The 56,316-nt window shown below is 44.7% G+C and overlaps 1 protein-coding gene and 1 long non-coding RNA gene across 3 annotated transcripts; one reads left to right on the forward strand and one right to left on the reverse strand.

Moving 5' to 3' along the window:
* Positions 1 to 3,645: 3,645 nt before the first annotated feature.
* On the reverse strand, positions 3,646 to 18,366 carry LOC128136592 (uncharacterized). 2 transcript variants are annotated; one of them, XR_008233439.1, is made up of 6 exons: positions 16,806 to 18,366; positions 14,347 to 14,547; positions 13,670 to 13,798; positions 11,098 to 13,211; positions 5,261 to 6,992; positions 3,646 to 4,921 (listed from the first exon to the last, which is right to left on the reverse strand). It is a non-coding gene; the product is annotated as an uncharacterized LOC128136592 (long non-coding RNA). The 2 variants fall into 2 exon arrangements; XR_008233438.1 differs by having other exon boundaries at positions 3,646 to 6,992; positions 16,806 to 18,355.
* Positions 18,367 to 18,535: 169 nt separating this feature from the next.
* HSDL2 (hydroxysteroid dehydrogenase like 2) lies at positions 18,536 to 36,611 on the forward strand. Its single transcript, XM_052776479.1, has 11 exons — positions 18,536 to 18,667; positions 23,539 to 23,702; positions 24,139 to 24,237; positions 24,364 to 24,478; positions 25,836 to 25,939; positions 26,925 to 27,023; positions 32,070 to 32,264; positions 32,772 to 32,843; positions 34,167 to 34,367; positions 34,916 to 35,044; positions 35,503 to 36,611. The coding sequence occupies exons 1-11, from the start codon at positions 18,651 to 18,653 to the stop codon at positions 35,613 to 35,615; spliced, it is 1,308 nt and encodes a 435-aa protein (XP_052632439.1). The 5' UTR covers positions 18,536 to 18,650; the 3' UTR covers positions 35,616 to 36,611.
* Positions 36,612 to 56,316: the final 19,705 nt, after the last annotated feature.

Here is a 56,316-nt window from a genome sequence, read left to right on the forward strand (position 1 = left end):
CGTGATCGGCACGCACCTCTGCGTGGGTACAGGCGAATAGGGTCGCCTTATCCGCCTTGCCACGGGCAGGAGAGTTTGCGTGGAAGAAGGAGGAGAGAAACGCACCTGAGACCGGGGCTGTCTCGCTGATACCAAGGAACACATGCTCGACTGACATAAAATAATGTAATTCTAGTTATTCCCATGAAGATCTGTTGACGTGACACTGGCCGAGTTACTCGAAGTAGCCGCGTCCAGACCACTGCTACTCGGTTGTTCTGTGCGGATACAGAGAGGCACAATTTACTGTTAATTTCACTTTTTTGCATGAGATCGTAGGTACAGCACCCTGCGTTCATTTCATGTGGGGTATATATGTACGCACGCACATATGTGCACCCCTCATAGGTCTGTATATATGGCAATAAAAATTGCAATTTACCTGTTGTAAAAACTGCAACTTTCTTGTTTTGTCTGCAGCTACAGATCTCAACAGCAACATTACTCATATAGGATTTTTTTGCAGTTAATCAGGGTAGGGCTCACCATGTGCTTGCAGCTTTTTCTCTGGGTGTTGGTTGGTTCTCCCACAATAAGCAAGGCACATGCCAAAGCAAACTCTGCTCACCTCCTCAGTTGGGCGTTTTTCCCTGCCTTGTTGCATCACTCCAGAAGGAAACAGGCCTGGCTGCTGCTGCTGGGAGAGTATCAGCCTTCCACGCCGGCTGCTTCATGCCCCAGAGGTTTCCTTTCCTCATCTTCCTTATGCCAACATTTGCAAAACTTGAATGGGCTAACACATGCTGCTAGCTATGATGGCAACAATGCTTACGCAAGAGTATAATGGAGGCAATCTGGAAGTGTATTTGTGCCAAAAGTAATGCTCTTCCCGGGTTTGCCTGTGATGCAGCAGGGGAATTTGGTAGCAGCGTTAACCTTGCCTGGGGAGGATTGCCATCCCTTCTGCTCTTGTTATTTTCGGTAAGTCGTCATTGTCATGTCACTGGAACTCAGCAGAGGTCTTTAATACTTTAAAATTAAGGGTTCATTGTTAGACTCCTAAAGACGGAGAACCCTAAATGGAAGACGTAATTACTGCAGGGAGTAAAGGGAGAGTCTGCCTCCATCCATGATGATCAAACACATGACACCCTGCTCCCACATCTTCTCACTTTTAGTTCAGGGACCTGGAGTCAAAGCACTGGCAACACTGAGGACAAGACCACCACTTCCTCGGACTCTGTTGTGTCCACAGCCTCCCAGGGGCTGGGATGGGCTGCTCTTCAGGCATATGCCCCCACAGCACTCCTTGGGCCACCAAAGACATGTCCTGGGCAGAGGCTGCATGGGTTGTATGGTTCAAACCAGTGCTCTGTTTGCCTCCAAAGTGGAGCTGTTGAGCTCTCTTTTCGAGATCAAATAGTTCATTTTTACAAATGATGTCAATAAGGAATTCCTGAAGAGGAGAACTGACTTCTAACGAATACTCTGCATTTCTGGAGGCCTTAAAACCAGGCATGTCATGTGCAGTCAGGCAATGTAAAGGGCTTGCTCTTCACTGACGGTCTTCAGTCTTGTTGATTGTGTCCTTTCTGCGGCGGAGGAGCTCACTCTGCTGACCAAAATTCTATGTAGACTGGTGAATTGCACGTGAACTTGCTTTTTGCAGTTGACTTTGCAGAGCACTTGGAAGCAGTCTGCAAGCCGCAGTTTGAAAGCCGTTACCTGTCTTAACTAACATGGCTTCTTCATTCTCATTTCTGACCCCTCCTTCCTTTCTGCCGACTCCTTTGCATTTTTTCTTTGCCTTTTTCTTTTTCTTTCACGCTCTTCTGTGGCAACAGGACAAAGTAGCCTCCAAACCTGCCCTCCCCCCACCTTCTCCCCCCGCCTCCTTCTACTCCTTCACTCCTTCATTGTTAGGAGCAGCCCCAGGTCAGTGCTGTGTCTGCACTCATTAATTAAAAAGAGTGTTTGAAAACGCTTCTCAAACCTCTGACATGGTTGCTTGGCTTATTGTGCCCTGTTATCATCACAGCATCGTACACAGGGCTGTAATTGCATCAGAGGTATCTGGTTCATATCATATGTGCTGCCAGAGCACTCAGGTAGCCTAGTAATGTCATCAGCACTTCAGCAAAGAACTGCAATTTTAGATGAACTCATTTTAGCTCCTGTATTAGTAACTGCACTGGAAGGGCAGCGAGCAGTGTGTGCCCATGTTCCTGTGAAAGCAAGGTTTTCTCCGTGAAGGAGAGCTGCTGGTGTTGACTTGACAGGACTCTGCTGGCCGCTGCGGGGTGGGTGGACGGACAGACTGCCCTGTTGCTACACGGCCGAGGGACTGCCATGGTGAGGTGGCGTTTCTCCTCCTATTCCTCACTTGGTATAAAACACATCGAGGCAGAGCTCTGACTGTTGGCACGGATGCCTGCCAGAGGTGCTAAGCATCTCTTCATCGATGGTCTGCATGCTTAGCTGAGACAGCAGGATCCTGTCATTGATGCGGTGGGCTGAAGAAAAAGGTGTATCACATCCTCAACCCAGACCTAACATAGACTTTCTTATATAACCTTGGGCAAATCACTAACTCTGTTTACCCATTTATGCTATGACCATTTATCAGCCCTATCGGGTTGTGTGACAAGGAGGAATTTGCTCATTCCAGGCCCCAGTGCCAGGAAAACTACTGCTCATGGTGCGCAGTGGACCCTCGTGCTCTCCCCTCCTGAGCCACTGGGCAGCCTGCCGGATTACCCGCCATCCCATTAACACCAATGCCACCAGTAGGCCAAAAACAATGGGCAAAGGCAAAAGCATCCCAGATCCCACAAGAACTGAGTCTTCTGCAGGGAAAGACTGGCTGGGCCAGTAGGCTGTGAAATAGGGTGTACAAGTTGCCAAACAGGAGGCAAAGGAATCGCTGCCCTCCTGTTTGGCAACAGCTGCCTGTCTTCTTGAAGGGAGGTCCCGCAGTCCCGGCGAGTCACAGCTACATCAGAGCACAGGTGCCTCCACCTCACAGACAACACATGGACACTGAGTGACTGCGTGGCTTCGTTATGAACCTGCTCAGCTTCCCCAGCATCCCTCCAGCACTATGTCTTTCAAGCAGTAACAGAGCAGAGCTTGGCTTTTCCCAGGGAGGTCCTCTGTGAGAAGAGACGGGTACCAACTCACATCAGTGGCGTGGGCAAGGGCCTGTTTCCCATTTGTGCAGGACTGGCAGGTGAGCTGGGAGTCGTGCTGAGAGGTTTGTTTCTGCTGTCCCACTCTGTCCTGCATTTGACCCAGGCAGCAAGGAAGCAATGAATGAGTCACGTCCCTACAGTCTGTGCTCCGGCCATGCTTGCTCGCTCCTGCCCGGTTGAGCAGGGTGTGCCAGCAGGCATATATGCTTTCCATCAGCCCCCACAAGCAGTCATGAGCCTGACCGTGTGCCAGAAGCTTGGCCAGCTGAAAGACAAAGGCGAAACAGCAGCCCTGTGAAATCCCCCAGCTCTCCCAGCAGGAGGGAAGCTGCTCTGGAAGGTGCTGAGCAGGCTGGGAGGGAGACAGGGGCAATCAGAAAATATATCTGTTTTTAGCAGAAGGTCAGCCATATGCTAAGGACCTACCACAAGAGCAGCTGGGATGAGAGTGTAGGATGAGAAAGACCAAGAATGATGCTTTTGACCACACATAGGTTTTAATCAGGACTGGCTACATCACAGGAAGAGGGGCAGGATCAGGCCACTGCCACACCAGGCTTTTGCATCACTTCACCAATGGTTCCCATTGGCATGTCTCTTCCGAGGCCTGCTGATCATGGCTGGCATCAGCCAAATGCAGATCACGAACCGGTGTCTTATCACAATAGGAATACCCTGCTGTGTTTTTAAAAGGTATGTTCCTCAGAGGAACGTGTGCCCCATCAAACTAGCTCCTGCAGTGCAAGAAGTTAAGCTAGAACCACTTTTGAGTCAGGAAAAATTCCTCGTACAGCCAGTAGCTTGCTGAAAAAGGCAGCCCCTTGAGACAGCAGTGTGAGTTAAAAGAAATGTCTTCACTTTTAGACTTCATTTGCTGTGACCCAAGTAAGATTTGACCCCATCAGTCAGCTGGAGCATGGAAAGAGTAGTACCTGGGAGGTCCCAGAAGGTCTCAGAAGAGCTGCAACGCCTGGCAGAACCTGGTGGTGTCCCACACCACCTCCTCTGTACCACTGTGAGGGGAGCCTGTTTCAGGCAGCCTTCCAGCATGCAGGCAGGCAGCTGGATCTTCACTGGACTGCCTCCAGCCAAGTCAAAGATAGAAGCACGGAAAAGCTGGGGAGCCAGCTTCCCACCCCAAATGTCCGTGTGTCAGTCTGGAGTGCTCCTGCAGTCCCCTCTCAGAGGACTAAACACGCGTTAGACCCACTTAGCATTTGCTCACAGGCTTCTCTGGATGAAAGGGCTCGGTGAGAGACAGGCGCCTGCAAGTCAGTAGTGATGGGTTGGACAGGGGGTTGGGTTCCCTGGTGGGACATCAGTGCTCTGGAAGGGCAGAGCAAGAGGTGGATCTGCGGGACAGGTACAGCTTCCAGACACCCAGCCATGAGGACTGGAAGTCAGGGACAGCAAGGTGGGTGGCAGTTTCCTCCCCAACCACAGGAAGACAAGTAGTCTGCCTTGCAGACAACCGGTGTGACGAGTGGAGGTGCGGTATTACAACACTCCCCCACGACGCTGGGAGGGAGTAAGAAGGCAGAGTCCCTCTCTCATGGCCTGTGCAGAGGGCTTTGTATCCCAGTGTTTTCAGTAATAGTGTAACAGAGCTACACGGGTGCAGGCAGGACCAGAATAAAAACCATCAAGCGGGCTGAGAGCACCTCTGTGGACACTGGCTGTCTGGCACTGTCAAGGAGTAAAGCACGGGACGGGACAGGGATGCTGCTATTGGGAAGTTCCTTGGAAAACTGCTAACAAAGAGAACAGAATATAGCAGTGAATAAGATGTTTGTTGGGGTCTTTTTTAGGCTTCCTATAGAAAACATCGGAAATTTAATGTTTGAAAGGTCAATTCATTTACCAAGCATAGCAAAGCAGCATCACAACACGACCCGTTAGCTTAAGAGTGATCCTTAAAGAGGAAGAGCAACCAGGCAACTTCTTCCTCACACCCCCACACCTTCCCTATATGTAAGGAAAGTTCTTAAAAGCAGAGTCTGTGAAGCATCATATCTATATTCCTGGAACATCTGCAATTAAATACAGTATTTCAAAGCAAAGCACTGCCAGTTAATTTACCCTTCACTTACCTGCCAGTCGAAAAATTACTTGTAGGGGCACTGCATGTTGCTGTAAGATTTCTGTCACTTCTGGAGATGATTTCAGAACAAATTCACCTTTGGTAGACCATGGTCCTTCTGCTCTGCCAGTCCTTCACCACAGCATCTGGTTGCACCCTGCTCGACAGTACTTCAGCACTTGTAATGCTGCTTTAATGCTGACCCTACATCCCTGCTCCACCGGTCAGAAACCAGTGCAGAGAGCTAAAGGGATCCACAACAGAGGAAGGCATGCTCCCTTCTGGGTCAATAACAGGGGACTCAAGCCCACAAGGAGCCTGATTCGAACAGGGAAGCTTGAGGAGAGTGGTCTTCGGCACCAGCTGCCTGCAGTAGATTGCTATGGTTAGGTGTTGCAAACACTGCTCTGCCTGACTGGGGCAGAGCAGAATTATGCAAGTGCTCAAGTAGACGTCTTTCTGGTCCTGTAGGAAAGACCAGACTGAATTAAAAAGGGTGATCAGCAAGGAGTGTCCTGAGCTTGTTTCCTAAGCAGAAAGCAGCGTGGGACAGTCTGAAGAGCAGGGATTCAGCCATCAGAATGTACTCCAAAGGTTTTGTCTTTTTCCAGTAATCAATGATTAACAGAAGACTTCTGTCCTTCCTAGACTCCATTTGGAGATCCACAACCCAGCCTATGGTACACGTGTGGGCACTTGCATTTTCCTTTGGACATCCTGAAGGAGCACGAGGGAATGAGTACCAGCACTAAAGACCACCCAACTCACAGTGACTGGATTTGTTAGCATTGCAGTTAGCCGTCAACTTTAAAAAAAAAAAAAGCAAAATGCCTAGCTTCAAGTCAGAGTTAAGATCAAAGTGAATAAGAGTGTGTATTGATGAAATGCAAAGCAGATAACAGCTTACAAAAGCCTACAGAGAGATGGTAGTGCCCAGGAAAAACACCCAGGCTTTGGGTCAGCTCTAAATTTTCTTCTTGCACCATCTGGGGCAGCTAACAACCTGACAGAGGTACCTGTTAGTTTTCTCCTGGCCGAGACTTCAGACTGTCATGTTTGGCAGCCACCCTTCCTTCACATGTGCATGATGCTGAAGGAAACACTGCAGACAAATCCTGTCATCGTGGTCATCACAGGCTACTTCACATTCACACCCAAGCATATCGGAGCTGAACTAACTTTCTGCTGTCCTTCCTTTGTTAGTTTTGTTACTAGACTGCAGCTAACAATTAGTAGTAACACAAAAAAAGGCATATGAAGATCAGCCCCCAAGGTGCTTTTGAAAATCCTATGCTACTTCACCAGAGGCCTGAAATATACCCTTGAGAAGCCAGTCTGCGCGTTTTCAGAATTGTCACGACACAACTCTGCTTTGTATGAAATTCCTGTGGATTTTAATTTAGTTTCCTTTCCAGGCTCCTCTTGTCTGAGATGGCTTCAGAGATTCCAAGAAGTCTTATTTTCAGTGCTCATTACGCTTCTACTACAAAAATGAAGCAGTTTCAGTCGCTTTTTTCTTGTGGAAGGACAAATGAGCTTGACAGCGCTCTGTGTGTGTAAATCAGACAGAATATGAACTGCTGCAATACAGAAAAGCTTCTGATTTCTTCAACGTTTGCGTGGAAGACAGAGCTCTTACAAAAATGATTTCAAAATTTAAAGAATGAGCTTCTTTCTGTATTGAAAATTACTTCTGCTTTAGATGAATAACATAAACGTCTTACAGGCAAAAAAAGACCAACCTGGAAAATAAAAACCAGAGTCAGAGAAAGCTTTGATGAAGTGCATACATTGTACAGCTTCCCCAGAGCAGCTGTCTGCGAGAAAGGGTTGAGACAGAAAAGGACGGGACTGGAGTTCTCCATTTCCTCTTTAACTTGATAGCAGCTTCCCATTTGCTTTGGGAAGACCCATAATGATAGTAGAGACACCTGGGGTTTTGGTGGAACAGGATGCATCTGTGGCAACAGCAGGCGAGTGTCAGCTGTTGCATGACAGAAATACACGGGTAAAGCAGAGCAATTTAAACAAAAGCCTGAATAATGAGTATGGTAACAATGTGTAATAACAGCTGTAGGAGTCGGTCAGAAAATCAGCATTGTCTCAACATCGTCATCAGGAACATGAACAGTACGTTATCTGACAACGGCCTGTTTGGGAGTGCAGTGGCCGATCCCAAGAACAGAACGCGCGGTACAAGGCTCTGTTAAAGATAACCGCACAGCTACTGTCCAAAAAGGATGGATTGCAATTGTTACCATAACATCGATGAAGAAATCATGAACTTTAGATGAACTTTGCTTCATTATAATACCAAAACACACCTCCAAGACTTACCACGCCTTGGACACTGACCCTGTGCCTGCGTAATAGCCTCGCTCGAGAAGGGCGGAGACTCCTGAGGCAGAGGTGGAGCAAGGTGTGTTACTAAGCATAAAAGATGACTTCTGAACAACGGAAATTTGGAGCTTCCCCACCAAGGACCACGACGATCGACGACGCAGCATTAGCTGGACCCGGGACCGTTAGGACGTCTTGAGATCAGCGGTGGTAGCTATAACTTCTCTTTCTCCTCTCTCTAAACTTAACTTTACTTTTCTCCTTTCTTTCACCCATCTCTAACTATCGCGTGCCTCTTCACAGGCAATACAATAAAGTTTTACTGTGTGATTATTGCTATCCCCTTTGGTGTTGGTCACCTTAATTTTGCACTTTCGAGATCGTAGCAAACGAACCATCACGAGTCCACCGAGTGGACCGTGACAACAGCTCAACAAGAAACCCACTTGAAAGAAAGCAGGGGACTTAGCAGTATAAGTATGTGCTAATTATAGGATGCAGATTTGGCTGACGTTAGTAAGAACATACAGTGTGCAATTTCTGTATATAGGATGAGGACAATGGGCCGTTTCTATGTCTAAGATACCATGACACTTTGGTCTTCAGCCTATGGCCTCAAGTTATTCCCTACTGTGCTTTACAACACAGAGAGTGGCTTTAAAACATACCTGGGTCGTGCTCTTCAACCCCTTGCATTGCTAGCTGTGAGTTCCTGGGTTCAGAAAAGGGGTAGCTTTCTACAAGCGACATATGAAGGCTGTAGCAGACCCACAGTGCGTCCATTTCTGTTCCCCTCTTAATGCTGGTCTGTGAGGGCAGACCCGCTTTTTTACAGGACGCCTTACAGAGCTCACAGTGCAACCACGAAAAGGTGGCGGGTGAGGAAGACCTTTGCAATGACAAAGCTGGGCTGGTGCGGGGGTTGATTTTCGGTTCCACCACAGAAATCCTGGGACCGTTTCCAGCCTTTGGTGCAGTTGCCCACCTGTAACAGGCTGACAACAGTGTCTCATCTGTCATGTCTTTGGGGGCTCTCCTTTTCTTCAAAGAAAAGAAAATAACAGCAGCCAAGGTGGTAAACATGAAGATGGGGCATTATTTACTTAGGATATGTTCAACTGTCACCGTCACAGAGCATTTATTCCTCTGGCAAAGCAAAAAACCAAGTGAGCCAGCTGGGTTTATTTCCTCCCAGCTTTTTTTTTTTGCAACCACGTTATTGTTTTATTCCCTCCATTTTTGGCCTGGTAAACTTAGAAGTTTGAGGGACCTGAGTTTCAGTGAATAGATGTGACCTCAGGCACTCTGCTTTTACAGTAAAGTCTGGATCACAAAATTCCCCTGTATAACATCTAAATATTTTCAGCAGAAATAGTAAGCTTATAAAGAAATAGCTGACAACATCCTTATGGACAAAATATTTTTTATGGAGTATGAATTATATTTCTAGGAAGAAAATCCAGAATTCTGTACACTGGCTTTATGCTGTTTATTCTCCCAGTACCATATCTCACACATACTCACACACCATTAGGACAAAGAATACGACTGAAGATAATGATATGGTAGTTATCCCACCCTCTGCTAAAACTTTAACCATTGATGAAAAGGTTATGTTTTGAAAGTTGATGCTCATGCCATGTGGTTCCTATCAATGGGGGAAAGTAAGAACAGGGAAACAAGCTTAAAATTACAGTTCACATTAAAGAAATGTAACAGAACCCACTTCTTTCTTGCATAGAGACCCAGCTTAACCACAGAGCTTGAGCTCAGCCATGCCATACAGAAACTGTGTGCACTTTCCTGCCTCCTTGGTTGTGAAATTCTAATGTGTAGGCCTCTGAGTCCAATCTTGTGATCACAATTTAATTGTATAGACCCTCTTTTAGCACTGAACAGCAAATGCCAGACACGTCAACTGCTGCATGTACACGTGCACAAGTGCCTTCACCTTTGCAATGTCAAGGGCCTTCTGGGCGCAGTTCTGCGGCCAGCCTTTCACTTGCAGCTCTGCAACCTTCTACCTGAGCTACTGTGTCAGTCTTTTTCCCTTCTCCTTCCTATGCTGATGCCTTTGCGCTGTTATTCTCTTGGCCTTCCACCTGGAAATCTCAGTATTGTAATAGGTTTTCATGGAAAGCAATTGCTAACAGTCTGAGAATCCCCGCCTTTTTCCCCCTGCATTTCCTGCCTGTTTTGTAACTTCAGTTTACATTAGGGGAAAACCAAGAGTTAGCAAATAGAAAAGTAGATAACAGTCATGTAAATATCCCTCAAGCATTACCAGCCATAAACATGCACAAAGTGGAGTGACTGGCATGCACCACCTGCAACTGATTAAATGTTATCCTGTCAGCACTGGCAGCATCAAATACAGGAACAACCAAGAGGGACCTTGGCTGGGTGCTAATGCGAAGCACAGAGTTAGCAGAGGAGAAAGCCTGACAAGAAGAGTTATAGTCATTTTCCTCATCCTCACTGCTTGCTGACACTGCAAAGGACACTATTCTGGGGTCTCTATTGCTTCGCTTCTTGGCTGGCCACTGGGCAGTTTCCCCCTTCCTTCTCTTTCCATTCTTTTTCTGCTATGGTTAAGTTCAAGTTGATGTGTGGACCCCACTCTGTGATAAAACTCTGTGCAGGTAAACCTGTCTCAAAAGGTGCGATGATACTGTTCCCATACAGCTGGCAAGATCCCCTCCTCTTCTTTCAGCATCAGTCCCCAGTGGGAGTGGTGGGAAGCAGAGCTACAGAGGAACAGCTACACCCCAGTAAAAAATACTGACTCTGTGTATTATTGCTTGAGTTAGTTACATTTAGTTATTGCTTAACTTTGTTATATAAAACAACATCTTATTCTAGGATAGAATGCTGCACAGAACTAAGATTAACCAATACTCCATTTTAAGGACAGCGATTCGGTGGGTTTGATTTTTGTCAAAGTTTTAAGCATTCAGGCTAACGTTCTTCCAAACCAAGTCTCTCCCTGACAACAAAGCATTACACTCTCACTAATTATTTAGGTGGGACAAAAAAGTATGACAAGACCTGGTGCTCTGTCACCAAGAAGTACACCCTCACTCCTGCTCTGGAGATGGGACGTTGTACCAGAGGCAAGGGAAGGGAGGCGAGAGGCTGCAAGGCACAGATACAGATTTTGCTGTTGCTGCAAACCTGCTTACCCCATCCTTTCCCACTTTTGAACCCTACTAAGAATAGAAGAAGGTACTGGTGCACGTTAGCAAGTCTTGCCCTTTAGCAAGCCTGATGCAAGCCTGGCAGCACCACAGCATTTCGCGGTGCCCGGGGGCTGCGGGTGCAGCTGTCCCCGGGTTTCCGCACTCTCGTGTGCTGACTGCTCCCTCTGCTGGCACGGCGCCGCTGGATCCTTCCCAGCTCGACTCAAAATGGGGAAGAACCCACAGGCCGAGGAGCTGAAACCGTACTGCAGAGGCGGGAGAGGAGACATCGAAACAGAGCCCTTGGGCACATGAGGCATGAGCTTACATTTCCTTCGCAGTACGGTGAGCCATCAGTCCTGTTCATTACTGTCAGCAGCATGCAGATAGTGTCTGTGTTGTACATGGGTCTTAGAGCACTTTCCTTCAATTATCAGCCGGAGCTGTCACCCAAAGAACCTGTAGCTTTCTCTCCAGTTACTCACAGTAGCAGAACAGTCACAGTTTGTTTAGTCACTTCATTTTTATCGGCCTCAAAAGCTGTGAACGGAGCAACGGATTAAAAAGAAACACATTTCTGCCCTCATGGAAAAATCCTCTGCAGAATGCAAATACCTGCAGTAATTCTTCCATTACAGCACCCGTTGTAGCTTTTGTCCTAACAGTGCACAGCAGACTGTTTTTCAGCTATTTCTGTTTACAGCGGAAGCCCCAAGAATGGCATAATATAAATGTTCGTAATGCAAGGATCAAATATCCCTAACACTCAGCATCGCCCGGTCCCACAGCACCCATCCCATGGCACAGCCACCACCTCACTTATCCTAAGGACTCAGAGGTGAAGGCAGTGGGATACCTACCCACACACTCACGATGCTGCCTCCAGGATGCACACTTATCTTGGGTCAAGTAGCATAGTGTAAATATATTTAATTGAAAAAGAGAGGTCCAAGTTTTCTGTTTTTCTTGCTAATGAATTGCTTGTCCTGTTGGGCGTGAATCCATAACTGCTTATACCAATCAAAGTGCGGGATGTGGTAGTTCCTGCCCTCCTCTCCCTGGCCTAAGCAGTTAATTACAGAATGGCATCAGTGGTCAGGCACAGCCCTGATCTGGCTGCCAGTAGCAGTCAGTATCCCCCAGAGCAGCATGGTAAGCTCTCACTCTTCCATCATGCAAACAACACTACTGATGTGCTAGAGAGAGAAGAAACACAGCCACATTGTGCTGCCCTGGATCCATCTCCAACAAAAGCATTTCTCTTCTAAAGATGACACCTTTCTCTAGGATTACACAGGCATCACAGTCCATCACCAAATCACATTCACAACTACCAACCATTTTGTGCAAGAGCGGTATTACTGACTGCACAAGAAACACACACACCATTAACTATAGACGCAAGCAGGGAAGCAAATAAGCACATTCTTCCTTCAGGTACCAGGCCATAGTTAATATTGAATTGGATGCTGCACACCTTTCCCCTCCACCCCTGCAATACTGAAAAACAAAAAGCTTTGGCAGAAAAGTTGCGCAGAAGGGAAAACTGCAAAGGCATGGTGTTGATGATGAAATAGGTATGAAATTAAACAACCTTGCTCCCAATACCTGAGTTCTTTGATATGCTTCAGTTCTTACGGTGTTACAGGACAGTGTTTGGAAATGTACTATCAATATGTATGCTCACTGGAAAAACACTTTCTAGTATCTGTAGGTTTCAAAAGATGTTTTGTATTTTGAGGTGACTCCCCAAAGAAAATTTATGTGACCATACTTTGCACACAAGCACATACATTGTGTTTTCCAACAGCTTGGGATCATCAGCCTTTTTTAATAACATCTGATAGAGATGGTCAGTTCCTACAAGTTTTGTGAAACCAGTACAGGAGAGAAAAGTGCTATTTGTCTCCCAGTCAGAGGAAAAGTTAGTGCTGAGTTCAACTCTTACAGTACACTGGAGACATGTTGTGCATCCCCTAATCCTGGGATCAGAACTCACATCTCATTAGACAGCAGCTAATTCAAAGACAAGGTAACATTATAAGAAATAAAGTCCTATTAGGTCTACAACTCACAGTAACAGAGGACAGTTTGCAATCAGAGGAAAAAGTGAAAATGAAAAAAAACTATCCTTGAAACATCAGAATTTGGGGACATCATTTTTCTTTTAATCATTATAGCAAGTTTTAAGGAAAAGTGTGTTCGTTGTTGGGCATTGCAATTTAACAATTACAAATTTTATTGATACTTATACTGCATCAAAGAAAAATTGAGGACTGGTGCATTAAAAGAGCATTATAGTTATATATGAAAGGCCACTGTTCCACTAGTGTTCAAAAACGAACTGTGGCAGCATCTTTTCCAGACTCATTGCTAGCAGCACTGTGTCACCTTTAACACTTAATTTTCCTGACATGAAGGCCAGGGTTGGCTTTAGTTTACCTAAAAAGAAGACACAGAACCATCAGAAAAAGAAAAAGGAACTGGAGACAGCCCGTGCACAGGAAAATGTAATGCCACTACAGCGAGACCTAGCAGCTATATTGCTACCAAGTTCTGCTGTAAAAGCAGTGCACATTTAGGAGACACAGATTAGAGATGTGCAGAACCGCAAGTCCAACAGATCGACTGGATTCTTTCTGAAGCTACACTCGCGGCTAGGATTTCAGTACCTGGTTAACAAAAGCAGTATAAGCTTTTGTGCTCTTGCTGCTCACAGAACAGCAGAGTTCAGAAAAATCCGAGGAGTTCTACCCTACACTTTCACTTGCGCTGTGGAAAACCGAAAGCTCCTCCATCCCAGGACCACGAAGCGAGGAGGCTGTCCATTCGCCCATCAGCAGAAGGTTTTCTGGGCACCGGCACCTGCGTCCGCCCTGGCAAATGCCTTTGTCACTCACCTGTGAACATTTTCACAAAGTCGGCACTCGACATGCTCATAACCACATCGGCCGTCACAGGAGGCTTTCCAAAACCGGCGCTGCCGCCCTTGGTTTTCAGGTCGATGTACCAAGTGCCTCCGTCATCACCTGAACAGACAGTGGGGAGAGGTGACAAGGCAGCAAAGAGCGCTGTGCCCTCCCTACTCCTCCCTGCCAGACGGACGCCGCCGTGTCCCTTTGGAGCAGTTACTCCATAGTACGTACGCTGGCAGTGCTCCGCAAGAAGTTACCACTTGCCCCACGTCCTGCGTGCAGGCAAAGCCAGCCTCTGGCAGACGCCCTGCGGCACCACGGACCGGGGACATGGGCAGACGCGCCCGACGGCAGCACTTTGCTGACAGAGCTGGTGGCAGCCGGTGCTCTTAACATGACCCTGTGAGCACCCCTGTCTATCGTCACGCTAACCCTGTGCGGCAGGGCCAGCACTGCGACAAAGCCTGCCCGCCTATGCCGGCAGCGGCAGCAGCTTCCTGCGTGTGCTGAAGCTGGTCCTGAGAAGGAGCATCACACAGAACAGAACGAAAGGGGGTCTGTTCCCGGATCAGCTTGAAAAGGTGAGTGTTTCTGCCTGAAAACACCGAGCGCCTTTTGCTAGGAGCGTGAGCACGGGAAGGTTTTACAAGCGATGGTCTTACCAGATAATTCAAACTGAAAGACACCCTGAGTACTTCTCACATACTCTTCGCTCACTGCCCCCTGAATAACTCTGAATGTTTCTGCAACAGGACTCAACGGCTTGGCTGGAGCCACAGGTTCTGTGTTAACCGTAGCTCCACCTGGTCCTTCATGCTGGGATCCGCTTAATTTCCTCTCTTCTTTGAATGCTTGGGAAGCACCTATAAGAAAGAGATTATTTTTCTCTTTCAGATGCAAAACACTTTAAAACTGCGTATAGAAACATGCCTAGAGAATTCCGTTTGAAAAGATTTAAACTTCCCAGTAGGGAAAATGAGTATTTTTCCATTTCAGTATCAATACTGATAAAGGATGGGTTTTGCACCTGGGAATCTGAACAGGTGTAGACCACTAAAGGTAATTCTGCAATATATTTCACTTCCTAATACATAAAAAAAAAATTCTAATTCTGATTGTTCACAGTTCATTACAAAGGCTTACACAGCACATTGTTTTCTAATGCAATCCATACGCTCCTGACAGCACTCTCAAAAAAAAAAAAACCAGCGCCTTTAATAAACAACTCTTTCACCTCAAAATACTTCTGTCTTGTCTATCTTGCTAAGAACATGGATGTTTTCACTAATTCTTCTGCAAAGGCTTCTAAGCTGTAAATCAATTCACTGCTTTAATCAGCATTTTACTATACTGCAGTGAACATGTACAGTTAACAATAAAGGACAGCGTTTGCAATTTTTACAAGGCTGATCAAGTTGAACACCCCCTAAAAATGTTGTAGAAAGTCTCTTAGGTGGCTTAAGTATCAAAAATTGTTAGGAGTATCCTGTGAGCCCCTACTAAATAACCAGCATTGGGAGGCCCAGGGAACTAACACCATCCGTCCCTGCAGAACAGTCCTCGTGCGATTGCTCAAACAGTATTTTCAAGGGAAAGGGACTCTGTTCAAACTTTGCCTCCTCTGCCTTTCTCTTATCCCTATTTTGGCACTCCTACAAAACCTGTTCAGCGTTATTAGTTGCCCTCCAACTTGACACACTACAATTCTGCAAAAGCAAAAATGATGCTTTTCTAAAAAAAGATTTCTGCATTTTGTCTCAGAGACTGTAAATCACGCGAGTTTCATGTACAAAGCAACAGAGACTGTTTTTTGTATAAATTTATCAAGACAGATCATATGACACTCCTGCAAAATGTGCTGTTTGCCATTTAATTTCTTTTTCCAGCAATATTTGCCTATGATATTCAGTATAAAGAAGGATTCTTCAAAATAAGGCACTAATTATAAACCATGAAAGTTCCAAAGTCCTGCAGGAGGTAACATTCTTTCCCTAGCTTTAAGTAGAGCGGCTCCACAGCCACTTCCATAAATCTTACCCTCCAAATGGGAAAAGGGGTTTGCCAAATAGCTTGAATGGAGTCCAAATTCTTGGGAGAAAAAAAGCCCCAACCAACTTGAAATCCAGAGCGCATTCATTATCACCAGAAATGATCAACTTGTGCACACGGTGCTTTCCATACCACATCTTTCTGTCTTCACTGCTGCCATCAAAACTATAAGCCTTTTTAAATTGCAATGAAAAGCATGTGAAGATGAGAAACCATGTCATTAGCCGGTGTGTAGTAATATATACATTGTTCTGAGCAACAAAAAAAGTAGTTTTGAGTTGGGGAATTTCAATCAATTCAATTTATTAGGAACTGATATAAATATGTAATTATTTTGTTATTAAGAAATAAAAACAAACACACACTTTGAAAAACCCACCTCAACCCCCCTAGCACACCTTTCCTCCACCCTCCTTATTATAATAAATTCTTAAAGTTTGAGCCAAATTCAGGAATTGCTTCTAGTAACAGTATACCCAGAAATGTTCTTAGCCTTTGTTATGTATCCAAATGTTATTTAATATTCCAATCAAATAGTAGTGTGTTTAAGGGGAATATTTTAAATATAATGATTCTACTCCTAAAAATTCTCATCTTAATATGTTGAAATACCAGCACTGTGCATTAGGGTGCACATTTTTTAACAGTGAACAGATGGAGGAAATGATACCAATACAGGCCGTTGGGTGGGCATATCACTGATCTATGGCGCTGGCATGCTGGGTGATCTTGGACAAGTGTTTTTCTTCTGCTTGCCTCACTTTCCACCTGAAAAACTGGATTTTTCTACTGATTTCTATATTAATTTTAAAATATATTCATTAAAAACAGTGCTTAAGACTTGAGTGATGGTAAAATGCCAAGTGCCACTCAAATACACAGAAGGCTGGAAGGGCAGAAGCAGAGCAGGGCACTAGCAGAGACAGGGGTCCACAATGGCAGGGGGAGCAGCGGCAGCCAGGGAGGTGTTGCTGCAATGCCACAGCACCGGCTGCCTAAATTAAAAGGCTGACGGGCAAAATACCTGACCCCGCAAAGCTGAAGACGCAGTTTTCGGAAGAGAAGGGTGTACCACGTTCTTCTGTGAGCAGCGTGGCAGTCACGGGCTAGCTCTGCTCCAGGGTGAATGCTGCACCGTCGGAGGGAAGGGCAGATTTGGGGGGTGCCTCCCCCACCGCAGGACCCCAGGCGCAGACGCAGGGGGCTCAGCCCGTGGTAAACCTGTGCTCCCCTGCGGCTCATCACCTGGAGTGAGGGGGGTGAGCTGCGTGGGGCTAACGCGCGGGCACCAGCAAAACCGCAGACAGCCAACGCACGAACGAGTCTTCCAGCTTCCGTAGCGCCTTTTCGAATGTTCTCTGCTTCTCACGCGAAAAAACCTCCTGGGAGGTCAGCTGACCCTCCCGGTGCAGAAAAAAGCCCCATCACTCCATTCCCCCTACTAAATACCAGAGAGAAAACAACACGTGAGGGCAAGAAGGCCGAACGCGATGCCTAGGGCTTCTCCTGCAGGTACTTCTGGGCACGGCTGAAACCAGCAGCTCTCTACGCAGGCACGACAGCTCGCTTACACGGAGCTCGTTGCAGGCACGAGGCTTACGATCCTGGCACGGAGCTGTCACAGTCAAGCCCGTGTTCCTCCTTACTTGGGCCGAGTGCTGGAGACAGGCTGAAGGAGAGTCGTGCCGGAAGAAGATCTTCTCAGCAAAGCGGTTTTGCTTCCATCTGTGCAGGATGCCAACCCTGGGAAAGCAAGCGGCATGAAAGACATTCCAGTTGCAAAGTATTCAGACAGCCCTTGGCCCCTTCGGCTTGGTCGTGCGTCGTTCCCGCAGGAGTCTGCACCTCTGCGACAGTGGGAACCCCGGTGACAGTGAAACAACAACTACCATTACGTCAACACGCAAGGACTAGCGCATCTGCTTGTGGCTTAATGTGATTTCTGTTTATGCCGGCAGAACGGTCCGTCTCAATCCTTACAGCGGGTTCAGACCCACCGGGTGGCTTCCCCTCCTGGCATCAGCTCCCCGTGAAGCCCAAATCCCTCTCAGGATGTTGCGCAGGATCTCTGCATGAAAGCTGAAGGGGGGAAAAACAAGCCAAAGGGGGAAGCTGGTGGAAGATCTGCCAACCGTAGCAACAGGCGGGCAGCACGTGCAGGGCAGGAGGAGGTCAGAGCCTCCATCAGGCAACAGAGGGAGGAGCAGATGACGTGGGAAGAGTTACGGGTGGACGCGGCCGTGCGGCCGTGCAGGATTCGGAGGCAAGGGCCGGCCTCACAGTTACCGTGAGATAAGAGAGGGATGAGGCGGGGAGGTGAAGGAGGGGACGGGCATGGCTGGGCGAGCAGAAGGCAGGCGATCCTGCCGCAGGCATTCTGATGAACTGGAGAGGCAGAAGGCGAGGTGGAGGCAAAGGCTGCAGTGATTTGAGCGGGACCAGAACCGAGTTCAGGTCAAAGCGAAACTTCGCCCATCCAGCAGAGAACGAAAGCCTGTTACAAACCACTCGACTCCACTCTTTTCATTCCGTGTAGGCCCCCATCTACGCTGGGGTTGGCTTATGTCCCCCGACCAGCCTAACCCCCTCTGCTCGCAGCCTCCCTCACGCAGCCGGGCCGCCTCCTCCCCGGCCATCCCCGCCTCTACACACGGGGCCGCCTCCCGCGGCGCGCTTTTCCCGAGGGCCGCGGCTCGGCCGCCGCGGCTCGGCCCCCGCCTCACCGGCCCCGCACCCCGGCGACGACCGCCCCCGCGCCTCACGCAGGCCCGGGCGAGAACCCGGGACCCGCAGCCGCCCTTCACCTCCGCCCGCCCGCTCCGCCCCTCACCGCCGCGGCGGCTGCGCGAAGCGGGGCGGCCCCAGCGGCCCTCCCGGGCCCGCTCCCCGCCCCGGGGCAGCCCGTACCCGCGCCGCCATGCTGCCCAACACGGGGTAAGCCGCCCCAGTCCTCCCCTCTCCTTCCAGCCCCTCCCCGCCCCGCCGGCGCAGACAGCCCGCTCCGCTCCCCTCGCCCCAGGCCCCCGCTTCCCGCTCCCCGGGCGGCGGCGGCGGGCAGAGCCGCGGGGTCGGGGCGCCAGGCTGAGGTAAAAGCCGTGGCTCTTCAGCCATTGAAGGCCTCTCGGGGCGGGGCGGCGAGGCGGGCTTCGGCCGGGGGTTCGGTCGTGGCGGTTTGCTGGACGCTCGGCTCGGCGCCGGTTTGCTTTCCCCTCCGGCCGCGTTGCGCGGGACGGTGCTTACAGGCCCGGGGAAGCGCGCCGTGACACCGGAGGACGGGAACGCTGCCGTGACGGTGGGTTTCCCCCGTGAGGGGTGCGCTGCCCTGCCCCGCCGCGCCCCGCCCCGCAGGCCGCAGCCCGCCGCCCGCCGCCCTGGCTCCTCTCCCGCGGGTTTGTGCGTGGGCTTTGCTCGCACCGCGGGTCACGCCGGTCGCGGGGCGGCCGGCCGGTGCTGGTGTGACGTGCGGTGACGTCAGAAGTCCGGCTCGGGGAGTTTCCCCACGGCGGAGAGGCTGGAAGCGCGTCCAGGAGCTCGGGGGGCGGGTGGGGACTCGCCGAGGTCCTGGAAGTCTTCGTGGGGATCGCTGGTCAGTGTCCGTGCACGGAGGGCTCTGCAATGGGAATAGTTACTGCGGGACTCTCATCTAAGCTGGGTAGTGTTTCTGTAATGGAATCTATATTAAGCTATTTTTCTCGCTCTCTCTCTTAGTCCAAGCCAGTACCTTCTGACCTGGCAATCAAATGTTCTTCCAGTACAGGGTCTTAATTTAGAGGCATTTTCTGCCTTTCTTCATTGCCAGCACTGCTAACAGCCAGGAAGATGAGTTGGTATTGTTTATTCCTGTATGTTATAAACAGGTTTATTCATTAATTTCCTAACGTATGTGTAAGCAAGCAGTAAAAAGTGTCCCTGTTGTGGCCTGCAGGTTTCTGTATTGGCAGTTGTACCTGGTGAGAAAGGAACCTGTCTTATTTTTTCCCCAAGATCCCCAAGACTTGGGGCACAGAGGTGAATTTGACATTTTCTGCCTTATTACCAGAATTCAGCTGCAATGGAAGCAAGAAAGATGTGACCTTCACAATACAGGTCATAAGCAATTTTAGACGAGTAGCATGCTTTAAAAACTTGTGAACTGTTGGACCTCTGAGTGAATTAAGAAATAAATCCTAAGTCTTGCAAGCTTCTCAGCTTGCTTAGCAGAGTAAAATGCTCTAAATTCTGGGCAGTTCTTTTGGGGACACTGAATAAACATTTTAAGAGGTTGGTGCATCTGACTTTGTGGATGCTGTCACACCAACTTGCAGAGGATGAATGAAACTTTTTGAGTGAGACACAATTAGAAGTAAAATCAAGGAAGAAGCAAGAATGTTTAAAAAAAATAATGGGAGTGTGAGAGATCGTATCAAGTCAGCTCAATGATTCAGAGGGGATGAAGTGAAAAAATTTTTCCTGTTAGTAGGGCTTTGCTTATTTTGGTGAACACTATTTCTGTGGGCTGTAGGGACAGAACTGGAGATTGTGGAGCTAGAACTGAAGGAAGGGAGCTCCAGAGAGTGAATGTAGTCAGTGGTGATTGTAAGCCTAGGGAGAAGAAGGAGATCTGTGTAGGCTGGAGATGCAGTTGTGCTGAGAAAAAAGAAGATTTGAGGGTGGTGGCCAGTGTGGGAAAGGTTGGAGGAGAAAGCTAGAGAGAGTGTAACTGGAATGAATAGAATATGTTCCGTGACATTTTGAATAGAATAATAATTTGGGGAAAGGAGTTGAATCTGCGGTGGACTTTTCCAGATTTGATCATCGGATAATTCAAGTCGGAAGGGACCTTGAGAGGTCTGCAGTCCAGCCTCTTGCTGAAAGCCAGATCAGTTGGAAGATCAGACAGGGTTGCTCAGGGCTTTGTCTGTTCGGGTCTTGAAAACTTCCAAGGCTGGAAACAGCTCAGTCCCCTGCTCTGTTGCCTGACTTTCATCGTGGGGAGGACAGTCTGAATCTCTCCAGTTTGAACCTTTCTTCTTTCAGTTTGAAAGGGCTTGTTGTCTCTTATCCTCCTGCGCTGTGCCACAGCATGTATGCTTGGCTCCAGCTCATCAATCGCTGCATAGGTATTGGGGGGCTGCTGCTAGGTCCCCCCAAAGCTGTCCTCCAGGCTGAACTGTCCCTCTCACAGAAATGCTGAGCCTCCAGCCATCTCTGACTCTCTTCATGGAACTTGCTTCCATTTGTCAGCATATACCTTGTATTGAGGGACTCAAAACTCATCACAAGATGTAAGTGTGGTCTTATGCCAAATAGAGGGACATAATCCATTCCCTCGATCTTCTTGTTACAGTGTTCTTGTAGCCTAGGGTGCTGCTGGCTGCTGTTGCCTTGTATTGAGGGACTCAAAACTCGTCACAGGATGTAAGTGGTCTTATAAATGCCAAATAGAGGGGCATAATCCATTCCCTCGATCTTCTGGTTATGGTGTTCTTGTAGCCCAGGGTGCTGCTGGCTGCTGTTGCCAGGCACACTGCTGGCTCGTGCTCAGCTTGCCCTCTGCCATGTGCCCCAAGGCCTTTTCAGGAGAGCGTTCCCTGGCCATTCAGTCCCTAGCCTGTGTCATTGCAGGGACTCCTTCCCAGGTGCAGGACTGTCCATCTGTCCTTGTTGAATTTCACAAGGCTCCTGTTCATCTAGCTTATCGGGGACACTCTGCGTAGCAGCCCTGTCCTTCAAGCTAGTGAATCAGTTGTTGTCCACCCCCAGGGCATTTTGTGATCTCCTTCAGGTTGTTGATAAAGATGTTAAACAGGATTGCTCCAACAATAGAGGTGGTACCCCACTTGCTACTGGTCTCTGGGTAGAGTATGACTTATTAACCACTACTCTCTGAGCTTGATGAACCAGTTAGTTTTTTACCCGTCAGGTTGCGCACCCATCCAGACCAAAATATCTTAAATTGGATGCAAAAGTATTGTGAGAGATGGCATTGAAAGCCTTGCTTTCACCCACCCCATTGAGCAAAGGGTCTGCTTTTACGACTAGTGTAGCAGCAGAAGCCCCTGTGCCCTTGATGTCCTTCACAAGCCTCAGCTGCAGGTGAACTTTGGTTTTCTGGACACCACCCTGACAAGCCGCAGTGATATTTCTGATTCCTCCTTTGTGGCCTGTTCTTGGTCCTGCTCCCTGTATGACACCTTTGTACATAGGAACTGAGTCATGAGTTCGCTGCGTAGTCATGCCGGTCCCTTGGTACATCTACTTGTCTTCCTGAATGGACCACTCTTGCCCCTTGATGGTCTTAAAGCCCCACCAGCTTTCCTCCGCTTCCTTCTCCTTCAGAGCCACAAGGACCCCATTTGCCTCTTCCCTGACTGAGGTGGAGTCTGCTGACCTCCTATCAGTCAGTTGGTTGAAGGTAGAAGCCAGGTCCTGGCCTTATTTGGCTGAGTTTTACAGTCTGACTACATATTCCAGCGATGAACTTGCCTCAGTGTGTGCGTGACTTGACTCCCAGCAGCAGTTTTTTGTGATTTGCTGTGCTGTTTTGAGATTTTTCTTCCTGTGCCTCTCTAGGACCCAGTTTTGCAGAGGAAAGCTGTTTGAAATGGCACCTGCAGGGCTTCCTTGACTTCCTGGGACCCCGCAGATGCCTAACCATGCCTTTGCAGGGGAAGATCCCTCCCACTCCCCGCACCATCCCTGTTTTGTGCCTTCTGAAGCCAAACACCCTCCTAGAGAGTGTTTTAGAGAGGGATGCTCTCGGATTGGAGGGAAAAAAACAGACCTGGAGAAACAGTAGTAAGTCAAGTCTGGCCCAGACTGAAAGAAAAACTAATGCAAACTTGAAAGCTGGTGTATAATGTTTGTGATGTGAGTGAAAAGTGAAGTTGCTCTAGCGCATAGTTTATATGCATTCTCTAACTGGAGTGGAAAACTTGGACCTCTTGTTTTTTTCCACTGAGTTGTGGAAAGCAGCACAAGCTTTATGCAGAACACTGAAGTGCATGTTACTTCATATGGAAAACCTGTCATCTAAGAGGCTTTATTGTCAAATACGTTTTAAACTGGAGTTGATCTTTTGCTTTTCAAAAATTCAGTGACATTGTTTGTGTAAGCCAGACACCCTTCTGACACTCTAAAACTTGTTAGTTTTTCCAGAGGTTTTGATTGGACCCATTTTGGGGGGGACCCATTGGATTAGATGTAGTTACTGGGCAACTTGAGTTTAGTGTAAAACCTTTAAGAGAAATAATTGTCATTTATGAAAATCAAGTTTTTGGCACTTTTGTGTGGCACCCTGCATTAGTGTTGTGGTTCTGGACTTGAACTTTATGCCACATTGAGACAGCAGCTGTTTCTGTTTAGAAGGGTGTGTCTAGTAAATTAGAGAGAGCTATGTAGTTGTGTTGTCTCCTTAGAAAATGGCATTTCATTTTTACAACTTACTGCTTTTCCAATTTTGGCGAACATAGCAGCTCTGTTGTAAACAGTGTGTTGGGCCGTTTTACAAAAAGGGAGAAATGTAATTGGGTGACCTGTGTAACCGTGTTGCTTTATAGTGTTTGCAAGCTTGGGGAATGGTCTTGCTTTATAGTGTTTGCAAGCTTGGGGAATGGTCTTACCTTTGGCGGTACTCTACTTTGCTGTACTGTAGCCATTTCTTTTGTATATAGGGGTTGCTTTCTTAGTAAAACGATGAAGGCATTTGTCTGGTTGGAAGACTGTGCTAATTAGTTTTGCCCTTAAAGAATGCTAACAGTCAATGATTTACAAGTTTTGCTTTGTTCTCTTTCTTCTTTACCCTTCACTTCCCCCTCCACCTTTAGGAAACTAGCAGGATGCACTCTCTTCATCACAGGCGCAAGCAGGGGCATTGGCAAAGCCATTGCTTTGAAAGCTGCCAAGGATGGTGCAAACATTGTGATAGCTGCCAAGACAGCTGAGCCCCATCCTACTCTTCCAGGGACTATCTACACTGCTGCAGCAGAGAGTAAGTTGTAATAAATGAGGGTGGGCTTCAGGTGCTGGGCTGAGTGTATGCCCTAGCTTAATTGTCATACCTGAGTGGAAAACTGTGTAAACTCTCTTAGCTCCAATTCACCTTTAATAAAATAAGCTTAGTGCTTCTCTTGCTTCCCAGGAATGCTGGGAGGTATCAAAATATTACTGTAATGAAGATGTGTGTGTATGGATGTGAAAATGCTATGTTACTTGGGATGTATGTGTATACCATACACATTCTCAGTATTAAGATTTGGTTTTGGCTTCCCTGTTCTTTACGCAACATGTAAAAAGGTCGCAATTTGAGAATGCGATTTTCAATGCCTTCTTGAAACATGTCATTGAATGGGAGATTCTCAGTAGGTTTATGCTATTTGTTCCATCTGAGAGCAAATTTTTAAATGTTTAATTTTATAATTGTGCAGTTGAGGCGGCTGGAGGAAAGGCTTTGCCATGCGTTGTTAATGTGAGGGAAGAACAGCAAATTATTAATGCCGTGGAGAAAGCTGTGAAGACTTTTGGAGGTATGCTGAGGTGTTGGGGAGACATTAACAGGCAGATTGTTCAAACAATAAGAGAAAAGAACAGCCTGCCTTACTTGTGCTTTTTATCTTTAAATGCTAACATGAAATGGCTTATTTTAAAACCAGGGATTGATATTTTGGTGAACAATGCAAGCGCCATCTCTTTGACTGGCACTTTGGAAACAGAAACGAAGAAGGTCAATCTTATGATGGATGTCAATGTACGAGGAACCTACCTTACGTAAGTGCTGAGAGAAGGAAGGAAAGTAAAAACAAAATGCATTATGTTATCTCAGTTTTTCTGAGGAATTGTGTAGCTGTCTTGCTGCCGTAGAGTCGAAGTGCAGTTATTCTACATGTGCTCACAGGAAATTGCTCAGTTATTGGCCAACTGATTTGAAATTAGTATTTGCAAGAATTAATTACAAGTTGGAGTAAACAGGAACCTTACTGCTGTAGTCATTAAGTGTTCACAAACCTCTCCATGCAGGTAGGAAGCAGAAACTAGTTTATTTCAAATGGAGCTCCAGCTTGGCTGTGCTAAATGGTGTCTGCCCTTTCATTTCAAGCAAAATTACTAACTCTTTGCGTACATCAAGTGCAACATCTTGTTTGTCAGCTTCCTTCTCATAAGCTTCTTTCTCATCTTTAGAGACATTATATAACTTAACCATAGTTAGAAATGCTAAAGATGTAACTTAACGATCTAAAGTGTTCTCCGCCTGCTTTCAGCTTATCAATCCTATCACTTACTTAAATTAACAGACCAAGATTTGATTTCACAATTCCTGTGGTCCTTATTTTGCTCATTTTTTGGAAATGGATTCAGTAGGTGGGATAAGTGATAGGATTGATAAGCTGAAAGTAGGTGTCCCTTCTGTGGCTGATAGTATGTGTGGGTCCTGTTGAAATGTATGATTAGTAGGTCAGTAGTGTAGTCCACTGCGGTGCTGTTCTCCCTGTGAAGCTTGATTAAAAATTCTCCAGCCGAAATGAAATGCAAACTGTACCCTAGTGCTAGAAGTGAAGTCAAAAGACAGTTTCTGTAAAGTAAAAGTTACTATTTACAGATATGTGTAAATTCTAAGTTGAATGAAATAGTGAGTCTTCCAGTCAGCAAAGAATAGGTTTTCAGTTTTAATTGGAATATTCACTATACAGTATTATTTCTTTAATGTGGTTTTAAAGAATAAACAGGTATGGGATCAGAAGAGAATATATTTATGACTAAATGATGCTCTGCACTGTTAATTTTGCTTGTTGCCTCATAGTGTTTTGTTGCCCCTACCAGAACTATTACAAGGAGATAATGGCTTCTGAGCATCTGGAAAATCAGCATTAGTAGGTGCTGCTGCACTATTTGGACAATGTGGTCCAGTTAGCCCGAATGAATACCAAGCCTGACATAAGTGAGCTAGGACATTTTTTGTTGTTGTTGTTCCTTATGTCAGTTAAATAATTGATACATGGGCAGGGTCTCAGCTTAGTATTGGACTTCCATGAAAATGAAAATACTGGTCTGCTAGTGTGGTTTTTACTGTAATTATAGGTGTTCCATAAAATAAGAGGTGACTGATTTGTCTGCATCTATCTTTCAGGTCTAAAACATGCCTTCCCCACTTGAGGAAGAGTAGGAACCCCCATATCCTGAACCTCAGCCCACCTATGAATCTGAATCCCATGTGGTTCAAAAATCATTGTGGTGAGTAGCATTCAGAGCCTTTGTTGTTATTTTTTGAGAACCACATAAATACCTGGTGAAATGTACAGAAGTGCCAGCCCAGTGTATCTTTAGCACTATATACAGACTGGTACTAACAGTTCCCCAGAGTGTTTTGTACGTAACCTAAAAGAAATCATTTTGTGGGAAAACATAGTGCAGGTTTCATGGCCTAATACGTCCTTTATGTTTTCAAGAATGTTTTCAAGGTAAGAGTCTGTGCTTTTTCATGGGAATTCTTAAGACTACAAAATATTTTCTGTTCCAAATAGAGATTGATCCCAAAATCTATTTTCTTACCGACTCAGCTTCACATTTGATTTAGTAGAGATAAAGCTCAATGTTGTCTTTTAAAATGGAAATTAATTTTGAGGGGGGAAAGGGAACCCATTTTGTCTTGAGGTTAATGTTGCTCATTTTAAAGCTGTAAAAAAAAAATCCTTTAAATTTTGGACACTTGTCATATAAAACTCCTCCAGCCAGTCGCAGTTCTTTCCCCCAAAAAGTTTCTCTTCTCAAAATAAATGACAAGGGTTAATAATATTCTCCCTGCCCAGCCCTCACTCCCCACCCCACCCCCACCCACCCACCCCGCTTTTCTTTTGTTTTCTGTAGAATACTAGTTTGGTCATTAGCAGCATACCTTAGGTCTCTTGAATAAATTGAGCACTCTTGTCAGCGTGCTGTGTGTAAAAAGCACAACAAAACCACCATATAGCTAGGCTTCAGTTGTTTTTGTCAAAACGTGTAGCACTCATTTTATTTGTAGTGAAAAAAGGCAGACTACAGTTTGTATCTGGTGGGGGTGGTGGGGAGAAGGGAGAGATTTTGACTCTGGGAAGATACTGTTTTGTCCCCCAAAACTTTGTTTTCCTTATAAACACATCATTTGTTTTTCTTTCCTTCATAATTAAAGTTCTGTTGATGGAGTGTAAATTTTTATATTTTTTTATGCTTCTTATCTTAGCTTATACTATTTCTAAATATGGGATGTCCATGTGTGTCTTGGGAATGGCAGAAGAATTTAGAGGAGAGGTTGCTGTCAATGCTTTATGGCCTAAAACAGGTGATTTTTTTTTTTTTTGGTAATGGTACTAAAATAATGACTTTCTGTATTTTTTCTTCTACAGCTTGTTTTGTTTCACTTTGAATATATTTCACACTTCTTCTGGAATTGATTCAGGAGACTGAGCAGTTATTTTGCATATTCTTTGTTCATCCTGCATGAGTGCTGGTTTTCATTCCTAGTTCTCACTAGACCGTTGCCGCTTTAATCCAAACTCATCTTCAGCTAGTTTGCAACCCATTCAACCCTTTCATTTGGCTTGTCTGCTCTTTCTCATGCACCCAAAGTTTTGATTTGGACAGAATCACAAAAGCATTAGCATGCTTTCATTAGTAGGTATTAAATGTTTGTGTATGTAGTACTATTTAGAATTCCTTGCTAGTTAAATTGCCAGAGCATAGATGGAACCGACAAGATATGTACCTCTGTAAATGCATAAATAATTAAGAAAAACCCTGTTCCTACAAGTTTTGTTGCATTGGGCCATCAAACGGTTGTTCACAGAACCATCTGCTTGCAAGTCACAGGAAATTAAAGAGCTCTATGGAAGAAAGGCAACTTGATGCTCCCATGTTGTATTAACTGCAGTTTGTTGTCTGTAGGTCAGTGAGGATCAGGGCTGCTGTTTGAGGTCTGGGCTGCTGTTTGAGGTCTGGTCAGCTGTTTGCCAAAGAGGCCAGTCTCTTCACCCCAAATACATCTATGTGCAGAAACGATACTGATGTTAAAATCAGTGAAGACAGAGGGTAATCCTGCCCTTTAATGGCGTTAGCCCAGTCATTGTGTTATGAAACATTACAACAGCAGAGTTTATTCCCTTAACTAGTGGAGGGACAGAAGAAGGAATAGGAAATAAAAATATGAACCAAGATCCTCTTCTGGGGCTAGTGCTCCAGTGTAGGAAGTGTTTGTACCCAGACACTTTTCAACATTTTCCTGTTAGGAGTTGCAGGCCCCTTTTAACTTCTAGTGTGAACTAGAACTCTCTGATTTTTCTTCCTCTAAAGTGAGGAATATGAGCAAGACTTAATTATTTCAGACAAAATCAGCTGAGTTTCTTTGCTTAAATACTCTAGGTAATACTCAGTTGAACACTTGGGTTAGTATGTCTGACAAACCTGGTCCTTTTTCATTGTTCTGGATGCTTGCATCCTAAATTCTTCCAGTAAATGGATGCCTCATAATTCTGCTCACACTATGAGTTTTACCCATAGAAATATTTTGGTCTGCTCACACTATGAGTTTTACCTATAGAAATATTTTGGTAAGGGATTGACTTTTTGAACAGTAATTATATCATTCATGATAGTTGCATCATCAGAAAACCTGTACTGTCTATTTTGAAGAGGATAAGCTCTTCATCTTTGATGTACTGAAGGCAGCTGCATGTGTAACTTCAGGGTCTGGATTGCCTTTCTGTCAGTGGAGTGGAAGCTAACCTTTCAGGTTTTGGGTCTCTGTTGTTTTTTTTTTTTTATTTCTGAAGGAGTTAGAAGAAACATGCACTTGTTTCCATATACTTGCTTCTTGAGTGCTCCAGGGAAACCTCAGAAAAGTTTCAATGGAGATTTCCCAGGATCTATCTTTGTCATCTGAAATAGAGCCATGAAACTTGGTTCATAAAGCCTTTAGCTCCCTAGACCTCATGCTCATCCTGCCTGGCTTGTCCCTAAAATGCCACTGCTAAATGGGTTTTACATCTCCTCAGAGTCCTGTATGTAGGAGTAATTTGGTTTTCCATTAGGAGAAGTGATCTTTTACCTACCATTCTGTGTTTTTTGGTCACTGACTAAGTAATGTAAATTGTATAGGAGAGTTAGGAACAGTGAAGGAATTAATCCAGAGTATCTCATTCAGACAGAGACATGGTATCAAGCTGCAGACAACATTACTAATTTGACTTACTTTCTCACACAAAAGGTGTTGCAAGATTACCTGTGTCTTGTAAATGCACATACTTACATGCTGCATAGGCACACTATGTGCACCCTCCACAGCTTTCAGATTCTTCAGCTCCTTCTCTCTGTGATTCTGGATACGCTGGAGAAAACATCCACTACTGTTGTGGAAACGAGTTGGTGGTTTTATGGGTCCCAATGTACTGTTGAGAGCTAAAGAATTCTTCCTGCAGAGACCAGCTGGTTATACTAGGTCTTTATTTTGCAATGTAGGTGTTTTCCCCCACCCATCTGAGTAATTCAGACTCTTGTGTTTCATGGCAAGGGAAAACAGAACCTAGGAGAATTTGTCCACCTGCTCACAATGAAAAATTTTTCAGAGGGATGGCTAACCTTATAGGCAGAAGTTACATTAAGTGTTAAGTTGCATAGTTGAATACATTATTTCTTTCCAGTGTTTGCATATGCTGTAGCACTCCAAATGTCAGTAACAGTACCAGTGCCCCAGGTATGGTCTGGTATTAAAGGATGTCTGTGATGGTATTAATTAAACTTCTACAAAATCTGACATTCTTATTGGGGCGGAAACCCAAACCAAAGAAAGCAGTATGTTTTTCTTGTGTGCTAGAGTGCCACTGTGTCCTTGGTAACATATTTGTACCTGCTAAAATAAGTAAGAGGATAACACTGCAGAAGCTGGCACTTGTTACAGAGTGCAGTTAATATCTGTTCCCCTCAGGAACCTGCAGAACATGAGGCTTGGAAGTGCAGGAAGATTTAGTTTACAAATGACAATAGTATATTCTAATAATATACTCTGTGAGATGCTGCAAAGTAATTTAAAAAGTAATTAAGCTTTCTATAAAATCAAAGGTATGCAGACAGACCTTTGTATTTGCTGAATCCATTCTTGCTCATTTGGTTTAAGACAGTTAGAAACATTAGATGAGCTCTTGAAGTTTGTATAAATCAGTGATGCCTCTGTGAAAACTGATGTGCCCCCAAGTATAAAAGAGAATAATAATGTGCAAATTCTCCAGTACAAAAAAACGTTCTTTCAAAAGGCTTCTCTTCCGAAAGTGAGAAAGTTAACTACTTTCCTGTGGTCGCCAGGGAGAGGGAGTTACAGGCTTCCATGGTATCTAAAATACAGTTGCAAATTTCTTAATTAAAAAATCCACTATAATCTCATACAAATGTGATTAGCCTCAGTGCTAGTATGGATGCCACTATCTGTTGATTAATCCGACTCTTTAAACATGTGAAAGTATGCTGGTAATAAGAAGCCAGGAGCTCTCCATTTATCTAAAAGTGAAAGAGGAAGCCTACGAAAAGGGCAAGGGGCAATCCTGTCACCAAGAGTGCGTATGAATAATAGAGGTGTCCTGGGGCAGAAGTGGAAGGCTCTTTGTGTGCATTAGAGGAAAACCAGCAGCACTTTATATGAAATAGGTGGAACAATGTGCAGCCAGACTATGAGGCAGTACCTGTTTAAAACCTTTTTGCCTCAGTCTGTGCACATAGGCTTACTGTGCTCAGAAGAACAGTAGTTGACACTAACAGAGAAGCAGCAGAAGCATGGGCCAGGAAAAGTGAACAGGTTAATGAATCCTCAGAATAGTGGAATATATTCAGGACAACAGAACCTGGTAAATTTCATCAGAGTATCTGACAGAAATATTCTCTGAACTGTTGATAGTTATTTAAAAAAAAATTTAAGAATCTTGCAGGACAGATCACATTTCAGAGGACCAAAGAAAGGCAAATTTATTTCCTAAAAAATCAGCAAAAGATCTAGGGGGACCTAGGTGTATGTACAGTATAAACGATATGTACAGTATAAATCTATTGGCCACTTTTTATTTAGGCGCATATTTATAGCGGTTCAGTTGATTTGAAAAAAAGAAGCTTAAGATGGTCAAAGGTAAATGAAACGTAGGGGCTAATCCTCACCATAGAAGAGTAAAACACAGGAGTCAACGAGGCCATCTACCCACTGTTGCACTTTCCAGAAAACACTTTGTCAGGATCTCCCTGGCCACCATTGAAGACTGCAGTCATTTTTCCCAGTTCCTACTTTGGAAGGTGGATGGTCCAGCTCAGATAGGTGCGTCCTGCACGGTGCTTATTCCTTGCTTCTTAACGGATGTTGGAATAATTTCTGCATCAAAGCTGCCGTTACTTTGTGTGGAATGGAAACACGGAAAAGAGGACAAAAGTGATTTAAAATCAGGTTTAAACTTCCACCTCTAGGATCTGCCAGTCTCAGGTGTAGGAGAGGATTTGCGAATCTGTCCCAAAACCTGGGGGCGGAGTGTAGAGTCTTAAACAGCAGATGGGAAAAAGTCATGAAGCAGAACTGTATGAGGAGAAAACAGTAACATGGCGAATGCCAAAAGCTACAACCAAACAGCCGTTCTGTGGAAGAGGATGAAAGAAAAATGAAATAGATACCTCAGCCTGGAAGAGCAGATTACAGACTTAGACTGGAACATGCCACAGTGTTAGTAGCTCCCTTGCAGGAAGCATAAAGAAGACTAATGGAATGGTGCAGAACTTAGTAGAATTGGTTAATAAAACAACCAGAAGATTAGGAGATCTGGATTTTATTCTTGGTTCTAACACAGCCTTTCTGCGGACTGTTGAACCAGTTATTTGGGGGTTTGCTATTTGGTTTCTCATTAACTTAGGAGAGACTCTTTGGTATCTCATGGGAGTTATTACAAGGCTAAAATTAAGCATCAAGATTTTCAGTGTGATAATCACCAAAGGAGATACCTCTGAATGGCTGATGTATCATATATTCACTTTGAGAAAAATAGTTGTCCTGTTAGTTTTTCATCTCCTGAATAACCTAGAGGAAATCCATGGTGCAGGGCGGGGGGGTGGGTGCACTGATAAAAGGAGAGAGGGATGTGAATGTCATAAAAAGTCCTGCCCATTATTCCACTTTTTGGTTCCTTTAATAGTTTTCTTTTTTTACTGGTGCTTGTAGAGGATTCTTTGTTGGTTAGTAGTATTTCATAGCTTTGTCTTCCTACAGGTCCCTTTGGCCTGAAAGGAAGACAGTTTGTGTGCTTGCTAAAGAAATGTGAATTTCGTGTTGTCAGTGTTAAAGCTTTATTTTCTTACTCTCCAAACTTTATAGCCATACATACAGCTGCTATGGATATGCTCGGAGGACCTGGAATAGAAAAACAGTGCAGGAAAACTGACATCCTTGCAGATGCTGCATATTGCATTTTAACAAAACCAAAAAGTTTCACTGGAAACTTCATTATTGATGAAGTTCTGCTGAGAGAAGAAGGAGTTAAGGATTTTGATGTCTATGCAATTGCACCAGGTAAAACAGATCTTTAAGATTAGGAATAAGTCCAGGAAGGAGTGAAGGCTGTATGGAGAATATTAATATAGTTCTGTTTCTAGGGGCTTTTAAATTAGTCTGTAAAAAGTTGCTTTGCCTCAGCTTTCAGAACATGCCTTCCTGGCAAGCACATATGAGTCCACTGAGATTCTAATCATCAAGTGCCTATTAAATTAAAAAAATACTTTAATGAAAAGAAAATGTACCTGCACTGTAGATGTATATATTGCTATTTACCGCTAGTGAGATAGATTTTTTTTTTTTTTTTTTTTTTTCCTCCTTCAAATGTTTTTCATTGCAACTTAAGAGGCTTCTAGGTCAGATTTTAAATGAACCAAACTCTAAACATGTTATTTCATGCTTGTCTTTCCTTCAAATTGTAGTTTATTTACTTATAAATTTGGCTGTAGTTTTATATGAAATGGATTCCTGTTTGTGCTGTTCCACTTTACTTGGACTTACTATTACATTTTTCCTGCCTTCTAGGTCACCCCCTGATGCCTGACTTTTTCTTGGATGTTGCAACTGACATGACAGCCATGAAACAAGAAAGATATGGTAGGGAAAGCGATGTGTGTACAAGTCGATCATTTCTGACAATAATGAATGCCATCTCTATTTCAAGTTGTTTTTTCTTTTTTCTTTTCTCCCAAGAGATTGGGCACCATTCAAGCTATTTGACAAAAACCCTTTTCTCATTTGGAGGGTATGATTTATGGAAGTGACTCTGTACTTAAAGCTAGGGAAGAAATGTTTCCTCTTGCAGGACTTTCAGGGTATAAAATCAGTTCCTTATTTTGAAGAATCCTTTTTTAACCGTCTGAGTTGTGGCAGTATGAAGGTCACAGGCAAATATTGCTGGAAAAAGAAATTAAATGGCAAACAGCACATTTTGCAGGAGTGTCATATGATCTGTCTTGATAAATTTATACAAAAAACAGTCTCTGTTGCTTTGTACATGAAACTCGCGTGATTTACAGTCTCTGAGACAAAATGCAGAAATCTTTTTTTAGAAAAGCATCATTTTTGCTTTTGCAGAATTGTAGTGTGTCAAGTTGGAGGGCAACTAATAACGCTGAACAGGTTTTGTAGGAGTGCCAAAATAGGGATAAGAGAAAGGCAGAGGAGGCAAAGTTTGAACAGAGTCCCTTTCCCTTGAAAATACTGTTTGAGCAATCGCACGAGGACTGTTCTGCAGGGACGGATGGTGTTAGTTCCCTGGGCCTCCCAATGCTGGTTATTTAGTAGGGGCTCACAGGATACTCCTAACAATTTTTGATACTTAAGCCACCTAAGAGACTTTCTACAACATTTTTAGGGGGTGTTCAACTTGATCAGCCTTGTAAAAATTGCAAACGCTGTCCTTTATTGTTAACTGTACATGTTCACTGCAGTATAGTAAAATGCTGATTAAAGCAGTGAATTGATTTACAGCTTAGAAGCCTTTGCAGAAGAATTAGTGAAAACATCCATGTTCTTAGCAAGATAGACAAGACAGAAGTATTTTGAGGTGAAAGAGTTGTTTATTAAAGGCGCTGGTTTTTTTTTTTTTGAGAGTGCTGTCAGGAGCGTATGGATTGCATTAGAAAACAATGTGCTGTGTAAGCCTTTGTAATGAACTGTGAACAATCAGAATTAGAATTTTTTTTTGATGTATTAGGAAGTGAAATATATTGCAGAATTACCTTTAGTGGTCTACACCTGTTCAGATTCCCAGGTGCAAAACCCATCCTTTATCAGTATTGATACTGAAATGGAAAAATACTCATTTTCCCTACTGGGAAGTTTAAATCTTTTCAAACGGAATTCTCTAGGCATGTTTCTATACGCAGTTTTAAAGTGTTTTGCATCTGAAAGAGAAAAATAATCTCTTTCTTATAGGTGCTTCCCAAGCATTCAAAGAAGAGAGGAAATTAAGCGGATCCCAGCATGAAGGACCAGGTGGAGCTACGGTTAACACAGAACCTGTGGCTCCAGCCAAGCCGTTGAGTCCTGTTGCAGAAACATTCAGAGTTATTCAGGGGGCAGTGAGCGAAGAGTATGTGAGAAGTACTCAGGGTGTCTTTCAGTTTGAATTATCTGGTAAGACCATCGCTTGTAAAACCTTCCCGTGCTCACGCTCCTAGCAAAAGGCGCTCGGTGTTTTCAGGCAGAAACACTCACCTTTTCAAGCTGATCCGGGAACAGACCCCCTTTCGTTCTGTTCTGTGTGATGCTCCTTCTCAGGACCAGCTTCAGCACACGCAGGAAGCTGCTGCCGCTGCCGGCATAGGCGGGCAGGCTTTGTCGCAGTGCTGGCCCTGCCGCACAGGGTTAGCGTGACGATAGACAGGGGTGCTCACAGGGTCATGTTAAGAGCACCGGCTGCCACCAGCTCTGTCAGCAAAGTGCTGCCGTCGGGCGCGTCTGCCCATGTCCCCGGTCCGTGGTGCCGCAGGGCGTCTGCCAGAGGCTGGCTTTGCCTGCACGCAGGACGTGGGGCAAGTGGTAACTTCTTGCGGAGCACTGCCAGCGTACGTACTATGGAGTAACTGCTCCAAAGGGACACGGCGGCGTCCGTCTGGCAGGGAGGAGTAGGGAGGGCACAGCGCTCTTTGCTGCCTTGTCACCTCTCCCCACTGTCTGTTCAGGTGATGACGGAGGCACTTGGTACATCGACCTGAAAACCAAGGGCGGCAGCGCCGGTTTTGGAAAGCCTCCTGTGACGGCCGATGTGGTTATGAGCATGTCGAGTGCCGACTTTGTGAAAATGTTCACAGGTGAGTGACAAAGGCATTTGCCAGGGCGGACGCAGGTGCCGGTGCCCAGAAAACCTTCTGCTGATGGGCGAATGGACAGCCTCCTCGCTTCGTGGTCCTGGGATGGAGGAGCTTTCGGTTTTCCACAGCGCAAGTGAAAGTGTAGGGTAGAACTCCTCGGATTTTTCTGAACTCTGCTGTTCTGTGAGCAGCAAGAGCACAAAAGCTTATACTGCTTTTGTTAACCAGGTACTGAAATCCTAGCCGCGAGTGTAGCTTCAGAAAGAATCCAGTCGATCTGTTGGACTTGCGGTTCTGCACATCTCTAATCTGTGTCTCCTAAATGTGCACTGCTTTTACAGCAGAACTTGGTAGCAATATAGCTGCTAGGTCTCGCTGTAGTGGCATTACATTTTCCTGTGCACGGGCTGTCTCCAGTTCCTTTTTCTTTTTCTGATGGTTCTGTGTCTTCTTTTTAGGTAAACTAAAGCCAACCCTGGCCTTCATGTCAGGAAAATTAAGGATTAAAGGTAACATGGCGCTAGCAATAAAGCTCGAGAAGATGCTGACACAGCTCAACTCTAAACTGTGAGGGGAAGCCGTTACTAGCGCAACAGTGGCCTTTCATATATAACTGCAACGCTGTTTTAAAATGGTACTCCTCGTTTTTCTCTGATGCAATATAATAAGTATGGATAAAATGTGAGATTTTAAAAAAATAACTCCATCTAATGAAGACAAGAAACTGTTTGTGATTAAACTAACTTCTCAAGAATACAAGTATTAGGTTCCAGGTGTTTTTTTTACTTCTGCTCCTCTGGATCAATGCAGGACACCTGAAGTGAGTTTCTTCCCACAATGTTGCTTGCACACGTCCCATAAAAAAGGGGGAGCAAATGTCACCCTGCAGACCTGTTTCTGTGATAGAAGTGCCATGCAGAGATTCCTGAGCTGGCTTAGAAGTGGAAGCAATACAGTCAATTTAGCAGGGCCCCAATTACCCTAGTAAATGGACATCTCAAATTTTTTTTTTTTTTTGCTTTCCTGAGTTTATTACCTCCACTAGTTCTTATACCTCTGTATTGCACTGAGTTAGGCTGTAGAGACATACCGAGTGATCCTGACTGCCACAGACAAGGTACTGCCTTCCACAGCACCTTCATGTAGCATTACAAGGATTAACCTACATCACTGCAGCCAGCCACTTCCCCTTCCTTCCCTTTGGCAGGTAAAGATTGAAGCTCACTTGTGAAAGGACACATGCCCCCACTCTCTAAGTGGACAAGTGCACACATGGTCTGTAACTTGTGTGACGGCATCCGGAAAGCCCGATGCACTAACATCTTAAAATGTTTATTCAGTGTCCCCAAAAGGACTGCCCAGAATTTAGAGCATTTTACTCTGCTAAGCAAGCTGAGAAGCTTGCAAGACTTAGGATTTATTTAATTCACTCAGAGGTCCAATAGTTTACAAGTTTTTAAAGCATGTGCTCATCTAAAATTGCTTATGACCTGTATTGTGAAGGTCGCATCTTTATCGCTTCCATTGCAGTTGAATTCTGGTAATAAGACAGAAAATGTCAAATTCATGTCTGTGCCTTGCAATCTCAGGGATCTTGCGAAAAATGAAGATGGGTTCCTTTCTCACCAGGCACGAGGGGCAGGGGGTGCAGAGGGAGGGGGCAGCTTACCCTGTGTTGGGCAGCATGGCAGTGCAGGTAAGGGCTGCCCCAGCGGGATGGGGCAGCAGTGTTGGGCTGTGTGACTGTTCCAGCCCAGCACCCCGGCTGGGCTGCACTCAGCAGCGTGCTCTTCCCTCCCTGACGGGTAGCGATCTGTCTTCAGCTGAGCACCCAGCATGGCTGTCGGCTTGGGGCACCCTGCAACGTCCGCGTGCCCACTGAGCAGCCCTAGCTGCCTGCCCCTGCTGCGTGTGCTGCTGGTCCCAGGGGGGCCTGTCCAAAGGTTTCAGTCTCCACCGGGCGGTGTCTGCCTCCCACCCCCATCCTGGTGCCTGGGTTGGTAACTGCTCTGTCCCTGGCCACTGACCAGAGCAGTGTCAGTCCGCGTGGTCCTGCCGGCTGAAGGAGAGCAGGAGCACTGGCATGCACTGGGACATGGAAGCAAAGGCTGCGTGTGGAATAGGAGTGCAAGAAGATCCAGCACTGGAAACCAGACTCCTCTGGAGGAGACCGAACATCTGAACCGATGGTGCAATAACGCACGCATCGTACTGCCTGCTGCAATACAATAAAGAAGTGTGTATGCTCTGCCTCTCTACGAAGCAGAAACCCCTACGGTGAAAAAAACCAAAGAGCAAATAATGTGTCACGACCCGGGCTGAAGAAACCAGGGAGAGGTCCTGGTGAATTCGGAGTTCCCCCGGGCTGAATTAAGGTGAAACGACGCCAAACGGTAAGTTAAACCATGGCAGAAGCAAACTGCACTTGGAAGGCGTTAACAGCAGGTGGCGGGGTTTCTCAACAGGAATTGGCATGAAACTAGCTCGGTAACCATATACATCAATTCAGAGAAGAAGGAGATCCCTCCTGTTGGGTCAGGAGGTTCAGAACAGACCCCCTTGCTTTCCAGACTCCTTCTCAGAGAAGGACCCAGGGGTGGCTGGATCCACTTTTAGTCTCAGGCTGGGTCAACAGTTTTATGTCTTAAGGGGATGAGGTGTAGGGGTTATGGGAAAGGAGAGAGCAAGACAGAGGAAAAGAGAACGATTTCCCCAGTCCTGGGTCCAGTGTTGGTACAGCCAGCTGAGGGGTCCGGTTCTGGTGGGCATACACACGTGGGGCTTCAGTTTGTTTCCTTTTGTCATCTCCTTGCCACTTCTTCAGGTGAGCACTCGGACTCATTAGGCTAATTAGGTGTCGTGCGGTTTGTGCTTTCAGAACCTTCGGGAAATGGGTCGGTGGGCTTGGGGGTCGTTTGGGGAGTAACTTCTCCTTCCCTGCAGACATGACCGTTGTCTGATCTTTGGCCATACATGGTGAGCTGCCCTGCTCAGCACATCAGAACATGGAGCTGTGGACCCTCTGGCACAGCCTCCCCATCCTGTGCTGATGTCCTGGTCCTGTGCTGGCCTGTGCTGATGGCCTTCTTTTCACCCGTGGTTCCTGGCTAGGCAGGGTTCCTTGTTACGCAGAGTTTGTCGTTAAGTGGCACTTGCCCCACCACAATGTTTGAGACATTGACTCACTCATTGTCTCTCATAATGCCTCAGGACTGCTTTGGGCTTGGATCTGGAGAAAGCAGCTATTAGCTGTGGCTTGTTCTGGCCTGGATTTGAGGTAGACTCTACTGAATGGAGACTGCTAGAGACAGAACCTTTGGGAAGCTTTGCTGTGCAGTCTGAGGGGATGATGGTAGCAGATCCCACAGCTAAGAACGTGGCGAAAGTGTTTCACATTGATACCTAAGGACTGGTGCATACGCTGCTGCTCTCCCGGTGGGATAGACAGCAGACTGGCACAGCCCAGTGTACAGGTGGGTATGGCTGGGGAGGAGGCCACTCCAGCTGTATGAACCACAGCTGTGAGGAGAGCAGGGGTGGCTGTGTCAGAGGACATAAGCCAACCTGAGATTAGATAGGGGCCTACACAGAATGAAAAGAGAATTTTGCTGCTGGCCTTCCTCAGAACTGCGTGCTGGGAAACAACTAATAGGAGTGAATTTTAATGTCTTCCTCTTGAGGAACTCTCAGGGGCGTTGAGGTGTTGGACTGCATCTTTTTTCCCAAATATGAAACCTTTTTATCTTGAAAAACTAGGTAGTAAAGTAACTCTCGGGAACAACACTCACCTGCAAAACAGCATGGGTTTTGTTTTCCATAATGCAGTTCAAGCCTATTGGCCTTTGTGTGTAGACACCCATTTATCACCTTCTGTGGAGTCGAGTGGTTTGTAACAGGCTTTCGTTCTCTGCTGGATGGGCGAAGTTTCGCTTTGACCTGAACTCGGTTCTGGTCCCGCTCAAATCACTGCAGCCTTTGCCTCCACCTCGCCTTCTGCCTCTCCAGTTCATCAGAATGCCTGCGGCAGGATCGCCTGCCTTCTGCTCGCCCAGCCATGCCCGTCCCCTCCTTCACCTCCCCGCCTCATCCCTCTCTTATCTCACGGTAACTGTGAGGCCGGCCCTTGCCTCCGAATCCTGCACGGCCGCACGGCCGCGTCCACCCGTAACTCTTCCCACGTCATCTGCTCCTCCCTCTGTTGCCTGATGGAGGCTCTGACCTCCTCCTGCCCTGCACGTGCTGCCCGCCTGTTGCTACGGTTGGCAGATCTTCCACCAGCTTCCCCCTTTGGCTTGTTTTTCCCCCCTTCAGCTTTCATGCAGAGATCCTGCGCAACATCCTGAGAGGGATTTGGGCTTCACGGGGAGCTGATGCCAGGAGGGGAAGCCACCCGGTGGGTCTGAACCCGCTGTAAGGATTGAGACGGACCGTTCTGCCGGCATAAACAGAAATCACATTAAGCCACAAGCAGATGCGCTAGTCCTTGCGTGTTGACGTAATGGTAGTTGTTGTTTCACTGTCACCGGGGTTCCCACTGTCGCAGAGGTGCAGACTCCTGCGGGAACGACGCACGACCAAGCCGAAGGGGCCAAGGGCTGTCTGAATACTTTGCAACTGGAATGTCTTTCATGCCGCTTGCTTTCCCAGGGTTGGCATCCTGCACAGATGGAAGCAAAACCGCTTTGCTGAGAAGATCTTCTTCCGGCACGACTCTCCTTCAGCCTGTCTCCAGCACTCGGCCCAAGCAAGGAGGAACACGGGCTTGACTGTGACAGCTCCGTGCCAGGATCGTAAGCCTCGTGCCTGCAACGAGCTCCGTGTAAGCGAGCTGTCGTGCCTGCGTAGAGAGCTGCTGGTTTCAGCCGTGCCCAGAAGTACCTGCAGGAGAAGCCCTAGGCATCGCGTTCGGCCTTCTTGCCCTCACGTGTTGTTTTCTCTCTGGTATTTAGTAGGGGGAATGGAGTGATGGGGCTTTTTTCTGCACCGGGAGGGTCAGCTGACCTCCCAGGAGGTTTTTTCGCGTGAGAAGCAGAGAACATTCGAAAAGGCGCTACGGAAGCTGGAAGACTCGTTCGTGCGTTGGCTGTCTGCGGTTTTGCTGGTGCCCGCGCGTTAGCCCCACGCAGCTCACCCCCCTCACTCCAGGTGATGAGCCGCAGGGGAGCACAGGTTTACCACGGGCTGAGCCCCCTGCGTCTGTGCCTGGGGTCCTGCGGTGGGGGAGGCACCCCCCAAATCTGCCCTTCCCTCCGACGGTGCAGCATTCACCCTGGAGCAGAGCTAGCCCGTGACTGCCACGCTGCTCACAGAAGAACGTGGTACACCCTTCTCTTCCAAAAACTGCGTCTTCAGCTTTGCGGGGTCAGGTATTTTGCCCGTCAGCCTTTTAATTTAGGCAGCCGGTGCTGTGGCATTGCAGCAACACCTCCCTGGCTGCCGCTGCTCCCCCTGCCATTGTGGACCCCTGTCTCTGCTAGTGCCCTGCTCTGCCAACTGTTTCTCATTCCCCTTCCTTCACCTGTGGCTGACCTGGGTTCACCTGAGGAAGGTGATGAGGACAATGCAGCCGTTCAGAAGGAGGAAGCAAGAATGGTCCTAGTGAGCAATGTCAGCTGGGCCCTGAGTGTCCTCAAGACGGTGAGAAGATCTTTCAGGCCAGCAATCAGCTCTGAAAACACCACGTCTCCTCTAGCTGACGATCCCAACTAACTTGCTTCTGCCCTTCCAGCCTCCGTGTCACTGGCCCTGTCCTGTGTGTTTGAGTGGCATGTTTGAGAAGTCCCCAGATGCTTCCCCTGCCTCAGTTCCATTAACTCTTATGGGAAAAATTTCTTCGCTAGCTGTCTCGCACTGTTTAGGAATGCATCTTTGTGAAATAGTAGGTTTAGGCTGTGTTTTGGACACAGTTGCTCCCACAGAAATCTTCCTCTCATCTTGCTGTTGAACCAACCGTCTTTGGAGTGTACTTGTTTTGGGGAAGGAAGAAGGATTTCAATTACTTAATTTCTTTTCCATGTAAGAGAGATTTTTTCCTCATGGTATAAACTTATATAAACTCATTTAATTGGAAATATTTGTACTCTGTTCAAGAGACATTACACCAACCACACTGAGTGTATAGTACAGGCTTCCAGCTACTCTGAAGGATGTGGAAGTGTATTCAATCCCTTCAGCACTACAACAGCCACTCCAGAGGTGGTACACATGCTTTTCAGCAAGCCCCAACAGCCCCTCCACAGCAGTTCTGGCAGAGACAATTCAGTGGCAGGCAATGAAGAGATCAAGTCACTGGCACATCTCTTATTAGTTCAGTCTCGGGACTTTTAACTGAATTATAGAAGATTGCAGGTGTTTTTAGAACTGGAATTTGCAAAAGGCAACACATTTCTCCCATCGGTGTTTTAAATAGCCAAGCAGCTACTTCTGGAGCTGAAGCATCTTCTGTGGAACAGTTATTTCTATAGCCAGCATTATTTCCTACCACCACCTAACAAACACAGTCTGTTTAACACAGCAAGATTGCATTTTCAGCTCATAATGACTGAAGTGTTGAAGACTTGTACTGCATATTGTAAAGCTTTATATCTGTTAACAAAAGGGGAAAAAACAAGGTGGGTTCATGAGTAAGTTACAGTAAGCTACCTACTAGCACATTTAATTTATTACCAAAAGTTTATCTGGATTCATTTTAGTATTTCTTAATTATATAAGTACAGGCAGGAGACTAGTTACCGTATCAAGCATTTGCATCTTTTCCAACTGTTTTATCTTAGAGAAACTGCAAAAATGAAGGTCCTGTTTAATCTCAGTTGCATTTATTTTAAAAAGAATGTTTGAAATCTTTCTCTACTGATGACTCAGATACCTGATCTCTGTTCCCTTGCTTGTGGCCCTGTATTTTTTTCACATGTTGTACCAGCATTAGTCAACTATGTGTGCGCTAAGATTCTCCTTTCTCTCTCTTTTGCCTCTACACCATACTCAAACATTTCCTGGAAAAGTCCAGGGTATTTGAATATCCTTGACTCATTTGATTGTTCTTTCAGAACAGAGAAAGGAAAAATCTGTCAGCTTAAGTCTGTTTTAAGCTTGTTTATATGAACAGCCTACTTCACCGATTAGGTTTAATCCAACGTATATTAATGTCAGCTCTTCTCTTCCAGTTTAGCTGTTCTTTTGGAAACATTAATTGTGAGCATTGTGTTAGAAATACTTCATGCAGTTAGATTTGCTGGAAAACCTAATGACTCAGTTTCCTTGGAGCAGAGGGAAGAGCACTGTATTATGCATTTTTATGTCTAATACAACAAAGCACTCTTACAATGCAGATAATAAATAACATGGACTCAGCTGTAATATACATCTCCATGAACACTTCAAGTTAAACTGGTTTACTGAAGTTGAATTTTATCAGGTGTCTCAAGTAAGATCACCCACCCTTCCTCAATGAAAAATCTGCATTAGTTGTTTCTTCATTTAGTGCAGCTTCAGTTTTGGCTTTTCAAAATACATGTTTCTGTGTGGAAGGGAACCTTTGAATATTTTGCATAGACCAGCCCCTAAATTACCTGAGGTCTGGTTAACCATGTCAAAGCATAGCCAGACTATTCCCAGTTCATATCATTATCAGCTACTCACTGTGACTACCATTGCTCTGTGTGCTCATCCACAACACAACAGTTTAATGCTCTCACAAAGGGGAGTAACCTACTTTATGCACAGGCAAACACAGCCTTTGGCAGCCCTTAGTGGTTCATCACGTTGGGCAGATGTGAAAAAGAGAGGGAGCTTAGAGAAGGCACAAAGCACCACTGTCAGGTGCTCTCGTGGTATTACTCAGGGCATTATGAGGACCTTTCCATCACTGAAAGTGTATTCATGGGCTCAGAGAGACCTGTGGAGTTCTGAAGATCCTCCAGGAGAACATGATCTGGGATGCTCTGATCTACACAGAGCAAATGAAACAAAAGACTGGGGCACTTAGTGATAGGATGGATGTTCTTGTGTGCCAGGGCTGCACTCTGTGATTTTGCTAGCTAAGCTCCCCCCTCCTCTGTGTTTAAGGTGAATGGGCAAATTACAAACAGAAAAAAACCTCCATTGGTAGCTGAAGCAGTTCCAGCCCCCTCCCACATTTTCTTCTTTGTCCTGCTGGGTGCCTGTGGCTCAGCTGTGCTGCTATAAAACTGTGTGGTCCTGATATGAACCAGAATGAGAAATCCAAACAGTGAAATGATCTCCTTTCTCTTCAAAGGTAAGCCATATGAATTATTCAACTTTGTTCACAGTAAAAAAAACCAACCCACCCAACAAAACCTAAACAAATAAACAAAACCAAACCAGTAGAGAAACACAGTTAAATTTTGTTCCATAACAGTAGGAAATAAACAGTGGAAGGTGGACATGTAAAGCTGGTCATAATGGATCCTTTTGCAGAACAAAGAGCACACTGAATTCACACCTCTTTAACACTAACAATGCTACAATGATTGAAGTTATTCCTTCAATCTGTGGTTCTGATTTATCTGAAGTCAGCAAAGAAGTTCATACTTTTTCCTAGTCATATAAGATTTGACTCCAGTGGAACTATTTGGGTAAAACATTTCACTCTGTGGGATCTGCTATGTCCTTCTAGAAGAACATTCTTACTGCCTACTGCCCTTGAGTGTCTCCCTCTGATTCACAGTTCAGCTGAGCATGTGTCCTGAAGACATCTAATCTACAGCACTGCCCAGGATTCCTCACTTAACTACTCAGCCAATGAAGATATTCTGTACACTGCAATCTTTAGTATGAAGGTCAGTTTATTTTTTTTGCTCAGAAACAGTTGGCGTGACTGCAGATGTCCTCTGATTATTACTGTGCAAACAAAAATGTGAAATAGAAAATATCCTGTTAGGATAAATACAGCTGAAATACAGAATTCTATCAATCAGAATTAATTATCTAGTTAGGGACCACACTTTCCACTGCAAGATACTTCACTCCCAATTATTAACAATTTTTAAATCCTTTAAAAAGGACTGCAATAATTTTGTTGCAATGGAAACATCTTTCTACACGTTCCATACTCTAAAGTCTGAATCTGTCAAAAGAAATTGGTGATTGAGAGAAATTAAGTTTCATAGTGTTGTATGCAAACTTCAGAAACTGATAGAAGATTGAAGAGCTGTAAAGTGGGAACTGCAGTGAATCTCACCACAGGCTTTGCTATCATTCCAGCAGTTTTCTTCTTAATGGCATGAACAAGAATACATGGTACGGTACGGTATGGTATGTAAAGACCATCATGCTCACAAGTAAAATGCACAAGCCTGACCTGACATAAAATAGTTTCCCTCACCAAATGAGACTGTGTGTTAGTAATACACCTTTGCAAAGATTTTTCTCTCTTTTCTAGGGAACTTTGAAATCAGTGTCTCTCTAAGGCCTACTGCTCCGATTTTCCTGTTTAAAGCATGACAGCAGTGTTTGCAGGCGAGACCCTTTTATTCCTCTGTCTAATTCAGTCATGCTGTGCAAGTCAAGATAGTCACATGGATTTATAAAACCAGCCCGGAGCAATGAAGCATGTGCACTGAGAGACTCACACTATTTAAATATGCTTTTTCTGTGTCAAAGGTCCTCTCCGTGTTTTAGAGGATGCCACGGTGAGACAGCAAGACGCTTCTACTGTGGGTGATTTACTCTAGAAAACCAGAAGGCGGAGGGGACGTTACAGAATTTGCCCACACGGGGATGCCTGCGAGTAGTAAGGATGAGGCGGTCGCCCAAGTATTTCAGGAGCAAGGCACTGGCACATAAACCCCACTGTAAGCTGTGCGGGTTTTTTCCACTGACTTCACCTAGCATTCGGTGGAAGTCAACACCATATTGTACTTCTCTATGTGTATTCTAAACAGCACGGACATAATAACTTCATGCTCAAAGTGTAGTCACTTAAAGGACTACGTCAGACCAAAGGGATTTTTACCTACAGCAGGAAGATGAAAGATCACCTGGATAAAATAATAAAAATAATTTTTTTAAAAAAAGGACAGTGCAAAAGGAAGAGAGTGCACAGGCTAATTTTATTCAGAGCTAGCTTGGGGGTGCCAGTCCATGATGCACAGAAAGATAGCCCAAAGACCTCACTTTCACATGTGTAGTACTGCAAAAAAGGAATGTTCCCTGAACAGCGAGTATAATGAGAACAACACAGTGGCAGAGGATTAATCTGCAGAAGATATCCTCCTTGATTTCTTAAGGAAAACAGAAAGTGGATCTTGCAAATAGCTCACTAGGCATGAAAACCTAAAAAATCTGTTAACAGGCAGAGAAAGCCACTCTGGAGCAATAGCATCCTGCAAAAATTGTTAAAACTCACCAGAGAAGTGAAAGATGTTTGAAACAGCTTGAAAATTAGGTAAGATCTATCCATTTTAAAGCTGCTGGAGGCTGTTTGTGCTGTTTTCTGAGCCTGAGAACATTGCTTAAATTAACAAGAAATAAACCTTTTTATGTGGACAAATGCTACAAGGTCATCTTGAGCTATCTCACAGGGCATATTTCTAATCCCTTTATGTTTTTATCTGACCTTGGAGATAAGAGAAGAATCTCAAAAGGAACTAACGGTAGAGAACTGTTTTTCAGTTTTGAGAAAATTTTAATCCTTCTTGACTTGAACCATTACAAATCAGGTCAGGAGGCTTAACCTAAAATACAACAACAATTCCAAGGGGAGGACATCAAAGTCTCTTCCTTGTTTCTTACTAATCAGTAGATAAAGGAAAGCCTTCTATTATTTCAAAATTAGTGGAAAAGTTAATTATTATGAACTTGAAGCCGGGAGATGAGTACTACATTCAAGAGCTAAAGGCTATGACTTTGATACTGAAGCAGCGGTGAATATGTAAGAAAGATGTGTATTCTTTTTAGTTACATCTTGTTATATTCATTCAGCATGTATTACAGATTGGTTTGAAACCAAGAGAAAGTTTTAAGCAAGATATACTGATAAGTGTTTTGGTCTTGCCTCTTGTTTTAATGGACTAAAACCATGAAACTTGTAAGGAAAGAATCATACAAGACTATTTCAGATTAAAAGACTTAAATAAGTATTTTCTATTTTGACAGAGTAAATAAGGAAAGTCCAAGTTGTACAAATTGCTAAAGACTACATCCATGGTGTCTAATCCTGCAAGCACTTAATTACATCTTTGCTTCCAATGTTTTCAAACATCTCACATACACTGGAAGGATTCATAAAGTTAAGTGTTTAGCTTTTGAATAATATGAGTAAAGAAACACTCTACAAACATGACAAAACTGTTTGGTTCTTAGGAATAGTATTGGGATAAAATGCCATCAGACTTAAAACTTAGAAACTTGACAACTATATCTCCTACAGGTTTTATGAATTAATGTGTATGATATTCTTCAGTCACATTTTGAAAAAGTGTTAACAGTTGCCATTTCCTATGCAACTCCATCAGGCTATTTCATAATAGTATTGCAGTTCCATCAGGCAAATGGATTGTAAAAATGTGCTGCATAGCAGAAAGGTTTTGATTTAAATGTATAGCAAGAAATCCTTGTGAAGTAAGAACTGCATTAACAAAGCTGGCACTTGGCCACAATTGACTTTGTCCTGGTTGCCGCAACCTCTGTCACCTGCAAGGCTGTTTACTCATGAAAACAGGTGGAGTACAACTCGTCCCACCGCTGTCCCCAGGAACCTCTGGTACAGATACAGAATATACAGTCCAGTCTCAGGTTCATGCTGCAGATCTTTTCTGTCATTCACACTTGCTATAACAAGGTGAATCTTACAAGTGTGCTACAGCTAATTGCTCTGATACTTGGACACAGAGTTCCAGTTTCCTACTTCATCTCTTCCCTGGCTTTCATACAAAAGCATAGCTGTCAGTTAAGTCAGAGAAAATCCAAGTGAAGGAGTGAAAAGGTGAGGGAAGGCTACTTTCTCTCTTCAAAACATTCCACTAACATTTTAAAATTAGGGTCTATTTAAAAAAAACTCCTTTGTTGACATCTGTCATGTGACATTACATGTGTCTGTGTAATGCTGTCAAGGTTGCTTCATCCCTGGCCTTCAACCAGGTAGGCGGGAGGAGGGCAAAATGCTTTCCTCCCTCATCCCTTGGCAAAAGGATTAAGACTACCTGGCCTCTGTGTGAAAATTTGGTGAGGCAAGATATAATGGACTCTTACGGTGCATCCTAATCACAGGCAGCAATAACTGTTTGATTCACCAAAGGTTCCACGTGTGGTTTTCTCTTTGATAACTCCAAAATCAAAGCTTCTCATTTCTTATGAATTGCCAACAGCAAAAATTCAACAGTGTACATTTCACAGCAGTGAGAAGATAGGTATCATAGTACAGAGTTAATTAGCCATTATATGTGGCTAATATGGCCGAAGTATGGGTAAGAACCACAATTAGAACATGTATTATGAAGCACAAATGTTTCAAAAGGGAGATATTATGATTCATTTACTTAAAATAAGACAAAGTCAAGTTAAAAGCTAGAACCAAAGAGTGACTTTATACATTACCCACTGTTACTTTTGCTAGTAGGTGGTTTATTTCTGCAGTGATACTGTGGCAAGTTACAAGCTATTAAGCAGGGATACTGAAAGCAAAATCCTGTCTGTGCAGGATATCCAGCATCAAAACCAGAAATATCTACCTAATTGCTGCCTTAAAGCTTTATCTCATCTCCTTAAGAAAACTAATTCAGATTTTACAGTTAGCAGACAGTTTTAGTCATGGGCTAGAAAAGAAGGAGCCATGCAAATAATCCATAAAATGTCATGTACAAGAAATATTCCTGGATTTGCGAATTGCTTTTAAAACTATCTAACTTTCAATAATGCTACTATTTATGGTGTTTTCTGACTGTATTCAATATTTGTCTCACTGACATCCTCTGTTACACTGTCTTTGGAAGTTGACTGAGAATTACATTCTGGTTTCACTCACTATAGCCCTGAAATGAAACTAACATTATATGAAGAGTCAGAAATCAAGCTAATGCTTCAGCTAAGAGTTGAGCTATGGCACAGAAATTTGTGGCTCAGCCCCAGCTAGCCCTTCTGTCAGCAGACATGTTTGGCCCCAGTGGAGAAGATGAAAATGTAGTATCTTCGCCACTCATGACAGAATGCACCATTTCTTCTTAATTTTGGACTTTGACTTCTGTAGAATTTATTCAACCTTGATAAGCATTGTAATGGAAACCTGTGTGGATGAATTAGTCTATTTGCACTTGGCTAACAGATGAGGGTGAGAAAAGGTCATTCAAAGTTTAATGGGTTTTCAATGCAGGAAAGGGTTAATAAATGCTGAGTGGTTTGCAGTGAGGGAGGGACTTCCAAAGAGAGTGCAGCAAAGACATTTTGCAGGCTGTTACTCTTCTGGCAATTAATACCATGAAGTATTTTCCTAAAAGCCAAAGGAAAGAATTTTTTAAAAAGAGGCAACTGACAAACAGGAAAATGTGCCATGCTGTTGTCTGCCAGGACACTGCCCTTCTGGGGAAAAAATATTGATGGTACTAGGAGAGATTTATTTTCACACAGACCATGCATTGAATCAAAGCATTACTCCGTCACACTGTTTTTTTAAACCCGCAGATAATCTCATTGCTGTGTTTCAGAAAAGGAGGGAGCCCCTAAAGAGGCCCTTTAAGAGGCCTCTGGACAGGAGAGCTGCTTTTCTAGTCTCTCCAAGTATGCCTGCTGTTGGGGTCACGGTCCATGATTGACTGGGTGTCTCCTCTCTAGCAGATTTGTTACTGCAGGTGTTTGCAAAAGACAACAATGGGGTTGAGGGGTCTCTCATAATCAGTCCGTTTAATCTGATTTGAAACCAGAGGCCTCTCAAAGTCAGACAGGCGCCCTCTCGTCAACCTTGCTCTTAGCGTAGGAAGAACTCTCTCCCTTTGTTGCTACATTGGTGTGGGTTTGTGGCTGGAGACATGGGCACCTCCACGTGTTCAGATGGCAGCAGAGTCTAGGATCTCTGCCATGAACAACCTAACTGAGCAAACAACAAAGGCAATGAATTGCCTTATGGGGCAAGAGAGAGCAAGGAATAGGCACTACTACCAGATGTGTTCAAAGGGGTTGTTTCCACTGAAAAAAGGTCATGAGAGTTTATGTGAAGACAAACTACACACATTCTGCTGAGGCTAAAGGCAGCCGTCACCTCAAGGAGGATACTTCCAAGAGCTGTACTCAGTTACCTGCATTCGAACACTTATGATTTATTTAAAAAATCTTCCTTGTGATCACTTCTCTCTGACAGGAAATAACGTAAATTATCTCAACTTTCAAATGTATTCAAGTATTTGCTAACAACCTGTAAGTTCTGCTTCCTAAGCCTGGACAGATGAGAGAGTTCCCACTCCAAGTTACCTGCCCTACCCTTGCTGCAAAGGGGTCAGGGACTTTCGTTTTGCTGCTTGCATAGAAGCTGCTGAACCCACCCAGTTTACCTTCAATATGCTGGGCTCTGTACTGCAGTGGTTGCGCATTACCTGACACGACATCCTTCCAACACAGAGGCAGATGACTGCACACAATGTTCCAGCTGAACCACAGCTCTCTTATTTGGGAGCTGCCCACAGTGTTACCTGGTCAGAAAGTAACTTCCAAAACACACAAAGTATGTTTAGAAAGGAGATATTGCTTTACTCTGCGCAGGGTGCAAGGTGGAAGATTTCCACAAATCAAGCATACCTACTGAGGTTTTCAGTTCATATTTATACACTATAGTTAAAGCACCACACCTATCTAATACATATGTTCCGCCTAACTATTGCATATTCATTATGTTGAGCAAGCATGACGTGTTGTTCTCTTGAGCAACCATCCCAGAGTCTTCTATGCCTGCACAGGGGTCTCTGGTGGTCTTTGGGGGTCGTTTGGGGAAGAATACCCCTATTCCTTTTGTCCTTCTATGGGCATGCGTCATCTGAGGATACCAGGGGCTTCATTTCTCCTGCCACCCCCTCTTTCTCAATGCAGACAGAGGCTGTATGTCCTTAATTAGCAAGTCTGTGACTCCTTAAGCATTCTCTGTTGTAAGCAGAATCTTAAACTAGATAAGCTTTACCTTGAGTACACATAATCTAAACAGTCCTCGAGTAGCAAACATACCACACTTCTTACATTTTAGGTTTTTTTTCTGTAAACCATCACTGCCTTTTTATTTGTTAATCAGTCTTTTGAAGGCTTGAGGCAACAACAGCCCATGTTCCATTTCACTTTCTGAATGTCACTGGGACTTTTGGCCCTTACACTGCTGGGAGTGTAAATTAAAGTCATAGTGAGCCTTTTGTTCAGGCAGGCAACCTGTGGGCTGAACTGCTCTATCACTTACTTCTCCATGTTTCCTAAATGACAGACACAGCCCTTCAAAAACAGCATCTACAGTTAACTGGGAAAAAACCATACACAAATCATCTCTAGTGTAGGCCATCTCTGTGAAGCATGAAATACAGTCCCAGACACCGAAGCAATACACACAGATAAATATATAGCACCATCCAGCAACTTACTTTGCAATCTGGCTACTCCTGCCCATCTCTGTTTGTGTGCCAGTCACTTGAATTAATACCCAATGAAACAGGCAGGTAAGGATTATGCTTCTGTGACTGAACAAGTTGCCACAGGCATCAAGTGGGCTGGAAGTTTCCCATGTAGCTTTTAAATCCTTGAGTAGCAGAGGGAAGACCAATCCTTTACAATTTACTGCTACATACTGAGTCACTCTCTGAACACAGATGTTCATACTAACTCAGAGCAATGCTAAGTCAGTCGTCCATGAATGAGAACGCTTGTTGCTAGAGGCTTAGCTTCTACAGTAACCCAGTCTTTATTGTTTCGGCCTTTCTCGTGTCTCCTTGTACTTCTGCAGACTTACACTGATAATACCAGACTCACGGTACAAATAGCAAAATGCAGGTTCTTTCTTCCATTTCCCTCAGGATGCTGTTGCAAAGGTTTTCATTCTGCATGTCTTGGTTCATCTGATACATTTTTCAAAGCCTTATCACTCTAGCGTACAACAGCAGGTATCAGGTAACCATTACATTAATGGAGTTTTGGTGTTGTTTATACTGTTTCAGATGGAACATTGCAAAAGGAAAGCTCCTCTTTGCTAGCTACCAAACCATTCAGTGCTGTTCAGATCCAGTCCTGGAAGCTGTTGAGAATCCCTCCTTGAAAGTCAAACCCAGAATTTTGCAGGACAAAGTCCACCACAAACTTCAACAACACATCAAACTCAGTGAGGAAAAAAGTAAACTTTGGCTTGGTGCTGTGCATTATATATGCATTAATCTTAGTCTTCCAAATCATGAGAATGAGAATAAAAATAAAGGCACAAGCAAAGGCTGCAGTATCAGTAAACTAGTCAATCTTTAACAAAATTCTGTTTGGTTTTTTTTTTCAAATGGTAGCACTCCTTTGTAGCTCTCCTGCAGATTCTGAGTATCAGATATTTCTTATTTTGATGCATCAACAAATGTTTTCCTGCTCACTCTGTAAAAATTTGGGGCAATACTCCATGCTGAAAAGTAGTCCTATTGCTGTGTAAATCAACCAGTGACTCAATTAGTAACTGCATTCAACAAAGTACAGGTTAGTATAGGATTTATCCTGACATTTGTCACTGAAATAACTTGCCTAATTTCATTCTGAGCATGCAAAGCTGAAGCAAATAAAGCTAATCATCTTAGCACGGTAAGGCATCTGGCAGAGAAGTGGAGGCAGTGGCTGTATCAGTTCCATTTTTTTCCTAGAAGTGAGTGAGAACAAGCAATTGCATAGGAAAACACCCCTCTACACGCACACACAGACACAGACTGCTGTGTGTGAAGTGCCCACAGCCATTAAAGGACCATGCAGCACTCCTGTAGAAGCTGAACAATGGCTCACCAGGAGTGGTGGTTTCCAAACTAAGAGATGCATCTCGTTAATAGTAGACGAACTTCTCCAAAGTGATAGGCAAAATACTGCTTGATCAACCAAATGTTTCCTGGTGCTGTGCATCCACATACCTGTCACCTCTTCCAACCACAGTTCCAGAGAAAACTCAGGCTGGGAGCACTTGCACTAGGTGAGGCCAACAGCTTCAGCCTTCTGATCCATGCAGGAACCTCTCTGGGGAAAGGCACATTTTATTTACAAGAAATTGCCTGAGAGGTCAGCTTACAGAGCAGTTATTTTATAGATCAAAGGAAAAAGAAGGGAAATGTGCCAGCAATCAGAATTACTATCTTCTGAGTTATGTGGTATTCTAATAAACAGGTCAAAGAAAAATTCTGAGAATAGGTCCTAAGCTGACTGCAACAGTTATCTGAACATAATTAAAACAAACCAAACCACAAAAACCCAAACCAACAAAACCCCCCAAAATAAAGCTTTCCAAAATGAGAGTATAAGCCAAGCAAGTTGAAAGAAGATCTGATTAGAAATTCAGGAGAAGAGAAATTCAAGGGCGAGCAAGAAACCTTGTTTGTTGGAATAAACATAAGGGCAGCCCTAGCACAATGAAATAATATCAAGTATCAGCAGGACTGTGTCAAATACAAAACAAAATTATTTTTTGAAAAGGAAGTCAGTTAATAATAAGTCACAGTGAAACACAGCAAAAGAAGAAAGCTGTGATGCTAATGCTTGGAGCAATGACTTAAGTCTATGAATACTCTTTATGTAGAAATATTTACTAGAGCACGAGAAATAAATTTAAAAGACAAGCATTGTCAGATGCACAGGATCAGAACTGAGCAGGACAACTTCACACAAATATTAAAATAAAACCTCATTAAAATAAAACTAAAACCTTATACATAAGGATGTTACAAAACTGATGCTTTGAAATACTAGCATAGGGTTTCTGCGCATGCTTGGTTGAAAGAAATCAGTCTGCAAACAGAGGTAACAAAATGGGTCTCAAAACTAATCTAAAACAAGGGAAAAAATACAACAAACCCCCAAACCCAGGAGAACCTGGTGAAAGAGTTTTCTTTGTAACCTAGCTGACACTACAGGATTATAAAACATTACTCCTCATTAAGCCAAAGGGAGCCTGTATCCACTAGCTTCAGTGGCTATTATTATAACAAAAAGCTGCCTCAGGCTATGCAATGATTTCAACTGGACACTGTGCAGGTACAAAGGTCTGCCCACAGGGATCTAGCTGTGAGCTGGCACTTAACAAGTATGGCCTGTGATAGTGCCTGGCAGTACCCCCAATTAGCCATTCACCACTATGCTGTTAAGGCACTACACTCCTGAACTCTCAGCCAGTATCACCTTCCAAGCTCTGATCTGAGATGTCTTGGACTTCAGGTTTCTGTACTTCCTCCCCAGGCTACCATTTAGTTTTTTACAAAATCTTTTCTTGAGATTTGGATTCTGAAGTTCAGCTGTCAGTCCACTGAGTTTGGCTCTGTCCAGCCTTCAGTTCCCACTGCAGATGGAAACAAGCTGTTTCCAAGAATCCCAGAAAACTGAAACCCTCAGGTTCACACCTAAACCCTTCAGAACACCTTGGGCCCACACAGGCAAACAAGCTGATGGTCAGTTTGCTTAGTGTTTCTAGACACATCATTACCTTCACTTCAAGAAGGAAAACCAAAACCATTAGAATAACCCCAAACTTCTCTTTAGTGCAGCATCCTTCCTTCCAGCTCACTGGAAGCTGAATTCCTTTCTTCTCAGCAGCAGAATGTCCTTCTCTCCACCCAGCCAGAGATGCTAAAAATTGTCAAAGCAAGCAAATAATTTGGCTCCTTTCTTTTTATAACCCTGCATTTCCCTTCTTCTGAGGTAATTGATACAGGGTGCCTACAGACCTCCTCCACAATTTTCTGCAAGAAAACAAGTTCCTTTCAGAAGCAGTTAACTTGTTTTTTTCCAGCTCATATTTTGTGGTAGAGAACAGGAGTCAGCAGGTCTTCACTGCTAGGCTCACACCAACAACTCTGTGGAGTTTTACTGTAAAATCACAGTGAGAAGGCAAAGCAGCTGAAATGGGACCAGCAATCTGACAGCTACCTCTGGAGTCCCCCACCAGTCAGAATCCATACGTCTGCAGACAGACTCCCAATCCGCCTTAGGCGTCCTCCTGAAATACTGACCTGTGGCGGGACAGGAAGGTGCCCTTGAAGTACACAAACTGTGAACCTGTACCCCATCCTCTGCTTTATTATTTTTACAGCTGCAGCTAAAAGTAACAGGTACTTTATAAAGTATGCTGTGGTTCTCTTTGTAAAAGCAATGCAAGCCTCTACTGATGCAGCTAAAAGCAAGTGTCCTCTCCTGCTTGCAAGCAAGACATGTCAATGATAATCTTTTTGTTAGTCTCAGTTAGCTAGTTTTATATACTGGGAAAAGGATGGGTTTTTTTGCCAGTATAGCTACATTTAACCAAGCTATGTTCAGCTGTCCTGGTTTCAGCTGGGATAGAGTTAACTGTCTTCCTAGTAGCTGGTACAGTGCTATGTTTTGAGTTCAGTATGCGAAGAATGTTGATAACACTGATGTTTTCAGTTGTTGCTCAGTAGTGTTTAGACTAATGTCAAGGATTTTTCAGCTTCTCATGCCCAGCCAGTGAGAAAGCTGGAGGGGCACAAGAAGTTGGCACAGGACACAGCCAGGGCACCTGACCCAAACTGGCCAACGGTGTATTCCATACCATGTGACGTCCCATCCAGTATAGGAACGGGGAAGTGGGGGGCAGGGTTTCGCCGCTCGGGGATTGGCTGGGTGTCGGTCGGCAGGTGGTGAGCAATTGCACTGCGCTTCATTTGTACATTCCAATCCTTTCATTATTGCTGTTGTCATTTTATTGGTGTTATCATTATCATTATTAGTTTTTCTTCTTTTCTGTTCTATTAAACCGTTCTTATCTCAACCCACGGGTTTTGCTTCTTTTCCCAATTTTCTCCCCCATCCCACTGGGTGAGGGGGAGTGAGCGAGCGGCTGCGTGGTGTTTAGTTGCTGGCTGGGGTTAAACCACGACATCAGCTATGGGGGTAAGCAATCTTTCCAGGCTCCTTAATCTACATCACTCATGTCAGGAAAAGTTTTTCAGTCACACCCAAATAACAGGCAGTCTCATTATGGGGCTATTTCTATTTCAACTACATTTCCAGGTTGAAGCAGCGGTGAGGACTGGGTGTTGTATTCAGTTTGTGGATTCTGCATACTTTAGCATACGTATGTATCATAGAGAAAACCAAGGAAAAAAGGTAAAAGCAATAGCTAGCCTATAGTCTTCATAGTACCGTATCTCAAAATAAGTTGATAAATGGAGAACACCAATTGTAACAGCACACCTAAATGCAGATGGCTAGAAAAATGTGTGAGTAAGCCAAGTGTCCAAGTGTAATTTCTTATTTCTGTTTGATGTCTCACTGATGCAGATCTTAGAGGTTTTGTTTTTAAGAAAGCCAACAAGTGCATAGCAAGCCAAAACAAAATGCTGTAATGAAGCCATTACCTTCTTCAAAGTGAAGCTTTTTAATAAGCCTGTAATAACTTACCAGTGAGTACAACTATCATAAAAGCTAAGCTGACAAAAAAAGCAAAATCTCACTAAGTAACATATTAACTAAGGAGCAATATCCCCTTCTCACATTGAGATACACAGGCATACAAAGAACTGAAGGGCCTATGTAAACATGAAGATTAATTAAAAAGACTCCTTCTGCTACATTTTTCCTTCATTTGATATGCTGAGGCTAACTCCAGAGAGGGGCAGATCACCTGTGCCAAGCACAAAACTTGCTGTTCCATTTTCCAATGCCTGTAAAAATAAGGCACTCTCTTATTTCTACCCAAAATTTTCTTTGCAACTTTGGATCGTGCAAGCTCTTAATCACTGTAACTTATTTAAATGCAGTCTGAAGCATGAGATCACAGGTGGCTGTTTATGTAGAACAAATTATACATTCTTTAAACATATTGTGATGAATCCTAGTATGGTTCTCCTTGTGATTTTCTTCAGAAAGCTCCATTTAGCTAGTGTTGTCGTAAGTATGGATATCCATAACAGGATGGGCAAGGAATGAGACAGGAAGCATTCAAAAAGGGTGAAAAACAGCACAGAAAAAGGGGCCAGATTTCAGCATTTGTCATGCTGTCAGCAGTGGAGAGAAGTAGGGTCACGATATAACCATGCTTTTCTTGATTAAGAATATATCAGAAAAGCCATTTCAAAGCAGGTGCAAATGGCTAACTCCATTTCAGTGAGACT

Source organism: Harpia harpyja, chromosome Z (genome assembly GCF_026419915.1).
Source record: "Harpia harpyja isolate bHarHar1 chromosome Z, bHarHar1 primary haplotype, whole genome shotgun sequence".
Classification (NCBI taxonomy): Eukaryota; Metazoa; Chordata; class Aves; order Accipitriformes; family Accipitridae; genus Harpia; species Harpia harpyja.

What these genes read in the sequence shown, in the direction of transcription:
- HSDL2 (XM_052776479.1), top strand. An exon ending in CATGAAACAAGAAAGATATG is followed by an intron (nt 32,844 to 34,166) that starts GTAGGGAAAGCG and finishes TCTTTCTTATAG; the next exon opens with GTGCTTCCCAAGCATTCAAA. An exon ending in CTTTCAGTTTGAATTATCTG is followed by an intron (nt 34,368 to 34,915) that starts GTAAGACCATCG and finishes CTGTCTGTTCAG; the next exon opens with GTGATGACGGAGGCACTTGG.